Genomic DNA, 63,815 nt, shown 5'->3' on the forward strand with positions numbered 1-63,815 from the left:
CCACCTTCCAGCTTAGCTGAATCTGCAGCCCAGCATGACACACCAGGCTACAACAGCAGCAGCAACGTCTCGGGCTGTTGCATCACTTAGATCTGATTCTTTAATAGATGAAGAATTGAGGCTTTAATAAGAGATAAGGGAGCTTTGCCCTGCTGTGCTCAGACTAATCTTTTAATGGTTGAAAGAGATAGAAAGACTGCTCCAATTCCTTATCTAGCATTTTCCTTTGAATTATTAATAACCAATTTGTACTTAATTTACTTAGTTCAGAAAATTAACTACATGTTGCCAACATTTTTCATTTTTACTGCCTTCTGTGTTGACAAAGGGATAACGTCATATAAACCAATTAAAAAACAAAAACACACAACCCCAACCTCCCGCCCTGGTCTGCTCTCCCAGCTCTCGGGAGTATATCCAGAAATATCAGCTTCTAATATTTCTATGCTTCTTTGCTTCAGACTTCTGTAAACTACAACTTGGGTTAATGATTACAGGTGGTAAAGGGATGAAATTCTCCTAATATCTAAACCAGTCTTCCTAGACTCTTGGACAAGAAGAAACATTTCAGGGTGAAAGGGGCAGAATCTGCAGATTTGAATGCAGTTTTAAAGCCCAGTACTAGAATTAACTCACATTGTATCTAACTGCTACAAAAATGTAAACACAAAACGTGTTTAAACTTCCTCATCTCCTAGAAAATGGAACACTCATTTTATTACAAGCAATGATTTCTTTTGGGGGATTAAAAACATTTTTTCAAGGATAAACTAAGGAAACTGGAGGCTATAAATGGCCAGCCAGCCAGCAAGAAACAGGGAGAGATTTGCAGGCAGATGTTCTGAACTATGATAATTTAGTTTAATGAAGGGGAAATATAAACACAGAAAAAGGCTTTTATTGCCTTCTGACAGGTAGTAGTTTAATTGGCTTCTCCATCCTGCAGAGACAAGAGGAAGTCTGATGTAAAAAGAGCTGAACACCATGGTTAAAATTAGGCTTCAGCTAAATTTAAAAAAAAAAAAAAAAACATACACAGCCATAGGGTGAGTTCCTGAAACTTTCCCCAAATATGCAAAATGCTTAACTGGGAACAAAACCTCAGCCTTTCTTCAGCCTCATCTGAAGAGGGACACCAAATCAAAGGTGACAGACATACCACAGTGAGCAGTTAACAAACCATCCCAGGTACCAATGACACAGCAGCCCTCACCCAGCACAGAGCTCCCTCAAAGAGGCTGCTGAAGTACTTTTGGGGGGATCCTGGAAACCCTTCCAATGAAAATGGATTAAAAGAGTGCCACTGTCAATTCTGTGGCATTTATAAATGTTGTTTTCTTTGCGTAGATGCAAGCACTGGAGCCTGAACTCCTGAGCTAATGCAATAGTCAAGCCAGCAGTAGATCCAAAGCTCAGGAAATATCACTTGGCTTTCAGTATTTCCAAAGCAGTGCCAGAGTTAAACTGTAAACTGTTAACAGATTTCAAGGTTAATTTGTAATTTATTATTATTATCTGCCAGGAACACTCTGGAAGGTGAAAATGCCAGGGGCAGGATTCCTCACCCTTTTTCCAGTCACCAAAGATTTTACTATTGGCAGAGGTAGGAGACTTCTACACCTCTCTATGTAAAAAGGCTCACACAACACAGTAAGACAATGTGATTACTGATTTCTTCTCTAGTCCTTTCCTGCTCCCTGCTGGCACTCCATTTGTTTTTTGACCAGCAGGAACACTAAGAAAACATTTTTACAGAACAACTTTAATAAAACCCTCATACATTTTACTCCTCAACAAATACAGGGACAATAAGTATAATTCATACTACAGCTGCTCCTGATACCCAAAGAATTGCTGGTTTATTTCCTCTCCTGTGCCTGTACATCAGTTGGTCTTCTCCCAGATGTAATGCATCGGACTCCCCTGGCTGGAATGGCTTTCAGACCTTTCTGAAATGTATCATTACCCCTGGGATCATGATATCCTCCACTGGACTACCTGACTGTCCCAGATCTTGTTACCTTTGAGTGTAAAGAGCAAATTCTCTTCCATTCCCAAGGTCACTAATGAAGAAACTGAACAGACACTCACAACAGATCTAAAATCGTGTCCACTCCTAATAGTAAGCCTCCAAAATTCTTTCAATGTGGCTGTGACTTGTGTTTCAAGGAGAGGAAAAAATCCACTTCATACATTCATATTCACTGTACACATGCTCGTTCCTCAAATTACTTCCTTACGAAACCAGCACCAGAAGTGACGTGTCTAAGGCCACACATGGGTTCAGTGAATCTTTGAGTCTAATTTACATCATCTGATCTCCATATCTGGGTTTCCTCACTTGTCAGGGACTGTCACGCTGGAAAAAACATTTGAGACCAAGACATTGCAAACATTATCAGTTTAACAACCAACATTATTACTGTGCTGGAGAACAACCTTTTCATACAAATTACTCATATCAATTACACTATGTGTCTTCTACTGAAATTTTGCTCTTCATAACTATATGCACATAGATTTGTGTAATTAATAGCTACTTGGCAATTAATTAAATAGCTTTTGTTTCTCCAACTGCCAGTGCTTTATGACAGATGAAAGCTGAAAATCTTTTTGGGGTTTATGGTGTCTCAGGCCTGAACTCTGGCACAACACACAGTGATGAACACTTCCTACATGTTCCCTCAGAAAAGGCAGCAAGTCCCTTATTCTAAAGATAGCATCTATTATGATAATACCTTTTGGATAATTACATTAACAGGTTGGCCAACTTACAGGAGAATAAATTAGGGTAATAAATCTCACCCAGCACTGCAAAACACAAGGAACATCTATAAAGAAAGACTGGAAAGAAAATATTTCAAGCAGGAACTCAGATCAATGTGGATCTTACCTTGAAAACACAGGGCTACTAAAAACACGATGTACCATAAGAGAACAAAACAGAGAACTCAAATGATCCTTCTAAATAAGCCTGATAAGCTTTTATTATATAAAAACTGAATTAAGAAAAAACTAGAGATAAGTGTTTATCTGACATTTGGGATTTCAAAAGACTGAGAAATAGGAAGACACTCACAGAAGAAAACATATAAGGTCATCACCAACAAGAATTGGGTTTAATTCAAGCTACTGACAATAATTGAATTCTAAGTTTCCTGCTTCAGCCTAGAGTTGTCAATTAATTGAGCCTTGCTTGCATGTGAACATTGCTAGAGGCCTCTTACAGAGTCAGCTGACTTTAACTTTTTTTCCTTCTGAAGAGTGAAGCAGCAACCCTCCTTCTCAATTTAGGTAATGATCATCTATGCAGGTTTTATTATATTAAAGCCCCATTCCAATTAATTCGCATTTGCCAGATGCTGTCACAATTGCTGACAGGTGTTCATTACACTCCAGGTCAGCTTGAAAGCACCATAAGAAGGGAAGTCTGCAGCATCAGAGCCATCCCAGGCTCCTGAACGACACACAAATACCCCCATGAGGAGAGAGGAAGTGCAAGAGAACTCCATGTACAAGAATCTTGCGGGCGTGGGGGAACGGAGAGGCAAAATGGCACCTCCACTTTGCAAAAGAACAGTGGCTCAGGAGTTGGGATGTCACCTCAATCTGCTTTTTAAGTGTCTCTGTTCCAGCTCAAAACTGGTAGAGATACATCTGCAATGAGAGATTTTAATGGTTAATTCCAGTAACTACCTGCAGTGAGTGGCACAAAGTTATTGAATGAATTATCTCAGTGAGTTACTTAAAAAAACCCCCACAACAACAAAAAAATAAAAGAAGACTAGAAGAGCTTGTTAAATGTCATATTAGCAAAGAGTTTAATTTATTAAAACGACTCCAGTACACCTCTGCGCTTCTACAACAGACACACATTACACATAACAGGTAAAACACAGCAGCATCCTCCAGTCAGCAGTTCCCCAGAAACACAAAGCCACGGTATCTTACATCACCTCCCAGCTCACCCTTCCTCCACGAGGCTTGGGGCACCTCTCTGAGGAGCAGGCAGGCAGCTGAACGCAGGTGTGTGTCCGTGCTTCCTGGTGAGAGGGGGTGAGTGCAGAGGCTGCCGTGCCCAGAGCTGGCAGCGAGCACACGGCGCACCGCCGAGCGCAATCCCGCGCTGCCCCCGCACTACAAACCCCGCATCAGGATGCGCGTGGAGAGCTTAAGTTTCTCAGAGCGTGAAAGACACTGGCCCGAAAGGATTTGCACACCTGAGAATTAGCTCATAAGGATTACAAGACTCGTGGAAGTCTTTATAAAGTCTTAAAATACAGTTGTGGTAATTCAGGGCCAGTCCTTTCTCTTTTACCGGTTAACTTTACTGAAATCAACTCGACCTGGAATCCTAACAGCAAAGCAAACGTGAAAAGTTAATAAAATCAGAAGACACTGAAGGTGTAAATACAGTGCAAGTGTTGGTTTTAGTCTTTTTGACTGTTACAGCCTGATAATTTTACATTCTGTGCTTTAATTTCAGGGAAAAGCATAGATGTTGTATGTCAGAACATACACACTAGCATATATACAAGTACACATACACACTTGCTGCAGAATGCAAGGGCTTCCAGTGGCATATGATCCATAGTACCAATCTATCACATGCAGGTGTTTGGGGGTTTTTTCCATACAAAACCAAAAGTTTTAGAGGCGCCCCTCCCCCTGCAGACATAAGTAACCATTAATGTGTATTCACATGCATTATTACCCACTCATTGATTTATGTTAACCAGATTTATTTTTAATTTTTTTTTTTAATGTAAGCCATAAATTATTTTAGGTGCAACACCTAGCCAGAACACTCTGGTGACCACAGTACTCCTGGGTTTTATGGTAACTAATACCTCCGTTGGCAAAACATTCTTTAAAAAATTACTCAAGTTTTGTTTGCTTCATATTGCTTCATTTTAATTTTTTTTTTTTTCATGTACAATCTTTGCTGTTAGTACACTTCAGATTTGCTGAAGTGCAGTAAACTATGAGAGCTCGTTATTCAGAAGCACCTAGACTTTTTTTTGATATTAAATGGAAGCCATCAGCAACAAACATTGTATGGAGAATTCAACAGGTGAATGAACAGTGCACATCAGTCAGTATGAGATGAAACTGTTTTCCAAACAGCTGGTAGCCTTCACAAAACAAATTATGTGTGATGTAGTCAGTCCTGCTGAGACAGCAGAAGGACATAAGAACACAAGTGACTCAAGGGTCAGTGTTTATCCATATTAATGTAGCTTTGGTTCAGAACTTCCTTTAGTGTTGTAGAGCACCTGGTTTAGTGACAAAACACATGCATCTCACAGTGCTAACAGTGTAATGCTAATAAACTATAAACTGCAGCTTTCAAATATTAATAGCATTTAATAAAAAAGTTTACAGAAATATTCTTGTTGACAAATGTGCAGTACAAATGCAAGCTCCTTGGCCACAAACTCTAATTGTGTGCATCAGTTTTGTGCTGGCATAACAGTGCAAGTGCTGGGATTCAAGTATGCTTTTCCATGTTTGTGTTAAGCAACAGAGATTACATGATGACGTTTGGGGGATTTTCTGCTCACAAGGCCAGGATGTGAGAATCAAGCAAAGCAATGCAGCAAAGGAAATGTTTAATTTCCCTCATCTAGAAGGCATAAAGGAGGGAAAACACATTTCACAAGCAAACCAGCCTCACATACCACCAAGTTATTGCTTCAGCTGTATCAGCTGTGCTAAAATACAGGACTACAGGTTGCAATCTAATCTGCCCTCACATGAAGAGAAGATGAAATCTACAGTGCAAGTGCTCCATGAAAAAAGATCAGATTGCAACACCAGAGTCCCGTTTCACAGGACAGAATCTAGTCATCATTCAGTTTTGCCCATGAATTAATTGGTTTTGTAAGTCAATTAGATCACAGTCAAAAATACATTGTTTATACTTCTGTTTTTCCAGAAGTACTACTTCATGCCAATTTAGGTCTGCTCAACAACAAAATCTAATATGAACACTTATTTCCAAAGAACCAACAAAATTATTGCTGAAATTTTTAGGGCCAAAATTAAAACTTACTTCACCAAATCAAGTCTTTACTCCACTTAAAAAAAAAATCTGACATCCTATTAATTAAAAAAAAAAAAAAGAGCCATGAACTTGTCTTTTTTTTTTCTTTTTTTTCAATTAAATAATAATCTAAGATTTTACAATATAATCACATTCAGGCAACTGTCTCCTGACTCATCTGGCTGAATGACAGATGCCATAATAAAAACAAGACTACTACTCTCACATCTCACATTCTTCCTGACAGCAGTGATTAGTGCAATTTACCACTGCACTACAGTTTTAATAGTGCAAGGTGTGCCTGCTGACATTTCTCACAATCACCTGCTACATGATCGTTATTCTCAGATGTCTGTACCTGGAATTTTCATTAGAATTTTGGCATTTATGTTAATACTTATGAAAAACTATGGCTTTATCCATGAAGTATATAGCCTACCTAAGCAAAAATTTTAAACCATTTATTTAGAACAATAAAACTGAATTGGAATGAAAATTACTTGGTTAAGCCATAAGCTGTGTTGCCACTAAACTCAAGATCTCAGGGTTAGCTACGGAACACCAATATGTGTACTTGTGCATCTGTTACAGTCTTTAAAAGTTCATTTAAAATGTAACACTGATAAAACTTTTTTTTTTTTTTTAACCTCTAATTCTAATAATTTATCTTACTTTTTTTGCAACATGTTTAATTACTTGTATCGAAAGTGTCATCTGAGTATCGCTGTATTACAACAGGACTGGGACTGTAAGAAACCCATAAATGCACATGTAAGAAGGCACTTGTCTTCCAGTGGTTCAAGTCAGAGAAGGCCTTACCCAGACAGTGGCACCTTACACTTTGAAGCATAAGCAAATGTCCCCAGGCTTTGCCACAGTCTCAAAACCTGTCCTCGTGTCCCTGGACAAAGGTGCTGTGTGTGGTCTATAACACCATGAAGCTCATGACGAATTCCAGTAGCTTCTGCCTGTTGCTCTGAGGTAGGAACGTAGTACCAAGTTCCAAAATGATGTCTTTCCTTTGCTGAGTCTGCTTGAAAACCTGAAGCACAGCATGAACACATGTAAGCATCACCATGTTAAAGGAATCTCCTTTCTTCTGAGATTAAAATGTTATGGTCTATACTAAGTTATCCCTCGTTTACAAGACTTTTTTCTTTTTATTTCTTGAAGATTTAGATGGCAACGCCTTTAGGTGTTATTAGAATTCACACAATGTTGAAGACCTTCAGGGGTTATAGAAGAAAAGAAATGGAAAAGTAATTACAGTAAATGATAAACAGACAAATCTTAACAGTGAGGGACAAAACAGCCAATCAAAGGCATCCAATTAAAACTGTAAGCACTTTAAAAACAAGAATTCAGATGCTATGCTATAACAGATGCTCAGCAAACATTTCGTAGTTCCACTATTCATTCTAGTTTTTCCTGCTATTGGAAAATGATGGATTCAATATGTGCTTTCCTCACAGCTATTCAGAGTCCACAGGAAAATACCTTTACTAGGCCAACTATTGTTGGATTATTCAATATATCAGGATTTAAAGACTTCAAAACCCATACCCAGCAATGGTAGCAATTTTTGCCTAAATGTCAATGCTTTTAAAATTATAATGCTGTCTCTTATCTGGCATTCAGGAAACCACTCCATTCTGATGAAAGAAAAACACTTCACTTGCAAAATCTAGATGGAGATTTATAATTTAAATACTAGTGGTAAAGTACAAAATTGAATGTTTATCCTAGAGAACACCTGTATCCTCGTGGTGAACACTGAAGGTGGATAAGGATGGTTCTTCTGGAGCATCAATCACTGCTAAGCCAAAATTCAATAACCAATGCTTTTTTAGAGATTTAAGTAGACTTCAAAATTAAATTTAGCTGTTACTGAGCACAGAACATGCTCTCAGCCTTTCAATATTGTTCAACAGGGACACGGAGTAGAACAGAGGAACTTCATTTCCCGTGAATAAAAATGTCTAGTCACCCAGCCATCCAGACAGGCCTTCCCAGGGGCAAGAAGTGCCCTGCTCTGCAGCTTGTCCTCTCTGTTACAGCCCTCAGGAAACCAAAATGCTCTAAACCTACAATACATTTCCACAGAAGCATTCACTGATTTTGAACTGAGACTGAACAGATTCCTTGAAATGTCCAAAGTGTGCTCATTATTGACATGAAACTTGACAGTCACCAGCTCTGAGCTCCAACACTTACTCCAATTTCCTTGAAGACTTTCACTGCATTTTTCACGTGACTGTAGGTAGCACTCTCAGCTGCAAGAGAGAAAACCCAGAGATAAACAAACTGAAGTTCAATTTGGGCTACCCTGTGGTAGAAAGAACAGCATAAATCAGTTCCAAAACCAGTTTAACATACCATACACAGCAACATTCTTCTCTGTCCTGCTTATTAAGTGCCTGTGTAGCTTCTGAATATATTCAGACTCTAAAACAGGACCACTAAAATTGTGCACAAAGATGACAGCAGAGCTGTATGCCTCCAGTAAGGGTCCCAGTAACCTCTGCAGGAAAGTGATGTACTGCTGGTGCTCTTGAGACTGGCTCACCTAAGAAAAAGCAACAAAAGGTTCAGTGACAGAGACCAGTGGAAACCTGAAACGACCTACAAGGCATAACATGGCGAAACAGCAACCACAATAAAAACAAAAGCACAAAAACTTGTACAAAAACAAATGTGGGGGCACAGCACAATATGGGAGCATAACAAAAAAAAAAAAAAAAAAAAAAGAGGTTGACCATGAGGGACAAAACAGGCACTGAATAACGGACTAATGCTATTTTTTCCTCCTCCAGGGTATTACTATTTTCCCAAGATAAAATTAAAGACATCACACTGATCTGCAGCCGACAGAAGGGCTGCCCTACATTCAGAGATGGACAGAAGTTTTCAAGTGTTAACAAGATATCCTAAGGAGTGTTTGTGTCAGCTCTTAGAAAACTAGTAATGTATCTGAAATCAACAGAAGCAATCTATGAAGTGAAAGATAGGCTGAATATAAATACCAGCTGGATGTGTCCTTTTTAGACTGCATGTAAAGAATAAAACCAAGATACTTGAGTCTTTATCTGTTTTCAGGACTCTAACCATTGCTCTTCCACTTCCCTGTAAAGATTATGTTCCTTCAGCTGTTTTCCTCGTGGGAAGGAGACAAATGGACTGTACAAAAATACTAACACTGCAAACCACCAAACCACCCACCTCTGCCCAAAAAAATTATCAGTACCTGTCCTGAATAAGCAAAGTAATTTATATCTCTCACAAGAGGGCTCAGCATCAGTAGGCCAAGGAAAATATTACCTTCAGGTAGCAATCTCTCTGCTCCTCTCCAAAATCACTGTCTTCATCTTCCTCGTCACTTCTCCAAGATAATGGCTCAGGGAGTTTTTTATTCCACTGCTGTTCTGTAAGACTGGGGCTAACATCCTCCTGCTCATCCTGCTTGAATTTCAAAAACAAGGTGGTAAATAGGTAAAACTCCAAATCCAGGCAAGCAATGGGTTTAATTTATAATCTCATCTGACTTGTTTACTGTGCACAAAAAGAAGTTTATGAAGCAAAGATATGCTGCATCAGCTGCCTCTATTTCTAAGGCTTTCTTTGCACTGTGCACCTCTGGCAAACTGCACCACACAGTGACTCTCCTACAGCCCTGAAACTGCAAGCTGAGGAGTTTTACAGTAATTCTGAGATCAATGCAAAGGAATTAAAGAATGACAAAATGTCTAGACTCCTGACTCCTGTAGAGTAGAAAGTAAAAACCCATTCAGCTACGTGACACTTGAAAGAGCTCCAATAATAAAATAAATCCCAAGTTTTAAGACAGTACAAAATTAGGTGTCTTCCTTAGTAGCCTTACTGGTAAAATGAAATTACGCAGCCATGAAGCATCACAGGCTGACTGTACCCAAGTGTCTGACACTCATGGACAGAGGAATGAAGCAGCCTCAGTCCTGGGCACATTGTTACAAGCTTTCAGTAACATATACTTAGAACAAGTCTCACAGCTAAGGAGCATAAACCACCTACAGCACAGTACACACTCCCAGAGTATCTCTGCCACTTTACCTCAGCCACCAGGAGAATGCCATACTGGATCAGCCTTTCCACAGACTCATGGCAAACTTGATAGATCATCTGGCAAGGCTGCACAGCATAAAAGGAATGAAATGCAAAAGTCATATCCATTACACCCATTACAGCAACATCATTCCCTGTTCAGTATGAATGTTTTAGATATAGCAGTATTATTTCTTTTATGCAAGCTGTTAAACTTTTATCAGCATAATCCCAATGCACCGCTCTTGTGTTTATCCTGGCAGACATTTAAAAAAAAATAGTGAAACAGGATATTTAAAACATGTCCAAGATTTTTCTGAAATGCATTACCATTGGTAGAAAGCCACATTAAAGAGACTCCCTTTTTAATAGCCTCTAACCAAATTTTAATTTGTTAACAATTCTGGAAAAAAATCATCAAAAAATTATTGAAGCTCATAACAGTGATCTATTTGGCATTTAAAGGAAATTACAATTTCAAGAAAACCTTACGTGTTTTGAAACTGAATAGGAAAAATTCCAACCTCTTTTACATTATTCATAATCATTTAGGAAATATTTTCTTAGTTAAAAAATAATAATCAATTATTAACTCTGAAAGCAGAAGGACAATATTACTAAAGAACTCCAGTATATGAGCTAACATTACTACTCAGAAAAAAATACTGAATTTGACTTATGCTTCCATAAAAATGCACAAGTCAAATATGAGTACAATTATAAGAACTAACTCAAGAATCTCTAGAATTTAACTTCAACACATAAGAAAAAAGAACATCTAGCACTTAAAATTGAAAGCATGCAGTGTCTGAAAAGTGAGATAACATCAGCTCTTGTCAGTGTTTTGTAACAACAAAAACTGAAGTCAGGCCATGTTGAAAATTGCCACTAAGTACTAGGTGTGGCACAACATGAGTACTGCACTCCTATGCAAACAAGGGATATCTTTAGAATATGGAACCTTACTTCCCAACATAATTTCAATCACCTGTGCAAATTCATAGGAGCTGGGTACTCACAAAGACTTTTGTTTCTTTAGGTAAAAAAAAAAAATAGTTTGGGCAGAATGCAAATACAGCTGTGATGATCTAATGACAAGCATAACAAAATATGTTAGAGAAGCTGCTCTCTCAGCTTCCCACAACTCAAGGCGAGCTTCTTAATGCTGCCTTTCTCAGGAAAGGCCTGAAGCACAGCAGGAATGACCCAGGCCCATCCAAGCATCACCCCCTTCAGCACTTGCAGGAGCAGCAGGTGGCACTCAGTGTGTGACAGCCACCACCATCACTGACAGAGCCGTGACACGAGAAAGCATCCTGTCATTTGAAAGTAGCAAGCAGAACAAAAAGTGGACAATCAATGCAATTACTTACCAAAGACACAGTGAATTCATTAGAAAGCAAGTAGCACAAGCTGGCAGCTTTTCGGACCAGGTGCTCTTGACTGATTAAACTGGGAGAAGCACCGCCGGTACCATTTCTGTACCTCCGGCTCTGAATCGCGTGAAGACTGCAGGCTGGAGCAGAAACAAACACAGGAAAAGTTTAATTTTCCAAAGAGCTTTATGGCAAAGGAAACATCAAACTTCTTTTTCACCCACTTCAGCGGCCAAAAGCAGCCAAACATTACACATGCCATTCAAGAATAAAGAGAGACTCAACCACTATTTTGTGTCCAGTAATGTCAGATCGAAACAAAATCTCATTTGCTCACCAAAGCACAGGTATTGCCATGTTGGCTCAGAACTCTGACAGTGCCTTGCCTATGGCAGTGACCAATACAAACACTTCTAAGAAAGATAAAGGATGAGGGGAAAAAAGAACAGAAACGTTCTTCAAATAAAATACAAGTTTGCTTTAAAACTGTTTGTTAATGTAAACATGGGTGGGTTGAAACAGGAAGCAAAAAAATGTAATAAAGTAAATAACACAAGAAACTGATGGGGATTTTTGTGCAGATACTTGGGACTTCCAGAGTTACAAGAAAGTCTTTCCATGACAAAGCCCAAAACATACCAATAACAGCCTCTTTAATGAATACATGAAGTATTCCATTGCTGTAGAAGTTGAGTTCAAAGACAGCAGGTATTGTGATGCTGGGAGTGACGAAGAACTCATTGTTTCTGCTCGTGTTTGTGATATTTACACAGTTTCCCAACAAGTGGATGGCATGCATGACAACATCATCTGAGTTCCCTGAAAATCCCAAGTCAAAGTCACGGGCCAGAACCTCCTCCTTCATGGAGAAGAAATCTTCTACCAGTCTGGAAAGATCAGTTCCCTAGAAATAAACACAGAATCACACAGTTAAACAATTTTTCTGCACAGCAGTCTATCAGTAAACCACGTAATCAGGTAAATATCAAACACAATACACTGTCAATAATCCAAAGAACAACAGCCATTGTCAGAAACACTGATTTTCACTGAGGTTTTGATGAAGTAGTTCCACATGTTTTGAATTACATGCAATTATATTTTACAGCCATGGAACTATTTGGGAATGCAAGGTTTTTCTTTGCTTCTTGATTTATTTCAAAGCCTGCAGAGACCTGAATACCTTAGGATACCTCAAGACCATGTCAGAGGCATCATATTTCCACTACCTATGCTATAAAGTGAATGGGAATACTGCACTTGAACAATTGGCTTGGAACAGGAGGAAAAGCCTTTCCTCAGGCACCTCCTTTTCTTGTTCTCCATCAAGATGGATTACAATTACAATCAAATTACATTGTAAAATGCTTCTTTGATTCCACTATTTTAGGAAATTGAAAAGACTGGACTGATGAGAATTGTGACACTTCCTCTATGTGCAAGATTATACAACTGACAAATATTTTTCCGTTTTTTCTCAATTTACATGCAATAAAAGCTTCAGACTTGAAGAAATTTTAGAAAAAATGCAAAACAAACTTGTAGGAGAAAAAAAAATTCTTACAACACTCATGCACAAGACCTCAGGTAAACATTAGTATTATTCTGCCATTGTGATACAGTGTTTTACAACTGAGGAACAGTAAAATCAATCTGGAAATTTATGGAACAGTTTCTAGAATATTCAATAGTGAATGTGCTTTGAGATCTAAAAACAACTACAATAAATGAAACCCATGTAATCTTTAAAAAAAGCATAACATTTTGAATTACAAAGATCTATTTCCACATGAGCATTTATTATCACCCCATCAATAATGGCTTGTGTTCAAGCATCCACTGCTAACTAAAATATCAGCACTCAGGCTATCTGAAATCCACTTTAATTTAAATTCATCTTTCTTTTTTTTTTAGTCAGTATCATGCAATATTAAAATCCATACTTTTTTTTTTTTAATAAGTTAACAAGGCCAAAGCAATGTTTCCCTATTTAAACAGCACAGAAGCCTTACCTGCCTGTGTCTGTACAGCAACAAACAGGCAACAATGTGGGTAGACATCACAGCACAGGACTTGTCAGCAGCTAGAGGTGAACAAGATAAATTTGTTAAGCACCTGAGACATTCAGAACACCATTACAAATGGAAGAGTACCCACTATTAAAAAAATAAACACAGAACTGTACCCACTGAATGAAATACAAAGTATATTATGTCTGTCTAGAAACAATATTAAAGTAATCAAAGTAACTTGAACTAAGAAGGCCAAATAAAGCTTAAATATTTACTAAGGTTACTGTTTTCTGTGCATCTCTGGTACCACAAACCACAGATCTACTGACTGAAGCATATACCACATAACCTATAAAACCTGGCAACACTGATCCATGCAGCTAGAAGAGCTCATGTATGATCTTAAATAATTCCATTAAGACACTCCAATATCTCCTTACATGAAGAGACAAGCAGTGAGTGTATCAATATGACAATCAAGCACCTCAGAGTACAGAAGGTTTAGTGTACTAGTCCAACAAACAGAACAAAATTCTTCTACTTGGTCAGAAAAAGAGTTTATTAAACTTTGAGGAGGAAGGAGAGAGACAAAGGATTGAGAATTGTCAAGATTATGTAAGTCATGAAACGATCACCTGAATGGAGACAATTAGGAAGTGTGACGTTACCACACAGAAAATTCACGCTGTCAGCGAAACCAAAGAGGCAGCTGTCAGCAGCCTGCTCCAGTGGAAGGGGGGTTGAAATGAGATGATCTTTGGTCCCTTCCTATTCACACCGCTCTGTGATTCTGTGGGAGTGATACTCTCCAACACTTACTGAACAAGATGTGCTCAGCCAAGTTGGATATCAGCTCTCTTCTGAAGGGCTCACTGGTGATATCCCTGGAGTTGGGCAGTGAGGCCTCTGCACCTTCATCCACAGTATCATTAGGTCTGAATACAGAATAAAAATTAACATGATGACATTTTGATTCTGATCAAAATGTATAATAATAGAAACTGATTTTTTTCTTCTCTACACTAACTGAACCATAGCACAAAATGCCATTAGAGTCTGGTAAGGGCAGAAAATGTTATCAGCAAAAAGCTCTACCAACTTTTCCTGATTATTTCTTTGCACTGAAGAACAATCCATAGTAAGACTACAAAAAGCAAAATTGCAAACTTTTTCTATGGCTACTCAGTACTTTGCTGTAATACCAATTGTTCTTTATCCTTCAACAAATACGGACAACAGTAGAAAAAGAAAATTTGGCTAAAAGACAGAGCTCAGTCTCTCTACAAACTAGAAATGGTCTTTTGTATGGACTTACAACGTTCTAAAGAGACAGGACTGACTGTCCCCCTACCAGGACCACACAGGTTTGTAAAAGTTCTGAAAAAAAACAACTAAAATGTGTATCTTTGTAAGAAATGCAGAACTAACCCTTGAGCAGTTTAGCAGTTCTGACAGTGACCTCCTTGAAAACAAGGAGTACTCACTCACAGGTCCTATTTGCTTTGGAATTCTTCCAAAAACCTTGTGAAATGTTTGTGAAGTTTAAAACCAATTCCTTTACTTTTCACTAAGCATGGAATTTTCCCCAAATTATTTCATAAGGTTTATAAACAAACCAACAGTGATTACTAAAATAAAAGAAAAAGGAAAAAAGTCTACTTGAATTTATTTGAACAGAGCTCCTCAGGAAGAATGTAACGCTTAAAATAAATTGCACAGTTACAATTGCCTAAGTTTTGTACTTTTCTATAAGCAATTAGATTATCCATGGAGAGTTCAAGCACTGCTTGGACTGTAATGCAGAACACTAAAAAGATAAACAAACAAATCCCATTCTGTCCCCCCTTTCAACAACACACCCAAAAAATCTCTACCTTGATGGAAGTATAGCTGGTAACAAAGCTTGTTCCAAAGAAAGAGGAGCAGGCACAGGTTTTTGGCTTTGGCTGTTTACATATTCCTGTAAAAAAAAAGACTCATTATTTTTTGTACTTTTTCCACCTTAATCTTGCATTCAACTGATAATGGTGTTCCAGGAAAAGGGCAATTATTCAAAAATGCAACTGATTAAAAATAGCTCACACTAAAAAAGCAGTAATAAGGTCAGAGATATTAAAAGTTTTCAACAGCTTATTCACTTTTGACTTTATTTTATGCAAAAAGCAGACTTCCCACAGCAAGGAATCTGTACTTCATAAAAAAACTTGCAATGAAAACAACACATAACCTCTGTCAGCACCCTGCTGTGAACAAGTCCTTTGAGATGAGTTCCACGATTAAATTAATGAGAACTGCCTCATTAACATGAGTGAGAGCAAAGCCTAGCACCCATTCAGAACCAACATGGAGACTGTAATTATTGCTTACTCCTGCCTTACTCAAATGCCAGCATAGAGAACTTCTCTGAGGGAAAACATTAGTGTACAAAACACCAGTTGCAATACACAAACTAAAGCCCCCAGGAAGCAGGCAGGACACTGCATGCTTGGAATTCCTGAATTCCAAATCTCTCAAAAGCCCAGCTCCTCTCCTTATAGGCTAAAATTTACACTATTCTGTTTCCAGGACACTGTGTTCCCTCAGTTTCTGTAAAGAATGGGAAACTAAAGAGCCACTTAACCTGCTGGTCAGGAAAACAGTTCCCTCCCAGGAAAGCTGCTTAAAAGACTTCCACAGCTTCTCACATTCTCTTTTGCTTCCAAGCCTGTGCTCATAGAACTGCAGATGCCCAAAATTAACCCTCAAAGCTCATCTGCTTCACAAAAACCTGCAGTGACACAACTACAGTCACACTTGTGCAAATCTGAGCTAAGGCACACTTGAACGATTTATGTCATTTATCATCGTTCTAGAGCACACAAAGGAGCACAGGTACAAATGAGACCTGACAGAGGCTGCTGGGAAGGTACAGAGTGATTAACATTTCACTAGATTAAGAGGCCAGATAACCCTCTTTTCCTTACACCGATCCAAGAAGAGCTGTTAACTCCCTACCAAGAATAGCCGAAGCCTTCTCCTTTGGAAGTGAATCAGTATCTTTCCCTACTCCACTAATTATAATGCAGTGCAGCTGGTCACAGTAATTTCATGCTGTGGTAACTGAACCCTCCAAAGCTCTCCAACCCTACTGCTTTTTCTGAGAGAAGTAGGGCAGAAAGAAGAACACCTAATTAATTTGAATAATGTTCTAGTAAGTTGCTGCTACAATGCTTAATCTTATTAAAGTCACACTAAAAATAAGGTGTACTGTGGCAGAACACAGATTAATGAAATGTAGATTAGTACCAGCAGATTCTGCAAAGAGATCAGAGAAAATTTAGAATAAAGGCAGTTGCTGCCACACTACCCCATTCTCTGAGAAACTACATAACAATATATGGTGAAGTACTGCAGGTAACAGCTGTGAACTAATAATGAATGATGACTTTCAAAGAATATACAGATTTTTATGATATATTACCCATGACACTTTTATAGCTACTAATTTGGTTAGCAATTTTAAAAATCCAGCAAGATAAATGTCATTCCTCATTATAACATAATGACATTGCAGATGTCATTAAATTAAACTGGAAAAGTGTTCAGCTTCCTTCAACTCCAAATGTCTCTACAATGTAAAGAATTACGAGAGAGTATAAGGATCATTTTAAAGATTGTTAAACAAAGAGCACCACCAGTAGGAATACTTAGACTTTCAAAACTAATATATCAACTCTGAGACTATTACAGCTTAATACAAATGTGTCCAAAGACTCACACATTCATCAAATACAGGGATACTTTTGTCCTGCTAGAATGGACTGCAGCAGAAAATGCTAGTGATGATAACCCACAAAGAGAAAATCGAAATAAATGTGTCCCACTATTGAAACACCGAAAATGTCAAACCTTCAAAAAGACCTTCAAGACACCAAACTTACTTTTAAGGAAAATGGTTGTGCAAAATCTACTCTGACACACCCATAATTCTTCCGCAGCATTCTGAAGACTCCTCTAGCTATACTCCAAAGACTTTCATTCTTCTTAGGCTTGCCCTAGAAAACATACGTGGTTGTTTTGTTTTTCTTCCACTTTGCAATTAAAAGGTTATGCTTAAAATTAAAATGCACACAGTAGAAGACAAAGCAAGGCCAAAGCTTTTGACACACCTTGTAACTTCAAGTAAACCTAGAGAGTTATTTTTCTCTGTAGATATTCCCTTGAACATATTACTTGCCATGTCATGAATTTGCATTTAGAAGTGTGTCACCTGTACCTCAGCACTCCCCATCAGAGAGGTTTTGTGATTCATGGCTCAACATAAACCCTGTGTCCATGGAACAGGAGACTAGCAGAACCTTTAACTATGTAACACATTTTCCTGCACATAAGCAGAAAATCCCCTAGGCAAAACAAGTTGTTTGATTGCTCTTACCAGCTGCTCACTGTTATAGTGACCTTCAATTATGCGATCATAGGAGATTCCCACAGGTATAATTAGGACATCAGGAGTAGCATTTGAGAAGAGAGCATCCACCACCACAGACAGAAGACCTGCTCTAGCTCCAGATGTCTTTCCACTTCGAGACCGTGTGCCTTCCAGGAATATTTCTAGAAACTGCTGCTGTCTCAACAATTCTTCTATGTGCTGAATACAAAAAGGGTGGAAAAGAGATAAAATAAGTATCTAATTATATTGGCATACATTTGTATAATAACATACAACTATATTTCATATATATTGTCAGCAACCATTTCCTTTTAAAAGCATTGGAAGATCATGATTTGGCATGAGTACTTGTGGAAAAAAAAAGCTCAGTAATTAATCAATGCCTGACACAAGCACAGACCTACGTGGAACTGAATTTGCCTGAATATACAAGCAGTATAATGACATTTGTTCAAAAAGCATCTCTAGCAAAGGTTGATGCAGTTGATTCACATTCATCTTTCCTTCTGGTTCCCCGGTACATCCCATCTTCCAAGATGCATAAACAGCTACTACACTGAATGGCACAAAGGATTACATCAACCCATCATGAACAGACTTCCACTGTGTTAAGTGAATCAGTACAGAGATGCCTCACAACAAAAGACATCAGTGAAACAAGCATAAGTTAACTCAGAGAGCATTAATTCCACATTCTTTAATAAGGATTGCAAGGTGAATATCTGCTAATCCTCAAAGGGGCTGAGCATGCAATTTTCTTTATTCTATAAATTCAAACCTTCATAAAAAAATGAATCCCCTTTTTGCAGCATGAAACTTAAGACAAATTCAAAGCAATAAATACATCTCTAGAGTGATGGGACTCACTTTCCCACTTGCCACCCAAGTGAAATGCTACCTACAGAAAGAAAGACAAGAAATACACACCACATAGAGCAAAGCTCTGTAGAGGAAATCCTTACGGCCATCAGGGTTCTGATCCAACTTCCGACGAATGAAAAATCCTCCCAGCTTGCGGATCAATGTGCTGCACACCAAAGAAGGATTACACTCCTTGATTTCAGTTTGCAGGAATCAGGAGGTTTACACCTCCAACAAATAATTCCTTGCACACAACAGGGGTCCAAATAACTGAAATTCTTTAGGACTAAACTGTATTACACAACTTGCACATGATGGGACTACACAGCTATTTCTCTAACTTAACAGCAGGCTTCTTTACACCGTCTTGCTCCATTTCACTGCCTTCACAGGCCAATGACCAGGAGACTCTTGCACACTGAGATGCTGGTGACCCATGTAAGAGTTAACCTGAGCTGGCCCCAGTCTGTGCTGTGCTGCAGGCTGCATAGCCTGCATGGTCCCCTCAGCTGCAGAACCAGCTCAGCCAGCTGATTTTAACAGAGCAATCAGCAGGCAGCTCCCACTTGGCACCAGCAATTACACCACCTGCTTTTATCTCATAGTGTGGCAAGAAGTTCCCATGAGGACATCCCTTCTGCTTGACAGAAGCAATGTGTTTTCTTGCAAGAAAATCCTTTACTGGCTCAAAAGTCCAAACAGGAGTACCCCTTTCTGCAGACAGGGTGCTATGTGGGGGTCACGGGCCTATTGAATGCTAAAGAACTCAAGGTGCCCAATGCCTAAAGTAATTTTAGATCATCTATGCTAAACCCTCTTTATTCTGCTGGCCCTAAGAACCAGCATTTTAATTGATCATTTAAATGAATGTCTTTTCCACTGGGATTATTATAGATCAGCACCTACTGGTGTAAAACACCCTCAAAGTCAAGGTCTTCTTCCCTCTTCCCTTCTTCCCTCATCATTTCCTATATCTAGTGGTTTTTTCAGATATCAAATATGCCCAAATTCTGTCTCAATGGCAAAATATTACCTAAAATATCTCAGCCACCAGAAATATCATTTAAACACAGACTCAAGTGGAATACTTTTCCACAAAGTATTATTCACCCAGTGCTGTTGCTGCTCATTAGCCAGCTCACTAAACTGCATGAAGAGCTGTCCATTCACAACTCTTTCTCCCATATCATCTCTCCATAGTCACAACTTTGGGACTTCAAAAAAGGAATATCCTTTCTCCTCACCCTACTAAGGTTGTAATAGAGCCTCTCAGAAGGATGTTGTGATGCTCCCTCTCTGAACAAGTCATAGGAACCCAAGAAGTTCTCTGTGATGGCCCAATAACAGATAATTTCACACTTGGACATATTGTGCAATAGGTCAGATCCCACCACCTCAGTCATTTTTAAAATAAGCAGAGGTTATTACCTGAAGATGGGTATGTTGAGATTGTTCCCTGCAGCTATGTAGGGTGCTTTGATGTTATGGCAGAAAAGAATGAATGTAAGAAGCAGGTAGTCAATGTGGGATTTGTGAACAGGCAAAAAGATAAGAGGCAAATTCATCTATGGTGGGGGAAAAAAAGAAAAAAGAAACAAGTCAGTGAGCAGAAACATGGAATATTACTCCTTTTCTTAAATCCACTGTTGAGATTGCTAACATCCTCTTAGCTGAACTGATGGTATTTTCCAGTTACCATAATTGAGTTTGTTTACTCCTGGTTTTCCTTCAGCTGGGACAATGAGAACATTTCAGTCAGCTTGTCTGTAGTCTTAGTTTTCATGGACTGTAGTTTTCAGTTGTATCCATTACATTAACAATTATTAATATTCCCACCTTCTTCAGACTCACAGTGTTGAGACACTAATCAAACAATTAAAGGGATGTGGAAAAATCCTCACTGTCACCGAAGTACTGGTATTTCTATTAGATATTAGCAAGGATTTATGAATAGTTGGTTTCCCAAAAACAGTATTCAAAAAAACCCAGAAAAGAACAGGATTTTTTTTTTTTATTTGTTCCATTTATCTAATCAATATTTCTAAGGTAAATCCTGCAAGAAGAGTTAATTCAATTGAGTGTAAAGAAAATGATAGCATTTAGGATTTTGTTTGATCAATTTCAATAAATATTGAAAAAATGGGAACGGATTGCTAGTAAGAAATAGGAAAAGGGGTTTTTTCTTAAAAAGTGAAAAATCCTGACTAGTTCTAATAATTTATTGCTGGCTGCCTCAACTCAAAAAACCGGAAATTATGTTGGATGTCGGTTATCCGAGATAATCATTCAGCCTGATAGTTAAAATTTGATCCTGAATCAAACATAAACCCAGAGTTCACTCAGTATTTCAGGTTACACAACTCTAGGAGCATATATTTAATTAAGAGCACGATCTCATAGTGTTCTTTTTGTATTTCAGACACAAAACAGTTCTACCTACAATCGCATTTCATACAGACTTAGCAAAACTCTCACAAGAAGAGAAGTGCTGCAAACATCACTAGAAACTACTTCAGAAATTTAACTTACTGGATTTTCCCACTCTCCCTTACCTCTGTTGCTGCTTTGACCATTTCTATTTGACCTCTGTGGATCTGGATATTCCAGAAGAAGCTGTTAAACAACTTCAGTAACACCCAGCCAGTCAACCTAAGGAAAAACAAACACAACTCAAAAAGCTTCATTTATTTCTGCCTCTGCTTTATATTGCTTCTGTATGAGTAAAGGCAAAGCCAGTTCATCTGATAACTTATATTCAAACAAAATTACTATAAAATCCAGCTGCTAAACAAGGTTTTGCCTATGGTTAGTAGCCACATTTCAGCCTCCTGCAGTTACGACACAAATCTTGTATCAACCTCAGGGAAGGCAGTGAACTAGGAACGTGACAGAGACAAAATCATCCTTAGCAGTAAATGCAGACACCACAGCAGAAGATTTTATCTAAAATAAGACTCTCCCTGAGATATTTATATCTACAAATTATAATACTGAATAGGCTAATGGAAAAATTGTCTTTCAGTCTATGATGCTGCAGATAGCTGCTCTTGTCCATATGAGCCTGAAACAACAAATGATGCCAATACTGGTCTAAGCATTAGCACCAAAATTAGTTTTGGGAGAAAAGGAAGTTTGTATTTAATCTTATCATAAGACATATTCCTAGGAAAGGCAGAGGATTTCTGCTGCATCTGAAAATGAAGAAACACTACTATTTTATTAGCTAACATTAAAAAGGGGATTTTTATGAATAATGTATTTTTAGAATAATTATTATTTCTGCATCATGTGTTGCAAGCTCTGTTGGCAGAAAGAGCCTGTCCATCCTTCCACTCACTGACAATATCGATGAGACATTTTTCTTACCTGATTAAAGCAGGTGACACATTTGCTACCATTTCCTGGAGAATTTTCCTAGCTTTTTTCTTCACTTTGTTGATAGCTTTAGGATCCGTCTGAGCAAAGCTACCTGGAGTACTTGGTTCAGAAGCTTCATCTACAATGGCCTTCTGGACTCTACCAGTAAAAAGTAAAGTTTATGAGACAGCCCCACAACAGAAGAGTTCAAGACACAGAAACAGCTTGGAATGAGCTATGTATTACTACAGGAGTAACCTGCAAACATAAAAGGTGTCCTCACTGAACTATTGTGTACTCCAAATGCATTAAATTTAATTCAGTTTTATTAGCTCTAATTTAAGAGGCAGGTGGTGATTGAATGGGCTCAAAGGTGACTACATGAAACAGTATGTACACAGTTCACAGGTACTATTAAGTGACTGCCGATTTTCTTAAATGGCTAATAAAGTTGAAAATTCAGGGGGAACAGGTGCAAACTCATTTTTGTTAATGTTTTCTTTTTCCTGCCACAGCAATTTCACTTACCTCATTAAACAGATTTATGCAGTTGCTATTTTGAACTTCTAGATTATTGTTGCCCTTGAATTCTCAGTTTTACCAAGTCTAACAAAATACTGTAAGGGCTATTTTCCTCCTTTAAAACATACCCAGGAGACAGTAAATGGCTTTAACACACCATGACTGTAGCACAATGCAGTCTGCTTTACTTTTCAAAAGCAACACTATCATCTTCAGATGGGACTCAAGCTTTAAAAATTCAGGAGAATTAGGAATGTTAATGTAGGCAGTGTGTGCCCTCTGACAAAAGCAGCCTCAAGGAGCAAGCATGTGGTTGAATTTCTTTGTGTCCACAGAAAACTGATACGTGAACAGCTGCTCTCAAGGTGCCATTTAAAATGAGGCATATGAAACAGAAAACAAGCTCCACAAAGTTAAGGCTGGGTCCTCCATTCTACAGCCTTTTTCCATTTTTTGCTGCACTCTCCAGGTGTACACTTAGGGTACTCCAAAATGCTGCTTTCCTATTATTTCTGAAACACTGACAATTTCTAGTGACTGCAGTAGTAATGATTGACATTAATTAGATAAACAGAAGTTTGAAGAGCTCTCATGTAGCAATTTATTTTTCTGTGTACTGTCTGCTGTTCCTCCACTGCACACTATTCATTTAGAGACTTGTAACCCTTAAACTCCCCTTTTTTACTATTCCAACAGAAATTGCAATTACACTGTGCTATAGATACTTCATCTTCTAGTATTTTAAACAGTCTGATTTTCAAAACTTGCAGTTTCTAAATTAAGGCATATTTTAATGTACTAATAATTTAAAAAATAGTTAATTTTGTGTGACCTTACCTGCTGCTATTCAGCACATTTTCTGTCAGATTCTTGGCAAACATACCCTTATGAACATCCCTCTCTTGCACGAAAAGGACATAACAAAAGCGTCTCGCAAGCCACCCTCTGTACCTACAAAAACATGAAGGGTACTTCAGTGTGATCCTCAAAGTATTTTGCTGCCAAAAAAATAGCATTAAAAACAACTAAAAATGCAATTAGGAAGCAAAAGTGAAATTTCATAAATGGCTGTCTTAAAGCTTTTGTATCTTCTAGTAAATTGCCAATATCTTCATGTTATGGATGAAACAACTGATGCATAGCACAAAACTTCTGAGCCAACTGGGGTCTGCATCCCTTCAATTCAAGGTGACACTGGCCTTAAAACATCCACAGAATCACAGGAACGTAGCAAACAAACCCACATATACATTTTGTCTGTCCCCTGCAATGAACTCGCCAGCTCAGCGAGGCCAAAAGAAGTGATAACGTTGATTTCCAATTTGGTGCCCCTTTCCACCAAGGAAAGTAAATGCCCAGCTAAGAGGTTTTTCAACTTCAAGGAACACCAAGTCCTCTTGGGAAAGCTGCTCACGTAAGCGCAGGGTAAACTCTCACAAATGCTTTTGAAAATATGTTTGCATTAGCCATCAAAACTAAACCCACTTCTTTAGTTAGCTTTTCTTCCTTTACAGTGTTTTCAAACACCCAGTCCTATGTGTCTTCTCCATACCTTCTCCTAGCAAAGTTTTAGCAACTGTATAACCACAAAATAATCAGTAAATCTCACTACAAATTCAAGTGTTTAAGGTAACTTATAAAGACAGTCTCTTCTTTTTAAATTAACCCTGTCCTCTACTCTCTCAATTGTACAAGCAGAAATCACCTGAGAAAATGTTATTTGGAACATCACACACCAACAGAAGATGCACGTGACAAGGAATGGCTTTCACCCCATCCATCCCCCACAGTGGATATTCATCACTATTCATCTCCTCACCTCCCTCCTTTACCAGGCCAGCAGTGGACAAGCCTCCACTTACACAAACCAAACACTTGGGACCCCCAAACAGCAGAGCTGACGTGATGGGGCAGAATTAACACCTGCATGAAAAAGTAAATTCTGGCAATTCCTAGGCCCAGGGCAGTAAGTATTATGCAAAACCCCTGTCCTGAGATCTGCTGGTGCACTGCCTGGCTGCTGCTCCAGTGAGTGTCCCAAACTAAGCCGTGGGTGACAAAGGTCATGGTGGCTTCCATGCTGGAGCGCTGCCAACGTCTCACCCGCTGTCATCACTCGAGTTACTGATCCTGGCTGTTAAACCTCCCTACCACATTTCAGTACATTTATACATGTGTTAAAAACAGCGAGGAAAGATGAGACAGAACTTGCACACTACAAAAGGCCAAAGCCCTTGAGTGCACTGTAATTAAGATGGGTGCACATGCACAGGCCATGGGCACAGAGTGGTGTGGAATGATTACACAAATATTCAGACCAGCTATTTGTGCTGTCAGAGAAGAAGACTGGTGACTCTGTTTTAATTGCTTTTTTCCTTTATCTCTCTTCTCTTTGGAGTTTGAGAGCCTTACTCATTTTTCTAGAAAGCAAAGATGAGGATATGCTTCTTTGTGACAACAATATTTTTCGGTAATTATGAACATACCAGAACAGCACACAGCTATTTGCAGGGATCTGTCAAGGTATGAAGGCTTCTACATTCATTTTACAGCTTAGACATAATGTAGTTTAATTGGAAAAATCTGTTTTCTGATCATATAGCAATGAGAGAAAACAGAAAGGACACAGAATGGACCGGTCAAGAGGCATTTAAAACTGGCAGTGGTACCTCAGACAAAGGCTGTCAATACAGCTACAGCATGCTGGCAGTTACAGGAGAACCCTTCTTGCTTTCTAAGGCCAGGAAACTGTGACTATGTGGCCTCATGAGACCTCAGAACATCACTAAAATTGCCCATTTTCACACTATAATGACACTATGTTTCTCGCTATTCTGAACTAGATGCATTTATTTCAAAATAATACATTAACCCATATTTTTTTCTTCTTATATTTACAATTCAAGTAACTTTGACCATTCAAAACCATTCAAGTATTAGACTTTCAAAACTAATTTTAAAAAAGTTAAAACAGTATTTCTGTTATTTTTCTGTATTCCAAACTACAAGCTCAACTCTTGAAAAACCCATAATTAATTCGAATTTAATAAAGAACAGCCTCTAACATTAGCTTTCTCCCTCTCAAGCTCACATAATGCTGCCTTTCTTTCACTCAGACACTTTGGCTCATTTCTTTCAGGCTGCTGGCCTCTCTTTGTTTGCTCTGACTCTTCAATAAACACTGCAGGACATGCTTATGCTAATGATTACTGTAAAAAAAAAACTTAGCAAGCATTATTAACTTTCCAAAGAACAGAATATTTTTGTGCAATTCCAGTATCTTCATCCCAGAACTCAAGATATGATTCCAATAGTGCAAAGTCACATTTTCCTTTTTTAGTTTTTTTTTTTTTTTTTCATTTAAACTGCACTTTTCAGAAGCTGCACTCTACCACTGAGGCAGAGAAGAGACAGAATCATAAGACATATTCAGGCTTAATTGCCATAAGTGGCAATAGTCAACACCTAAACTGTGAGCCAGATCTACTCAGTAAATTGAAGTGCAGCCTGAAGTCATTCTGCAGGAGGGAATAAATGGGGTCCCCTCAATATTATGCTATAGATGCCATTTGCACAAATGGAGAAAGAAATTCCAGGTTTTTTGTGAAATAGGTTTGACCCCTACACTCCTTGTCTATAACCCCAAAGGACTTTGCCCAGTTCCCAAATACACACAACCAGATTTAACAAGCACGTTACTGAAGTCAGCACCAAATTTCTGCATTTTAGGACCACAATATATATCAACTCAATCCAGACCATAACAGAGATTTCTCTGTCATAAAATCAGAATTTTAAAAGCAAACTTGCTACATTACCTCGTATGTGTTTCATTGATGTATATGACATTACGTAGACCCAAAGAAGGAATACTAGAATTGAAGAAGTTATCCTGTAAAACCAAGAAAAAAAAAAAAGATTGATGGACTATTTAATTACATAAAAATAGCTTTGTTACATTCATCATAACATATACAACAAGACAATGTTTTTCATTTGTACTCCACGCAAAGTTGAAACCAGAGAGGTGTTGAACCTGCCTATACAGTACACAAACTTCCAAAATGAAAATGGAATTCAAATCACTATTCCCAAGTCCAATACTTTCAAAGCATTCTTTAGGCTCTACTGTGTGGTTGTACTGGTTATACTCTTCAAGCCATAACATTTCATCAGATTCTGATGTAATATAAACCAGGACTTGTCATGATAGAGAACTCATCCTTGAGACAGAACTTCATTAAGCCATGCTGGGCATTAGTGTAACCACGAGCGTTTGATGCTCAGTCTGCAGCATCCAGTTTGCCAGCAGATCAAGCATCGTGAAACAACAGCCCAAGGGTCAGGATATCCATCCATGGTTAGGTGGCAAATCTCCACATTCCTGCTCTGCCTGAACAACAAACTCAGTCCAGCCTTGTAGAGCCTTGTTACAGACTCCACATGCCAAGGTTTTAAGTGGGATGAATTTAGGAGCACTTCCACAACAAATACTCCTTAGCACGAAGACCTAAATTCTACTCTTCTACAGTCCAAGTGAATACCTTGACCAAGAGGCTGATTTCTTTACACCAAAATGATACAAAATTATAAAACTGGTACCTTGCCAGAAGGAAACTACAGCTAAAACTACTGGAACTGTACATGTCAAAGGAGACAAAAAAATAGGATAGCAAAGGAGAAAGATGGTCCAGCAACAGCAGAGCTGCCAAACAGCCTCACCACCAATTCTGCAATGGGAGTCAGGTAAGAGTCATTTGTTTGTATTTTGTTTAGGACATGCCATTTACCACAAAATTAAAATATATGACTGACCTATGTTACTTGCAAATCAGGTAGAAATTATGTGCTTCAGTGAGAGCAGAGAGTCCTCTGCTCCCTGCTAAAGCACAACTGTGCTCTACAATCAACCAATTGCTGCTCTAAGGTCTTAAGAGGAAACTTCAATGTTACACTAATTTCTTTGACTATACACTGGTGACTTTTGGTAGGTCTTATCAGCTGATGACATGTTCTGCGAAGAGAAGCAAAATGACTTGTTCCTAGTCTCCCAAACAATCAGCAACAAAGTCAAGTACCACTGAATGCGAGTCTATACCTGTCTATACCAGTGCTCTAAGTGTCAGGTTATACCTCACCACAAAACTCATCCTCCAGTGGTACTGTCATACCTCAGCTTTTCCTTATTTAACTCTTCTCCAATCCTGTGTCAGGCAGAGCATGTGGTTCTGTGAGACCAACTGAGCCTATAAAGGATCTCCCTGCTGGAACAAAGAAGAAGCCCAGCTCCCACCACCATATCCTGGCCTTTCCTGCTGATCTCTACACCTCACCTGTTAACTTACAGCACCTCCAGTATTCATTACCCCCTTTAATGTCCCAACTTCATGCAGACAAGACATAAAACTAAATGAATAAAGCAGGTAGTTTTCTGCTTGGTTAGTGAACTTGATCAGCCCTCAGGAGAACAGGAAGGAAAATGAGAGGGAGAAGCAAGACTTCCCACTCTCAGCATTGCCAAGTTGTTAGTTTGGTCAGAACACAGGAAATTTGCCTCATTCATTCCTTTTACTTAAGAAAAATAATGAAAAAGGCAGCTCCAAAAAAAAGTATTTGGAATCTGATGAGAGGATTATCTTTGTTACTGTCTGTGCAAGGATGGCATTTTTTTCCTTACAGAAGGCAACAAAGATCTTAATAGGTCATGCCCCTTTCCTAAGTGGGATCTCAGGATAGTTAATTAGTCTCTTATTAATTGGACAAAATACAGAACAAGATTTTTATTTTCAAAGCATAATTCCCAGTTTGAGAGGAACAGCCTAATTACTAACAGGCTAATTACTAAATGTACAAAGCCCTCAGCTGAGGATTCACACACACCTTTTCACAAGTCAAGACACCTGACTTTGTCTGTTTGAAACAGTCTCAGTTTATCTAATTGTTTGTCTTGTTGCCCATATCATACACAGCCTTCACAGTACATTTGGATTTCTATACCACATTTGTATGTCATTGTTGCAATCTTCTGTTCTGGCAGAGGAACAGAGTGAAATAACAACTTCTCTTTGGTCAAAGAGAGAAGCAGATTTTCCCTCTGGCCCAGCCAATGAAGGTGTAACTGAGTGCAATCTAAAGCCCAGGGGTGTACACATAGCCAAACTACATGATGACCTGGTTGCAAACTGTATTGTGCCATTTTGCATCTTGAGCTTACAGAAAGCCTGCCCCATGCAGTTCAATAAAGTTCACATTTTAAATCAGCTTGCACAACCTCTCTAGAGCCACCATCTTGACACTGTTCCCAGCAGACAAATATCCCCACTATCACAACTGGCAGTCCTTGTTTCCAGGCTGGGCAGAGATGCAAGGAATCAGCCAGATGTAGAAAATTAACTTGTTCTCCCAAGTACAGGACTGAGCAAGTTGGAAAGCAAGCACATTGCTTAGCTTCCAAACTATTTATCCTGTGGATAGAGAATTAAAGTGCCCTAAAAGCACACTTTCACACTTTGATATGCTCCAATTTCCCAAGATAAAACTAACACAGCAGATAATTTTGCTGTCTTATTTCCTAGTAATAATTCTGAGCAGCTAGAGAGTTTTGTGCAAGGAGTAAGCCCACACTGAGAGGTGGGAGACTATGCGCCAAAACAGATGTGTGCCATCATTTAATTCCACGACAAATTAAACATAACCACAAACAACAGTGAAAACCTACAGCACTTTATGATGTAAAAACAGTAGGACCTTGATCCTGAAAGTAAAGAAACTACTGCAACTTCATTACGCTGCAACTGTGCATTATTGTCAAACATAATCCATTCCATAATCTTCTTACCCGGCTCTGGGGAGTGCATACATAGCAGCATCGTCCCACAAACGGCCTTTTCCTGCTCAGCAGAGCCTCCTTCCATCTTAAAGTGGCAGATCGGAAGAGAGTGGGACGAGGGTTACACTCTCCCTGCAGAACAAAAGCCCACTGTATGAACATGCAGAAATATGTGTATGGGAAAGCTTTGAGGAAGAGGAGTTGCCAGACACACACACAAAAAAATTACCTTTCCAACGTTTTTCTAAAATTAAAAAAAAAAAAAAAAAAAATAGAAGCAAAATCTCAGTGTTGTACTTCTGTATCTAAGCACTGCTGCATGGGCTGACACACAAAATTTTAAAAGGAATGATAACTGTAAATAAGAAACATCAAAGAAACTGCCAGCTGAGAAAACTGAGGAAATTTAACAGTACACTACATTCGCAAGAATGTAAAGGTGCTCACAATATGAGCAATGTATTTAAAGGTTCAACTGAGTATCACCCTGTAAAACTGCAAGAAGATTCAATGTATCCAAAATATTAACTCCATGGACTCTGTAGGCACTTTCAGCAGTTTCATGCAGAGTGATATGAAAAAGGAATCCCTGTGCCTTCTCCAAAGTTACACTGTCTATCTAAAGATTACAGAACAAAAAAAATGCAGAGTGACTGCATTCACAGAACTCCTTCTTTATGTTAGGACATAATACAAAAGTTGTAGTTAAGTGTATTTTCAAATACCTTGATTGCTTCCATTAAAGTCTACTGAATTATTGCTTACCTGAGAAATGAGAACTGGGTTGCCAGTTCTCACTTTTAAACCACGTATTTTACTGAAAGTTACTTCCAGTATTAAAAGAGAAGTTACAGAAACAAACCAAACCTAAAATCTTGTTTAGAACAGAACTCTTAAGTGGCAGAGCAGCAGGGTAGAATCAAGATTGAAAGACACAAATACAGATCATCACATACTCAGCCCAGTGAGAAACTCCCAGAAAGTCAAAAGCAATGCTAAAGATGCTTTGAAACTAAATTGTGCATGGACCACATTTAGCAAGAAGCATGAACCAGTAAATATTCCAAGGCTAACTCTTCCATCTGAAATAAACAAGTATCAAGATGCTAAGCCTCCCATAACCCCTACTCTAGCATCTTCTTTAATGCTACCTCCAAAGCAAACCAACTTTGTAACAACGCCATCTTCCTTCTGCTTGCCTCCACCCCCTGATGTACCTCACCAGCATTTTCTTCCAAAAACTCCTTTCTATCTCTTCTGACTTGCCTGTCCTTATTCCACTTTCTCACAGACCTCTTGGTTACTGCAGCTTGCTGTTCCATGGAACTTTGATCTAGCTAGATAGAAATCCCAGCCGCCAAGACATCTGCCCTTTACCTCAACTCTGACCATGTTTCCAGTTCTTCTTCTGTATCAAGTTCAAACTCCTCCTCCCCAGATCCATGTCTAATTCCTCCTGACCTAGGCTGCTAAACTAGCTACCACCACTCCAGTCCCCATGTGGCTCTTTTGGCTCCACCCAGACCACTCTGCTCACTGCTTCCTTTGTCCCCTCCAAATCCCAAGACCCACTCAATGGAGGACACAGACTTTTAATAGGCTCCTTATTTATATCCACCAAATTTTTTCTGACTCCTGGACTGCATGGAAAGCTCCAGCTTCAATTCCTATAAGACTCTTCAATTCAGCATCACGCTCCTTTTCACCTGCACACTTTAAACTACATCACCCAGCAGAGGAACAAGATTCCTATCTGACTTTCTGTTTGGCTACTCCAAATGGGATTCTGTACTGTTACATAAAATGATTAGCAACATCACACCAGAAGACTGTAAGACTATCAAGAGAGTTTGACAGGATTTTCTTTTCTAGCAACATTATTCTTTGGCACAGAATTGAACGGTTGTTTCCTCCTTATATTTCTAGTTAAATTAAAACCAAACTGTTGTCATGCATGAGAGATATAATTCCTTATCTTCATTCTTCATAACAATAAAAAGTCCACCTTCAACTCGAAGAAATAATAAAACAAATACAACTAGTAATATTCCAAATTTTTACTTACCCACTCTTCACTGGAATGCTTACATCTACTGATGCTGCAATCTGCTGAGGTGGACAAATAGGAAACATCTATTGTTCCAAGGGACAAAGCAGTTTCATCCATGACACAGGAATTGAACTGAAGATCACAAACTGCAAAATAATAACATGTGCATATATATATTCCTTTTATCTGTATATTTATTATATATTTATATGCATGCAATATTTATATGCATGCACAGAAACACACACCTAATTTCAGTAAGGGACATCTAACAATAAATTTGCAAACTGGTGGTTTTTCACCCTTCAGTAAAAGTTCAGTTCCAAAGACACTTCCTTGCAACTAAAAATCAGCACAATTTTAATATGCTAAAAACCCCAGCACATCTGACTTCCATAAACACAGCACACCAATCAGCTTCCTGCATGCTCTTCTTGTAATAGGTCAACACAGTCCCTTTGTAATTTTCCACTGTTCTTTACTGCACAGTTTAAACTCTGCTGCTGTAAGGATTCACATGTCAGACACTTTCATAAGTTTACTATTCTCTTGCACTCTGTTACTTTGATCTTTCATAATTTGCTTCTCAAGGACACCTATGAGCTACAAAAACTGTCACAGATGTTCTCACCTAATCCTATCTCACAGTATATTTTATGTGTCTGGTCTAGCTGTAGTCAAACCAGTTTGCAAATTCCTTGGGAAGAAGGAGTGCTCTATTAAAAAAGCACACCTCTAAATGTGAACACACTGTTGACAAGTGACATTTCGGTCTTGTGGGATTAAAAAGCAGCAAGGAAATTGAATTATTACTTTGAAATGGAAGTTTTGTAGCTCATACAATGAGGACAGTAAATAATTCTCCCTTGGCCAAAGAAAAAAGGAAGGGCAAACATACTGAACTTAGTGTTGTACAGTGCATTCACAAAAGACTACAGATTAAACTGCTCTGTTATTGAGAGCCATTGAAACAGGAATCCCAGCATTTTCACCAAGAGAAGCTCTGAAGAGGCAATTCCTCATCTTCCATCTGTCACTGCAAGGAAACTTCTATCATGGCCAAGCTGTGGGCCATCAGCAATGAGACTGTTCCCACCCAGCATGTTAAGCTAATACCTGCAACATCAAGACCTAAAACTTTAGTCCAACGTTTTTGCCTTTCTTAGCGCCTGCCCCAAGTTGCCACAAACCCATCCCGCAACACCTGCAGAGAGCTCCCACTACAAACTGGAGCCTGAGCCAGTATAACCATGCAGACCACGCACATCCTTGCACAGCCTAAGTCATCCCTTTATCTGCTGGCTCCTACAGTCAATCCACCTTTTATTTAAATTGGTCCTCAGGCAAATTTACCATCTAACCCTCCCAATAAGTACCAAAAAAAAAGCCTGGAAACCTCAAACGCTGGAATCGAAATGCGACCCCTGGCGCTCAAGGTGACCTTGGCTGCACCGGAATAGACAAAAGATGAACTTTAAGAAATACGCAATTAAAATCCCGATCGAGCAGCAGCAGCAGCAGCCGTCGCACACCTACCTGTGAGCCAACCCGCCCCCGAGCGCCCGCTCCCCGCTGCGGCGCTGGCGCTGTTCACCTGCCGGCCACCGCCATCCCCGCGGGCTCCAGCAGCGCTCCGGGCTCACCAGGGCTCCCTCGGCAGCGCTCCGGGCTCCAGCCCCGCCGCTCACCAGACCTGCTATAAATAAAACCGCGGCGCTGAGCGCGGTGGGGGGGGTGCGCAGCGCCCCGGGTACCGCCGCTGCCAAGGGGCCGCCCCGCGCCTCCCCGGCCGCCGCGAGGGGCTGGCGCCGGCCGCGGGCAGGCACCGGCAGAGACCCCGGGAGCTCCGCGGGGCTCCCCTCGCCCACCTGGCCCCGCGCTGCCCCTCAGCCGGCCCAAGCTCCCCGCAGCGCTGCCGCCGCCGCTCCGCCGGCTGTCCGGGGCCGCACCGCCCCTCCCGCCACGCGGCAGCCGCTGCGCTGCCCCGCCCCGCCGCCGGGGGCAGCACCGCCCGCGCGGCCCGGCCGGCACCGCCCCCGGCTGCCGCCGGCCCCGTGCGCATCGCCCGCTCCGCGCCGCTCCGCTCCGCACCGCTCCGCCGGGCCCGGGCCCGGGCCCGCACTCACCGCGGGCTCCGCTGCTGCCCCAGCCCTCCTGCCGGGTCCGCGGCGGCGCCGCGCCTGACGCGACTTCCTGAGCGCCCGGCCCGCAGTGCGGCCCTGCCCGGCCCCGGGCCCCGCCGCTGCCTTCCCTCCCTTCCTCAGAGCCCCCGCACCGCCGCGGGGCCCGTGCCCAGCCCTGCCCGGAGCCCCCCGGCCGCCCCGGTCCTGGCGCGGCCGCCGCGTGGTTCAACGACCGCCCTCCCCAGCCCGGAGCGAGCAGAGACTCACGGCTGCTTGGCTCTCAAATTTGAGCTGCTGAACACGAGAACGCTGAAAAAGCGATGTGAAATTGTGTGTTAATGGGTTTGTAGCGACTCGGAGTTGCCGCTGAGAACAATTGCGGAAATTTCGGGACAGGTATCGATCTGCCCGCCCGGCCTTGCAGCGGTGCCAGTTTGCCTTTTACTGAGCGCAAAAGTAAATGTTGATTGAGATTGCTGCATGTAACCAAACAAGGGCGAGAGTATTTTTTGGCTTTGGCATTCTTGGGCTATTTAAAGACAGTTTCTCTGTGGCTTGAGTTACAGCCCAGCAGGAAGGCTCGTGCCTACATTTCTTCTTTGAATGTCCTGATCACAGCAGTTCAATACAGGAATAAAGGGACAAAATAAAAGATACCGTTTATACTAATGCGAATACTCTGCTTAGAGATTTAAGTGGCGCGAGGTGTTAGTTTTCCCCTTAAGGTCCTCGTTCTAGATGTTGTTTTGAAATTATTACAAATGAGAATTGTAAAGTAAGAATTACAACTGCCTTTCGCACATAAAAGAAAATACGTAAGATGTGACAGACAGAAACAACTGCTGCATGCACAGGGGAACTGCCCTAGTTCCCACAACTAAGTGCCTCCAGGGAATACCATTGGAGTATTAGAGCTGATAGTTTACGAAGAGCATTTTGCAGTGTGTGGGTCGGAAAGGACTTTGAGTCTGAATTTTCCTCCTTTAGCAAAGAAAAATATTTTGCTGCAACATGGATGTTGGAATAAAAGACACCTAATTTTCAAATGAAAAAATACAATAAGATATGAGCTAGTGAAATGTACAACTCATATGAAGTTTGTATTTTTGTGCAATAAGCAGTCCAGTATTTGTGTGTATCAGATAGTTTTCTAAAGCATCACCTTTTGTATAAAGAAAGGATAGTCTGTAATTGTATTTCTTAGACCACATTTCACATACCAAAGTTTTCATCCATTTTTTCATAAACCAGGTCGGGAATTTCAAATTTGTCAGTTCTGGTGAAGGAGAGCTGGTGAAGTAGTGCCAAACACCCACTTTCTAGTTTTGGGCTTGCAAAGGAGCATACCCAGAATGTCTGACCACTTCTAAAATACAAGCCCTTAGCTGTCCAGCTTTATAACAAAGCTTTTGACTTGACCTCAACTTTTTCTTGGAGTGATTTGTTGAAGGTCAGTTGGGAAAGGGAGCAGATTCTGCTTTCAGCTGCCTCTGCTGCAGCTAGGAGCAGATTTGCAGCTGCTTCGCTAATCAGTGCCGAGCCAGGAGTCCCTAAGTGTTTCAGGGACAGTCACAGTGCTGCTGTCACATCTGTCCTCTCTGTCACTACACCCTCACCTCGGTTTTGCTTGCTCTGTGAGCATCTCGTTGCCTTAGAGGAGACCAGAGAAGGAAACGCCTGTCTTTGATCTGGTAACCAGCAGCAGGGCCACATCCCACACTCAGGGTTGCGTGGTGTTTGACCCAGGGATGTTGGAAGTATCGAAAGAGGAAGCTCTGAACTCCACTCAGAAAAGTGAAATCCTGTGTTTTTGTAACTCTCTTTGTATAAGGGGTTGATCTCAGAAGCAAAGTCCCAATTAAATGCCGCAGCCCTTACCCTGATCGTTGCTTCCAGCATGAGTCTACGTGCAATGAGGGAAGTCAGAGCTTGAGTCATCTTAGAAATCACATTGGAGGAGATGATTCAAGAGCTGGATTACATGAAAACTGAATATAACAGAAATGGCAATGAACGCTTATATATCAAGTCTAAGAAAATGTAGGAAACATAAGGCTGTTAAAGTTCCTACTAATGTCAAATAATTTGTTTCACTGCATTTGAGTTGTTATTTGGGAACTTCTTAGGAGGTACTTTATAAAAGACCCTCAATACTGCTTACACACAACTTAACCTTCTCTAGGTGTGGAATCACATTGATTTTTTTTCCCCTTCCACTCATAAAAATACAGGATCAAAGAGGGCACTTGTTTTCAGTGTGCTATGGTGTAACTCAGAGCAAACTCTCAGCCCCTGACTGTAAAGCCAGCTTGTCTGCTTTGCTTCCCTCTATGAAAGATGAACTATAGTACACTTAAAACTTAACACGGAGCTTTGGGCATGTTTTTTCGTTGTACACTTTTACACTGGTATATTTTTTCTGGTTGCAAGAGAGTTATTTCTGTGATATAAGTAACACAAAAATCAGAAGAAAAGCCTCAATGGCTTTATCATAATTTTGTGCAGTCTCTAGAGTCTGATTTTAGTATCATTTATGAGAAAACTGCTCTGGCTATTGTTTAGACTGTTCTGAAAAGGATAGTAAATAGATACATTGTTTTACTTAAACATAGTGATAATGAAAGCATGTTTCTTCTATGATGGTAGAGCAGTTTTCCCATTTTTTTAACCTTAAAAAATTCTCGGCTCATTGTAAAATAAATCCAGAGGTAATTTCATCCCTCATTTGAAAAGGATCCTGAATTAGTCTAATGGGAATTGCAGCTTAGCAAGATCTTTTTACACTTGTATAAATCCTCAGGCTTAGTAGTAAAATCTCATTTCAGTATTGAAAGCTTGATGTTGATGTTGTGTTGCCATGGAATCAAGCAAATGGGAAAAATTTTGGAATGCCCTGAAGGAACAGACTTTCAGAGCTGCATGTGCTCCAAAAAGCCCAAATACTGCTAGGTTTTGCTTCCAGAAAAGAGAGATTCTATCCTGCTTCCATTGAAGCGAATGGGAGGCTTGCCACTGATCTCAGTAGGAGCGGGAGCATGCCTGAGTCTTGCAATCCATCTTTTTAAAGTCCTTAAACTGAAGTATTTGCCGTGCCAATGAGCCCAGGGAGGTGATTTGCATATGATGGCAAATGAGCAGAACCCTGGCTTTGTGTGAATAAGCTGCTGACCACATTTGTGCATAGCAGCCTGCAGAGGAGAAAGAGCTGGCAGGAGTCTTTTTTTTTCCTAAAATAATGATTAGTCCTTCCTATGTTTGAATTCCTCATGAAGCTTCCAGTGGAGTTCAACAAAGTACCTGTTTGCTGGACAATTCTGTGCAGAGGAGGAGGGAGCAGGGACAAGGGGACTTCTTTTTACATCGGCTCTGCCCTGGGTCTGTTCTCTGAGCTCATTCCCAGCGATTCCCATGATGTCACTTTTAGTAATGGAGACATGTTTACAAAAGAGTACACAGCATCCTCTTTAAAAAGAAACTTTCAACTTGGGGAGCGTTACAAAAGTTAGGAAACCAAAAACTGCGTGAGGAGGGAGTAAAGATCGAGACAAAGGTTCTTTGTATTCAGTGACCGAACTTGACCTCACATGACTATGAACAGTAATGAATATGCAGCTTGGCAGTGGCAGAACTCAGTGTCAGCAGTATTGCCTTTGGTGTACAATATATTAAGAGCATCTGAGAGTGGCAAGTGGCCACGAAATGGGCTGATAAGATTGTATGTAAAAATGGTTTGGGTACACTTTATATCTCCTTTCAAGACAAATGATTTTTTATTTTCTATTTCATTCCCCTTATCTTGAGAACAAATACAAAATTCATTAAGAGTAAAGTGACTCTCTCCTATGTAATATATTGTGTCTCTGTAATTTTTTAGAAGATAAGGGCATTTTAGCCCAAGCTGCTCCTAGCTTTCATCTTGAATTTGTTACTCACATTAGAACAAAAAAGGCTTTTGTTCTAACGGAAAGATCCAGTATAACAAACTGGGTTAAAACCAGTATAACTAACTTTTACACTTCCAAACTTGGCACTATTTTTCTACCAAGAAATTACACACATACTTGCATTTTGTACAAAACAGAAAGTCCTAGTTATCCAAAGGGATTTGCTAGCATTTTAAATTTAGCAATGTAGAATGGCAGAATTTGGGACAAGATTCTCCCACACTCATGCCTTGAGCAATTATCTGCTATAACAATGCAGGCTTCCCCCTGCCTGCTGTGAGCAAGGGGGATGTGTTATAAGGGTGGTTACACTTTTCCACTTTTGTTTCTTGAGGGTATTTGCAAAGCTGACATTCTATCCAAGACCTGATTTTATGTGAAAAACAACAGATGAAGCAACTGCATATAGGCCCTAAAAACTGTTGGATATTCCAAATTATTATCCATTTGTAAATCATTAAAAATTGGTATGTGTAGGGGACTCTGGTGTTTGAAGAATACATTGCATTTGCAGGTATTTCAAGTTTCACTAGTAACTTCATTGTCAAGCCAAATAAACTTGTACTTGTTGTCACTTTCTCTAAAAAAGCAAAGACTTTCTTCTCATCTAGTTTCCTCTCCAGGAATCCAGAACTGCTTTCTACCCTTCCAAAAAAGGGTAGAATATAATAGAGAGATCTAAGAACTAAGGGCATTATGGGCCATTTTGAAAAAAGAAAAAAGGCATCTCATAGAAAAATCACAAAATCGTGATCTTATCAAATTTGCTGTGACTCATCCTTGAGTCACAGAACTGTGAATTGTTCTAGAATAACACAACGCCTAATTATTATGAGGTTCTAGGCAAGTGTTCCACCAGTATCTCAAAAGGAGGCACTTTCCACTGCTCAGGTTCACTCTATTGTGCAGCTGTTGGCTTTAGAAGGACTTGTCACGTCTTGTAAAGGTCTGTAGATATGGGAAGTTGGGATCACAGACGGGTCTTTCAACAACAGTGCACAAGAGGCTTTGCAACAGGTTGTGTGACCCAGGTGTTGAATCACATGATTTCCCACCCCTCCCCTCATTTGCAGCTATTTGGGGCCATAATCAAGGCACTGCTGGGTGGCACACTGGAAGAGTCTTAATGTCTTTGCTGTGAAAGACATAAGACCTGATGGTTGGGAAAGCTTCACAGAATTTTGGAGACACCTTCTGAAACGACTTGGGAGAGTTATGAAAGTGCCCAGGCATCAGTTCTGCTCTGATGCAATGGTCCTGGAGCAGTCTTGCCATTTATTCCAATGAAGGCTTTACACTCCCAATATTTTTCAATCTCTTATGTGATTATCTCTTATATAGGTGAACAGAGAGATAGCTCCAAAGGGCAACACTCCCTGCTCCCCAATTTGTCCAAGCAAACAAAATGGATTTGCTAATTTTTGGCTTTGCAAAAAGCACAAAGGAACAAAAAAATCCCCATAGATGTCTAGATATATTTCCTATTTGTAAATCAGTCTCACTAAAAAGTAGAAGGTCTTCAGACTTTAGTTTATCATAGGTATATATAATTAATTTTACGTAACTAAAATTTTATCTATGAACACAATCAACAAAAAGTAAACTATAAATGTTGTCTCAGCACAACAAAATTTACTGAGAACCCTGACAAAAAGCATTTTTTTGCTTTTGGCCTTCTCCCTGCACGAATCTGGCTACACCAGTTGTTACATTCCAATTCTGACACTCAAATCATGTTGAGCAATTTTCCCACAGTGTGTTTCCCAAACAAAGGCATTTTTCCCACTCCCACTTATGTGTCTCTTGTATCTGGGAACTGCAGAAAAATGTCCTTAAGTCCTAAGATCCAGCCAGCCACTGAACTTGTATTGCAATTCTAGATTTCAAAAACTGTGGGTGATCATCTGACCAAAATGATACCAATTGACCCAGCAAAAGCATATTTTTCAGTTACTAAATTACAGATATTCAACTCATATCATGATAAAGTCTTACACAGAGGGGTTTTTTTTCACTGTTTGAAACATAACCTAATACTTTCTTAGGCACCTTATAGCTTAATGAGGACAGAAATCTTTTTCTTTGAATACCCTGAACTCTTAAATTGCCTAGTTATTGCAGGATATTCACCTGAAGTGGCAGAGGCCTTGAAAAGGGTATAATCTCTTTCTAGAAGATGATGTTTTTGCAGGTCCTGTCGTTCTCCTTTATAAAACAACTGAACATATTACTAACTTGGGATTTCACACATGACCAGCCATTGCTTTGGGAAAATTACATGGGTCACAGCATGACGGGCTGGAGGCATGAAACTGCTTGTGGGCTAAGTCACCCCACAGCTCTTTCAGATTTAGGATAAAGAAGAGTCATGCGTGCCTACTTTTTTCTTACTACACTTTCCCCTTTCATTATTTCCACAGGATGAATAAAGCAAGAGTGGTTTCTGGAGGGTTCTTGTTTATTTCACCTTTACCTCCAAAGAGAGATTAAATATTTCCTGAAGCAAAGTACCCCAGGCTGTAGGACAGGGATGTTTTGAGCCAGGTCTTTTGAGGGAGAGAAGTGACTGGTGCCTTTGTCATCAATTTAATGTCATCAGCTTAACCTGAGGTACAAGCAAAGATTATATCAGATTTTGACTTTAAAAGCCCTGTCTTTCAGAGGCACAAAGTTACAAAGAAAAAAACATTTCTTCCAGCATAAAAAAACTGAGCAAATTTGAGCACCTGTTTATCAGCATAAGTTACTGAAAGCCTCACAGTAGTTCAGATAAACTACAACTGCTGTTAACAGGCAACAGAACTCAGGTTGAAAGACAAGAAGAGGAGCCTCCTGAAGCCACAATGTCTTATTTCTTCTGAGGAAAAGTATTAGCAAACTGCAGATAACCACCTCTGCATTTTGTTACTGAACTTTTTAATTAGTGTTACGGACTGACTATACTGGTGTAATTTTATCATAAAATCTTAAGGATTAGGAAGGAACCTTAAAGGTTATCTAGTCACAAGCCCCCCTGCCATGGGCAGGGACACATCCCAATAGACCAAATTGCTCAAGGCCTTATCCAGCCTGGCCTTGAACACTTCCAGGATTGGGGCATCCACAACCTTCCTTACCATCCTGTTCCAGTATCTCACCATTCTCATGGTGAAGAACCTTTTCCTAATATCTAGCCAAAGTTTCTCCTCTTTCAGTTTGTAAATGTGATGATTATGATAATAATAATAAATGATAAATGTTATATTTATATTAAAAAATACAAAAAGTAATGAGCAGACCAGTGCACTTTGAATGTGCGTTCAGAAATCTGCCTTAGTGGTTAGAATATATTGGGCATGCATCTGCCTCTGCCTCTTCCTTGCAAAAGTTTTCTTCTCTTCCTGAGCCACTACAGTGTCTTTGAGATCAAACTGAGCTTTCTCAGTAATGTTTCTCCACCAGCTTTTTTCACAAAAGAACTTTCTGTGCACTTTTACCTGTGACATTTCTCACATACGTTTTTGTGGATAGTTAAGTGTTTAGTATCTCTTCTATGAGACGTTTAGAATGTGCTAATTAAGTTAATGAATACTTGGAAAGCGCTGGCCAGATTGGAAAAGGGAGAAGGCTCCTGTGCACTTCACAAGTAATTTCTGGAACAGTATTCCAAGAGAATTGTGTTGCAAATATCAGCCCCAAGTCCAACCTACATCATGCCATCATCTGACATTTTTGACCACTCCTCATTCAGTTTCAGCTCCTCTGGTAAATCTTTATGTATGGGCCAGGAGGTATAATCAGTAATCCTACCCAGTATGATGAAACATGGAGCAAAATTTCATAGATTGTTTACCCAAGCAATACCTGCAGCTAAAAATAACTTGGTTACTATATTTTAACTAATACTTCAAGGACTGGCATAGATACCTTATCTGCTTCTGATCAGCCCTCAAAATAGGAGCAAATATATTTTGAAATATTATTTATTTTGTAGTCTAGCTATTTTTGAATCTCATGAAAAGGCAGCTGTGGAGAAGAAGTCATCCATGTCTGTACTTAGAATATTTGGAAGCAGAACAATGCACCATTAAAGAGTCTGTGTGCCATTTTGCGACTTTGTGGTCAGTAGCAAGATCCACTCTGTCTTCACTTCTCTGCTCTTTCTGTTCCTCTGAGGACTCTATATAAGATGTTTCCTGACCATAGATATACATGATATCCCTGTGGCCAGTTAATATTCAGAATTTTAAGAGGCTCCATACAAAGTAAGGTGTGCATTTTCAGAGGACCACACTAGAAAATACATCCCGATGGAGCTCTCCAGTGAAGAAATGCCTTAAATGTAACTTGTGTTTGCTATGGAAATTCAAATAAATCATTTAGAAAGATGTTAAATTAAGGATAGAGAAGGAAAGGAGTTAATGTTGTAGGTAAAACATTTTAAATTACAACTGTGTCTACAATCCTTCTGATTTAGACTTAAACTTTCATTTTTGCTAAACTAAGATTCCTTTTTTCATCTCAATTCTATTCAGTTTCTTCCATTTTACGCTACATTCTGTATTTAGTGCAGTGTCCAAGATATCTTTAGTCTTTTTTTCCTCAGTACAGATCCTGACTTAGCTGAATTAAAATTAAATACAAGAAAGAGATCCTTGGGGTAAAATCATAGCATGGCAAAAGCCAATGGCAAATCTCCCCCTGACTAGGAAAGCTGCATCACAGTGGTGTGTGGTACAAATATCACAAAACTTATATACTCTATTACACGACAACCACAGGCACTTTCTGAGCCCTACTTGAGCTTATACTCCACACTTCTATATTAATCAAACACTTAACTTAGGCAGAGAGGACTTAATTAATGTGAAATTTATTTGGCCGAGAGTAACCTTTGAAACCACGCTCACACTATCAGTTGCGATTTGTGCAGAACACCTCATGGAGCTGCAATCTATGCATCCTTACGTAACAGGCATTAAGAAGCAGTTACACAACTTAATGCAAACACCACCGGCAGATGAAAATCCATGGCACAGACAGGATCTTGAGTAACCAACAAAGCAGTGCCAGAAAGCAAATTCTACCTGCAGAAAACTTTTTTTTGTGTGTGTGTGTTAAATCCATTTCCTGGGATGCTCTGCAGTTCTGTTGCTGGTAGTCTTAATAGTCTGCCACAAACTGGATTTTCATTGTGAAGTTTTTATCCTTCAAAACCTGTTAATATAAACTTTGACCAATGCTGCCAGAAAATGTGTGTGCAATTCAACTCATATCTTTACTGACTGCAATAATAAACTTTTGGTCTAAAGCAAACAGGTGATTAGCAAACAGATACTTTTGTGCACTGAGGTTACTTGGGCCTCTCTCCTCCTGTCATCCCACTTTTCACTCACTGTTCAGACACTTAGAATTTGATGTCTGAGTATGTCTCCATGATGCCAGAGCACTGCAACTTTCTCAAATTTAGTACAGGGGTAGAACACACGCCATTTTTTAGTGCACAAACTTTATTAGTGTCCTTTCATTAAAACTGTTAATTCAAACAATACTTTAATCTCAGAGGTTAACTTAGGTTACAGGGTATGCCTAAAGTCAGGCAGTTTTGGCTATCCACAAATCTATTCTAAACTAAGAAATGGTATCTGTTATCTTTGCACTACCTTCAGAATAGTTTCTAAAGTTGATTTTTTTAAAAATAGTTTCTAAACTTGATAAATATGTTTCATTTTTAATGAAAGGAGCATTCCAAGTCCCACTTTAGATACTTCTTAGTTCAGAATTTGAAGTGCTATACCAAGTATAATATAGGACTGACCCTCGTCCCTTTTACATCAATAGGGATTGGGATGGCTCCAGATTTCCACTTGTATAACAAAGTAGATTTTTTTTTTTTTTTTTCCTCATCCAAGAAGAACAGGGATGGCAAGACATAACTATGTGGTCAGAAATTCTATTTGAAAGATGAGTAGTTTATAACAGTTTAACTAGGTGATATCTTTAGAAAACACTCAAGTACTTAAAATATCATCAGGCCTCAGATAAGACACAGGTGGTGTTTTCTAGTCCATGGCACTGCTTGCTTCTTTGACTGATGTGTTCATAACGGACAAAGAGGGGATGGTTTTGAATCAAATCTATTTAAACAGCAATAAAATAATAATACTGGATAACTAAGACAGGCAGAATTGGGCTACATTAAGGGAGATAGGAATGCTGAAAGAAGTTTGGGGTTTACCTTTTTCACAGCCTGATAAAAATCCACCCATCCAACTTTCCCTCTAACCCATCAGTCTACTTGCCCTGTCGAGTATCCTGTTTTATTCTTCCATCTCTCCAAACACAATCACTTGGAAATGCTGAATTAAATACATTCAGTCCCTGAAAAGCTTACCCAACAAAGCCCAAAGACCAGGTTGAAGAGTCACCTGAAGACCTGAGCCTTCCTTTTTCACCTTTTCCACTTCATGCCCACCTCTCAACAGAAAAAAGCCACGCCATTCCTTTGGGATTTTTTAGTTAAAACATGCTAGTGGCAAAATATATCCCTCATCAGGGAGGTGTGCAGTGATCTAGAGAGGGGAAATGATCCACCTGAAAAAAAAGCCCTCATCGACCATCACACTGGTCCAACTGCAGCGGCAGTGGAAGGGCGTGAGGAACAACTGAGGGAGGGACAGGAGCTGTGCAGAGTAGCAGAGCCATTAGAAGAAATTTCTGCGGAGCTGTGCTCACACAGTCACATCCCACTGCTTGTGAGGAGTAGCATGGTTTCCTGTTATTGAAGGAGAGCATAAACATGGGAGAGGGAGAGCCCCAGAATGAAAACGGACTCCATGGAGAATGATGTCAAATTGAGACTTTAAAAAGTACATATTTTACATGATTATCGAGGTTAGGGCTTAATTTTGTTTTCTGAGAGTAAAAAGAGGAAAATAGCTTAAATACTGATAACATTCCGTTTTTCACATTTAAATTCCCAGTTTTTTAAAAAAAAAATTAAAACCAGTTTGTTTGCATGCCAACAACTCAATTTACCAGAATATATTTGTATTAATTCCCTAACTGAAACTACATTGCATTTGTTAGGGCCCTTTAGGCCACAGTAATGTCAATGGCATTAATCACCAAAGCATTCTTTTCTTGATCAAGGTGTTTTCCTGAAGTATTGCTACAAGGTACATCCAATTCAACCATGCTTGAGAACACTGTAATTGTGTTGGACAGGAACATCATTCTTTCCATAATGAAACAGGTTTCCAAAGTGGTTTCTACCACCTACAGTTTGGAAACCAGTGTGCTGCCATATAGGATGGCTTCTTTCCTTGCCTACTATTGGCAAATTGCCATCTTATCTCTATATGCTCAGTTAAACCTCTACTTACAAACTAAAGGATCTATAAGAACAGAAAAAATCTGGGAAATGTGACAAAGCATTTATACATCATCTTTTGACCTTCATATCTTAATTATTTTAAATGTTTCTTTGTACTGGTTATTCCAGAACTGTCTATCATCTACAACATCCTAATTGTATTGTTTTAACTAACACGTACATATAAACAGCATTCCACAGACTTAATCAGGGATTTCTCATGCTCAATTAAAAAATAGCAAAAAAGGAACACATAAATAGATAACTGTAAAACAAGCAGTGATTCTGAAAGAATTTAAGCTGCTCTGCTTCACATATTGCTCCATTCTAAGACACCTGAGAAACATTTATTTTCCAGCCTGCAAGTATCCTGAGCACGCTATGGACACCTCTAATTGTATTTTCTTTTATGCAAAACATATGGCAAAATAACCAGTGCATTACCATGGCCTGCCAATCTGCCACATATGTGGTGATGAGAAAGGACATAAAATCTGCCTGGGTAAGGAATGATTCATGCATTGAGAGGAGGTACCCAGGAGAGGTGCCAGGGGTGATCTCTGTCCCCTGCTATTTTATCTGTCTTGCTGAGGCATTTACAGCTCCCATTACTGTGACACCAGAATATATAAGGACATGCAGCTGTTCTTACAACATTCAAATGGGGTGGAAAGATTCCATGGGTTATCCTGGGTCAGAAGTTTGAAGAAGATCATTTGCACAAGCTTCACATGCTCTTGATGGGTAGAAGGTGTTTATTGACCATTCCTATATAAATCACCACCTAACCTCATTCCCAAAGCATCCGAGTGTTTCTAAAGCATTCATGCTAAAATAGTCAAGAAGTCCCATCTTGAAAGTGTTACTGGACATGAACCAATGGCTGAAATGACTTGTAGCAACTTCTTTCAGTGCACAACAACTGCTCTTCTGCTATGGTTGTCAAGATAATATATTCCATAACAAAGCTTCTAAATGTCCATTCAATCATTGTAATCACAGAGTGCTGAGTAAGACTGTATTTCCCCCATTGTCCACGTGGTCATAAAATTGTGTTAATTTCTGTTAGATTAAGACGTTAAGCTAGTCATGGCTCTAGGTTTTCACAGTTTGACTATCAGATCATGCTTGAAGGCAACATTATACCTGAAACTAATGTGGAAGCAAAACATCCCTGTTTACATGCATGAAGTCATCCCCAAACTATAAATATATGAATATGATCTTGTTAATTTACTGAAGCCAGCAGTGACATTTCTGCATGGGACACAGGCATGTTACCATCTACTCTGAGTGATGTAAGTTGAGTTTGATGACTGGATGTCACCTGGTAGCTTCTCCTGTAGAGGTACCCATTGCTGCTGGGCTGAGAAACACAGTAGTCTATAAGTTTTATACATGTGCTTTACCACAAGTGGAGAAATAATGTTCTTTATGCAATTGTTTATGATTCCCAGACAGAAACTTTTAGGTTTTTTTATAATTATCTTTACCTGTAAAATTGCAGAATATGTACCAGCCCGGTAGGATGTTGGGTAAGATAATTAACTGTTATTTGGAGATGCTCTTTGATGAATGTTAAGGCCTGCAAGAGAGAGAAATGTATGATCCACCGACACTTGATTAACACACACCTATGTCATCACCTCTGCAGACTTTACAGCAAGAGACAAGCAAGGCTGGATTGCTCAATTAATAATAGGTTTGGATAACACCTGTCAATGAAAAGTAATGTGTTCTGTATGTTGACATATTTTCCATTAAAATACTTCATTTTACAGTTTCATCTAAACATTTTTCATCCAGTACCATCTTTCTAATGGATTAGAATGGATTACTGTGTTGCCCATCTTTTGGAAACTGGACTAGCTGAAGGTCCCCCTTCCAACCCATACTACTCTCTGATTCAATGATTTTAGTGATGCCAATTCAAGTTCATGCTCAATAAGCTTAGGCAGCAGTAATTTGCTTCAGATTTCATAATAATGTTTTAAAAATAATTTCACTAGGACAACATATTTTTTATTTTTGATTCTAAAGCCACAAAGATATGTTGTAGCTACCTAGACAAAATCCTCATGACAGAAAACCTGCAACCAATAAAGGTACCAAGGAAAAAAACGTATAAAACCAAATGTCATGAAGTTCCAGAGCACCAAATGTGCCAAAGACACATTCTGCAGCAGCACCATTGCAACAATGTAGTGAAGGATGTTTTCAGCATGTATTTAATACATTTTAACTTCTACTTGTGACAATTCAAGGTTAATAACAATCAGAGGGGTCGGACTGGAACTGATTTCAACAATCCTAGAGAGTTTCACACAATGCACCCGGTTCAGGTGACTTGGGAAAGCTATAGGTTCCACCTTTCATATCTTCAGGCTGAAATATCTTGGCTATTTCAGCTGTAACCAATATGAGCTTTAAGACTAATTTAATGCATTAACCTTAACATGGTGCAGATGTAGGAGCCAACCAAATCAAAAGTGTTTTTAACAGGTTTTAGTAGCGTCTTGCAATAGAGCTGGTTGGATATTTCTGCATGAAAGAATGGATGGAATTATTACATGAAGTGAATCTTTATGGGGAATTTTTGTTGTTAATCATCTCTCATTTAATCTAAAAATAAGAGCAATTTTGTCCCAATCACTTGCTGAAAAATGAAGATGTCAGCTCATAAATACTTCAACACTTATGGAGAAAGAGGATGAGCTCATAGTTTAATAGTAATAGCTTAATATCAACAACATCATTGTGTTCCAGGAGAGATGCAGTGCAAAGGCAGCTTCCTGCCTTCATTCTCCTCTCCATGCCAGGATCCTTGTCAAAGTTTCATGTTCTGCAACACCTGCCTTGGTATAATGCACCTTGAGAGATTTTGTCTGAGACAGGAGTCCATGCACCTAAATGCATCTCCCCGGGTCTCTGCAGGGATATTTCTGAATAGGAAAGCTTTTCAGTTTTCTCTGTTTGAAATATGTGGATGAATCTGTGATCACAGACTAACTTTTCTCTATTCAGCATTGCACACACACAAGGCAATATTGCCCATAAGTTTGGACATGCAGGGCAGTTTGAGACAGAAAAGCACTGATAGATAATATTAATACAAATTAAAGTCCTGACTCTCAAACACTTGTTGAGCTGAATTATTCCCTTTCAGGAGAAGAATTTCAGTGATGCTGAAGAGGCCTGTGATATTATGTATTACTCGCAGGAGCCGTGGTGCAAGACTGGAAATCCATTTCCAGCTCATTATGCATGTGTGGTTTCAGCTCTCCTAATGGCAGGCTCACACAGATGCACACATTTTAGCTATAGAGCAGTGGGGGTAACAAAAACCTACAACCATTCAACACCAGTGTAACAGCAATGTACTGCAGCAGACACCTCTCCACAGCAAGTGGGATGAGCTGGTGCCTGCTGCTGTGCTATACTTCAAACCAGCACTTTCCACGGAGAGGAAACAGGGCAGAATGAAAGCTATGAGGAGTTCTCACATTTTAACACCAGCATGCCTAAGTGTTCATAAAAAGCCTCTGAAATTTCCATTTCAACCCCTCGATATTCATTTTGGAAAGAATAAGTTTGAAGATGCAATGGAAATAAAAGACTAGATAGAAGGATAGACATAGCTAGCTCACTCCAAATCAGAAGGTTCATTATTTAGTCTTTTTAAATATATTCCTATAAGAAATTAGATTATTATACACTATTACCTAGGAAAATCCAGTTGCTGATATATCTAGTAGATATGATATATCTACGAGATATTCAGATGTGTGAAAACAGGTGTGGTGCTAATCAGGTGGGAAAGTCTGAAACAGCAACACAGAAAACCATTGTGGGTGCTCAAGCTAGAGGAGGTAACCATCTGGGGAAATATTGCACACTTTGTGACCACAACTGTAGCCCCAGTTCTAGCCTGAGAGGAGCTGTGATTCTGCTTCCCTGAGCATCTCTGAGACCTACAAGGTCTGCAAAGTAGCAGGTGGTGCTCTAGTACAGTCAGAAGGAGTGATAATTTGGAGTTGGTTTTTTTTAAATCATTATTAGCACAAAACTGAGTGGACTTAGAGGTCTGAACAAGTTATATAAATGATTTGCCACACCTTGCTCTTCCATCTGCTTTGTCTGTGCTTCCTACAACCTATAAAAATTGTCCTAAGTCCTGCTGAGTCCTGCTAATACTGAGAGATTACTGAGAGGCTAAGGAAAAGATGAACTGGACTGAAGGACCAACACATTGGGTGAGCTTCACCCAGCCAAACCTAGATATTTATATCTGTCTCTCACACTAGGAAGAAACATTCATTTCTAGGGCACAGTCCTTCTGATCCCAGAGCAGATGCTTCAAGCATCCAGATGCATCACTCATGACAGGCTTTGAAGGACCCAGTTTCTCTGCACAGAATATAAAATTTAAGTTGACTATTCCAAATATAGACAAACCATTGACTTCTAGTCATGCCAAACCCCATCCCAGCTGACAATCTTGATGGTCTGGTATTAAAGCAAATCAATAAAGAGTTTATCTAGATGCACAGGACTGGTAGGACACCCTGAGATAATTGTAGTTACCCAGTGCTACAGCTCAAGGAAGTCAAAGCCTGGACTTTGAAATATAAACAACTTCAGACTGATCATCAAAGGCATTAACCAGCTCAAATCTCCTCCAGCAGAACTTTGCAGCTCCATCTTCCCTGCAGGGTTGCTTCTGTCCTTGGAGAGGACATTAATCCTCTCACTGAGGATCTCCAAGGAGCTCACTGTGATGGAGCTAATTATAGATAATCTGCTGATGTACAATTAAATATGCTCACCAGCACAATTTGTGGGGTCCATGGTATGCTTTGCTATGCCAAGCAAAAGGATCTGAGAGTAGATAGGAATAAATAGCAGCTTGGACTGCAGGAGATTACTGATCTGAAGGACCTGCTGTGTGACAGAGACATCCAAGCTTAGATGCCAGCTCAAACAAGTCCTTTAAACAAGGATGCTCTGTCATGTAGTGTTAGGAAATGCAATTATTCCTTAATCAAAATTAATTGAGGATTTGTTTTTTACTATAGACCAGAGGAGGAGTGAGCAGAACTGCTAATCCACCCAGTGTGCTACAAATATTGTAAGAAGAGACAATTCTCCGGGTAAGGAGACTGAAAGCTAAAAATATAAGGCAGAGGCTGAAGGGCAGCCAAAGCACAGACTGATATTCCATGTCTGTGATCACACAGCTGGCCTGTGCCCAAGGCCTGTTCTCTGTCCCCACAGCACTGCTTCAATACATCCCAGAGCGCGAGAGTACAAATGAAAAAAAGTCTCTAGAGGTTGTAGGGGGAAAAAAGGTTTGCATGGAATGATGTCTTTCAGTGTCCTAAGTTAGCATGAAGCCAAAGTTCACCATCAGTGCAAGGGCGCAGCTGGCAGAATCTGCTGCTAAATGACTGAACCCACCAGCACCGACTGAGGACTGATGGAACCAGTGGATTAGGAGCACTCTCCAATTAATCAGGAAGCTGTTTTACAGAAACCGTCACACAAATCAGGAGTGGGTCTCAGAAGAGGTCCAAGGAAAAGCACCAGTCCTTCCTGTACACACAGGTCTGGAAAGGGGCTTTGTACTGCCCCAAAGTTCCCCAAGTGCTTCCAGTCTGAACACAAGGAGATGTAAAAACCAGAAATATGTTTTACATAATGACTCAAAGTCTTTCTGTCTTCTACACCTAACAAAACTTAACCAACACAAATACAAGCAAACCTACCTTAGCTGAAGAACCTTGGTGGGAGAGTCAAGGGGAAATTACGTCCTTCCAAAAGTTTTTGCAACTGTCAAAGATACCCAGAGGTTGAAAGTGAGCACTGAATTTCAGAAAAAAGTCAAAAATATTTCATTCAAGTAATTTCTTCAATGTTAGGATCAAAAATGAAGCAGCCAAATGAAAAACAAACAAACAAACAAATCCCCCAAAATCAAAGTACTAGTAAGAGAATATGAAAAATCCAAGGCAACTGCACTATATATGTGATTCCTTGTGCCAAGGCTAGCACCTAGCATGTACGTACCTGAACGTAACAAGATTTATTCCTATCCATGGGCTACACAATGTATTTATGTTTGCAATTGATGTATTGCACAATGTAATGAATAGCAAAGTAATAATAGAGAATAAATTAGTTTCTTTGGAATCAGGTTCTGGATAGCACTAATCTGCAAATAGCACGTGACTCATTGGCAATTCCCTTTCACATGCCAGTTTAAGGGGAATGATACAGAAGTTCATCGCATTCCGCCCATACAGACATCTACATCCTGTTCTGATAACCAGTTTATATAGGTGTTGGCTGTGAGGTGTATTGTCTGCTAACCAGAGTCCTGAGCCAAAGATTATTAACCAAAAGCAGTTACCAGAGAGGGAAGAGCATGGCATAATTAAAACCATATCTTTAGGCCATTACATCTAAGAAAAACAGTCATCACATAAAAGCAGACTATATCCTTTAGGTGAATTAACAGATACCTGTTTACAGGTGGGAGAGAATTTTTTTTTTTCCAAAAAGAAGGTGGCAGGCAATTTGTTTTGGAAAGGCTGAATGGCCTCATTGTGAAGATCCTAAGACAATCTACCACCGTGGGTTGTTTCAAGAACAGCACAAGACATTCCAACACATCACAGGAGGATTCCTGGCCTAACATTCAATTGAGAAATGTCTCTGTTCTGAGCCTTGCTTTTCAGTACTCTTTGTAAGAGCAACACAGGGAGCAGAAATTTAGCACAGGGGAGGCAGGTGGTGGATGCAACACACTTCCAGACACTGCCTAGTTAATTACACCTGTGGAATCATGCTCAATTGCAGTGTGAGCCAAATAGATTCCAGGTTTTTTTTAATTACTTGTTGCTATATTAATGTTAGTTCTATATTAATTAGAAAAGCTGTGACTCAGAAAAGAGCCACCACAGGAATGACAAGTATTTCAAACGGGAAAGAAACGCATTGGTCGTTCCTGATGCAGATCCACCAAGTGGTAAGGTGGTGAAAATTAAAGGGAATCTTAGAGCAGATAAAAGAATAGTCTACTTCACTCATGCATGTTATTAAATACCTATTAAGACAGGAGTAGCAGAGAATCTTGGGGGGGAGCGTGGAAATTTGATGAAGTCACATCTGCCATGCAAGTGGTTCAGGAAGACCAGACCCTTCTTAGCTGAGGACTGGAGTGAGTAAATGCCCACTGTCTGTGCACGGTTGATTCCTGTATCCACAGGTGGGTGCTTAGCTCAGGGTGTATCACACCCACAGCTCAACACACACTCCAAGGCTGCACCTCTGGCTTGGCTCAGGATAACATGTCTGCACACACTGAAGAAGTGCCCGTATCCCCCTCCCTGATCTGCCCTGAGAGCTGATTCCCCCACTGCTTTGTGCTCCCTTGGCCTCCCATCTTCTTTCTTTTCTCTCATTCACTTATCTGATGGCATTTCTTTTGCCTTTCGATGTTTTCCAAACTCGAATGCTATGTGTCCATGCAATGTCTACCCAGCAAGGTCAGGAAGGTGGCAAAAGCTATCTGCCATACAAGGAGGAGGGACAAGAGCAAACAAGAGCAGTTATGTCAGACACTTTCAGAAGCATAGCTAAAGGCAGGGTCAGAGACCAGAACAGTTAAAATCACTCAAGTCCTATCCTGAACACTGCAGTAAGGCTCAGGAAATACTCATGTAAATAATTTCAAATCTCAGGAGACTAAAAATGCATTTAAATTTTCCTTTGCATTGTGTAAGAAAAGGATTTTCACCTGAGAAGCAGGTATTTCGATAGAAGATTTTTGACCACAAAGCACTCTCTGTATCTCCTAAAGGTATCTCTCATTTTAGGGCAGAAATAAAAGCAGGATGCAGAGGCTGAGTGTTCTTCCGATCCCTATCAGCTGCTCATTAGCTATTTAGACACTCATTAACTTCCAAAAGAGACCTTGGCCCTAATTAGTGCCTGGGCTGATCAGCCTGCCCCTTTCTCCTTTACCTCTGCCTCTCAGAGCCTTCTACAATGATTAAAGGAACCCACACTTCTTTTATATATTTTTAAAAATGGTAATTTTTTGAGCTATCAGGATCTGCACACAACCATTGAATTCAGTTCTGTCTTGGAGCTTACCAGGCCACTCCAGAATTCTCCAGTTTGCTTTGGCACCCTAGTTGTTCATGCATACATATATCACTCTTAAATCCTTCACTAAACCAGGCTCTGTAATTTCCTTTCCTTGGCCTTTCATGCCACAGAATCTGTTTTAACTGTGATTGAAGTGTCACCAAGGCCATTAAATCAACTGTAACGTGAGTGCTAATCCTGCAGTCCTTTTAATACTATCAATAAGAGGGAAATGAATAAAAAATGGACTAATTCCATCTTCGAAAATTATGATGTATTCTGCATGTAGATATGCACCCTCCATCACAGTGACAAAAAGAACTTCTTAATATAATAGAAAGACAAGAGGATGCCTCACTTTAATTTCTGTCTAAATTGATGCAGTTAACGCTCTCAAGTTCAATAAGTATGAGCACTAAAAGATATACTGCAAAAAAGCAAAATGAGAAAATTCACAATTTCAAAGCACAAGCAGTCTTACTTGGGGTCTTATGCAGTTTAATGTCTCTAGATATGCAAATTATTTTTTATTTCTTGAATTTCTTCCACTTTCTCAGAAATATATTTCATGTTCATCATGACTGCAGAAGAAAATAAAGCCTGCCATCCCCTGAAACTGGTAATTTTGGATGACTGGACATGGGATCCTCTGCTGCACAGCCACAGGTGCACTCACAGTCCTTTTCCCGGGTAACTGCGATAGTCCTTATTCACCAAAATTAGAGGAAGCAGTGTCCTTGCATGTGGACTATTAAAATAGTCAGTACAAGGGCAATAAAGTAGTAATACTACCCTAACAACTCTCTAATTAATATAATTAATGTAAATGCTACCTAAAGACTCTTATCTTATTGTAGCTATGCACACAGTGTTACAGGGAGGCAAACTGAAGCTATCGTAATTCATTATCATAATTATATATTAATGATAACCCTAGATTTCTTTTTCCAAAACAATGTTTGGAAAACACCATCACTACAGCAACAGAAATTCCAGCAATGGTGAGCATAGCAAGCTCCTGAAGGGTATCCTACTAGAAGCAATTAAATTATATTAAATTAAATTGCAATCAGAAGATTTCTCAGCCTGGCAAAAATAATAAAATATTTCAGCAGAACAGGATGCCATTCCACACAAGGAATTTCTTAATATTATATCTAAGAGAGTCATGGAGCCATAAATCCATTTAAAATAACAGTCAGTGACCTGTTAAAAATGTTCTTGCTCTGGCATCCTTACCTTGAGTAGTCACATATTTACCAAGCTTGAGCCAAAGGTATGGTCAAACTACTGATTAAATATTTCCTGAGTTCTACTGCTGTTTTCCTTAGGATTCCATATATTTGTGTACCCTGACCACATTTGCCTATTTTCTCCTTCTTTACATTCTCATACACAAATCTCCAGTGTTGTATTCACTTTGTATTAACCAGTCCTTTGTATTCAAACACCATTTTACACACATACTCAGGCATTTTCAATTTCTTTAAGAGCAGTCTTTAAAAAGAAACACACTAAATGAGTGTGTTTTTCCTAAGTAAAAAAATCAGTCTATATTACTCTTGGGAGAAAAGGCTTCTGCTTCCGAGAATTCTGTGACAACAGACCCTTTTTAGAGTGAACACTGCTTTTCCAAATGGCCCTCTCTGCCAATATCCTCAGGGCAATAACTCTAAGCTGCCTTCAGTGGTGCTGGAGGCTCCTGTACTTGCAGGATAAAGATCGATCCAAAGAATACATGGTGGGCTCAACAGCCTCGTTGTAAAGTAGTGTCACTGCAGACAAAGCAGCTTCGTTGGAAATGGTACTTGGTGAAAGACAGGAGTTAATTTTTAAAAGGCTTTTGTGAGTGAAACGCATTTGGCAAATACAGAGGAAGAAGCTTTTCCAGTGCTAATAATACCGGGGAAAAGTCCATCAGTTTTGTGATCCTGAAAATAGCTAGATTTAAATTACGAGTTAGGTATATAAATCCCTTAGATCAATTTTAAAAGGTATTTAGGTGCCAAGCCCCCTAGACTTAAGGTATTTGCACATAAAAAGGAAGTTTTGCAGTGAATACCACATAATTAAAAAAAAAAAAAAAAAAAAAAAAAAAAAAAATCAACCAACCAACAACAAAAAAACCCCCAACCAACCAAAATAAAACAAAACAAAACAAACCCAAACAAAACCAGCATACTGGCCAAGCAGAAAATTCACAATGGTCAAGCATTTAAATAAATCATCAGCATGATTGATCTCAGTGACCTTTAATCCCAATGGCTCTTTTCCCAAGCCATCCAGGACACTCTGTCCAGTATGTTGCATCTAAAAGATAATAGCCATTGTAGATAAGATGGCCTATATATACAGCATTTAGATCCAAATATCAGAGCTTGTCCCTGCACCTCAGCTACACTGCCCATTAGTCAGGATGCCCCCAACTTTGGCATGGACAGGCAAATAAGAGATAAGAGAATCAGAGGAACTTCCCTCCTGTGTGCAAAATGAGAGGCAAAGGCAGTCCACAGCTCAGAGAAGGCAGGGGCAGGTTCCCTTTGCACAGTGAGCTTCAGAAACCTCCCTGAGGAAGGCAGAGAAATGAAATGTCAAGGTCCCTCTTTGTGCTTTGAGCTCCTGGGGCCAGGCTGTACCTGGCCTCCTCACTTCACTTCAAAAGAGCACGGTTAGGCTGAGACTAAAGGGTCCAGGCTGGCTGTGACTGCACAGCAACTCTGGAAGCACGAGAGCCTTTATGTCCTTCTCTTTGGATAGTCTCGATTCAAACAGCTTTAAAAAGTGCAAATCCATGCATGTATAACCTGAGAGCACAGCAACAGCCTGCTACCAAGGAATCATGTTAGCTGACCACCACTGTGTGCCCAACACCAACTCCTGCCTGCAGAGCCACTTCTGGCTGATGTCATACTGCTGGTGAGAGGAGCAGAGGTGAGAAAAGCCAGCAGGAAACCACGTGGAAACCATGCACAAAGTGAAGAACTGTTGGAAGGAAAGATTTACAACTGAAATCTCACACACCAGCATATTTAAGTAGCATGGGCAAAGCCATGAAATGAAGTTTCTGTTTGCTGAGCTCAGTGGAAGGGGTAACTGCACAGAGAGGTGGTGGGGCAGGAAGCATGGAAGGAGGAGTGAAGGTGAGAATACCAGAAGGTGACATTACAAAGTGACACCTTCAGACATTGTGGGTTTAGTGGGACATTGGACAGACCATAAGGGTTGCAACTACATGAGGAAAATGAAGACTGGGAAGTGGAGAAATGAGCTGGTATAGGAATTCACAAAGCTGACTGAAAGGCTTGAGGTCACCCTGAGGCTCGGGATCTCAGCTGAGTTGGCTCCTGACAGGAGGTGCAGAAGGAAAGGAACATATGGTATTTGTTGTCCTAGAGAGGAAAAAAATTCCAAACTACTTGTTACTAGCCAAAAGATTAAGGCTTGGAAGAGAAGTAGAAAAGGTCTGGATGATTGAACTTATTTCACTCACATCTGCTATTCCTGAGTGATGTAGGCTTTGATCTGTTCTACTTTTATTTATCTGTTAATAAATTATCTACATTATTAGTTAATTAGTGTATTGACAAAGACACGAGAAAATTACGTTTGCCCTCGTGTCATTGCTTGCTTACCATAAAACATTAAATAATAATTATTATAGATAATGAAAATAATCAGGACAGGCCAAGGAAGGGTCCAAAAGATGGGGCAACATTCAGAGGAAGGTGAGATGTCTTCACCAGATTCCATGAGTCACTTTGCCTTTCTGTGCCACGTGTGTCTGTCTATAGTACACCACTGACACCATCTCCTGGCCAGTTGGTGTCTGGACTAAAATCTTTATAAAGGTCTCAGAGAGCCTGAAATGAATGGTATTGCAAACATAGAAAATATCATTGTTGCCATATCTTCTCGACATTCATATCTACTGATTTCACCTCTGCTAAAATAATACCATAGCCATCCCCAGAATCAGATGTAGAGTGTGACCAATCCAGCTACTTTTTTTTTTTTTTTTTTTCCCCAAAAGGGTTTTCAGGAAGATGTATCAGAATGCTCTCAAATCAGATTACATTTTCAGATTTGTTTTGGAGCCCACTGAGAAAAACCAAAGCTGATACTAAGAAAAAGCCTGTGAAAACAGTGTTTCATCTTGAGCACTTCAAGCCTTACACACTTTCTGAAACATCAATAATGTATCTTTCCAAGCTATTGCTGTAAAATACTAAAATATTCAGTATTCACTGTTCTTTTTTTAAAAAAAAATATTTATTTATTTTAACATTAAGACCATCCAGAGATGCAAAGAGTAGCTCCTCAACTTCATGTGCTTTTGTTATATCCAAGCAGTCAACAGATCAAGGTCTGTCTATTTACTGAATTTATCCAGCTGTTTTCTGGCATTTTAAAAAAAAGGATTTGACATCTTCCTGATCTCTCAGAATCTTACATATCTGTAGATGCCCAGTGTAGTGTGTAAAGTCATTACCTTGGAGATTGCTTGGGGTTTATTGCTCCTATATATCAGTTGGGCCAGACACCTTTCATTTCAAAATCACTTAAGAACTGACTCACAGCTCAAGAAGCTTTGGCTTTCAAGATCACATTTCCAGAAAAGAAATCACCAAAATCAGTAACTTGAATTTTTGCCTTTAAATTAATTCAGGAACATAAGGTCAACTTCTAATTTTAGCTAATCTCAGAATAAACAAACAACAGCAGAGCTTCCTGCGTCATTAACAGCATAATCAATCTGGAGTCTTGAGCACAATCTGTCCTGGAGGATTGAGTACTTGGAGCTGTAGTGGGTTACTGAGGAGAACTTCCTTGGAAGGTAATCAGATTATTGTATTCCTGAGAGATTTTCATAAAAAGGAACTACAGTGTCATACTTTCTGGAATAGCTTGTAGGAAATACGACATGAATGCCATTGGTATATCGTAATTGCAAATTTCAGATGGCCACAATGCTCTGTTCAGGCAGCTTAGATCAAAGTGATGGTTTGCTGCAGACAACATATTTCCTCCAGTTGCATTACTGTAAACTACATCAGAAGAAACTGTCATTTTAAAAGCTAGCAAATAGTACTTTTGCCCAGGATGGTTGAATTGATTTTGAGTGATCAATGCAACACCAGACACAGCTCAGCAGAAGAAAACACAAAGGTGCCAGTTTTCTCAAACCTGACTATCAGAGGGAGCCCATGAAAATCCCTGAAGAGCTGTACACGGGCAGTACCACAGCCACCTCTCGCATTTGGTGTTTAAGTGAATTCTACAAGAAATACTATCTCCAGCCAATTAAAAAAGTAAGATCTGGATTTTATTTGATGTTGTTGAGTCATAATGCCAGCAGGAAATGAGAACCCAACGGAGTGTCTGAAACCTTTAGATCGATTGCTCTGCTCCATTCCACTGCATGAGGCTGTTACATTTCTCTGCTACTATGAAATGTGGTGAATGGACAGAACCATCTCAGTGGATGTCATCAAGAGTGTGTTGGTGCAATTTGAAGAAAACAATGCCCTTTAATTGATCTGAAAATTGGTCTGTTATCTGTGGGAAGTCTCAGAAAGTGACCTTTCTGGAGGCTGAATGCTAAAGAATGTGTCTTGACAAAGTAAAAAGAGAACCTTTGTTTATGGCATCAGAAGAGGCAAATCCACTGAGACGCTCAACTGGTAATCAATTGTGAGTCAACAAATCATTGCCAAAAAGCCATAAAGGCCAGTGGGAATGGTAAACTGACAAGCAAGGGGGAGTTGCCACTACCTTAGGTGGCAATAGAGCCTCGGAGAGGCAAGTCCTCTGTTCCAGAAGACTTGGCCTGGCACTGCAAGCAATCATTCCACAGCTTCCCAGAAAGCTTTTCTCATTCACAGACAAACCCATCCAGAGTTTGCTTAGACACTACCAGCTCCAAGCTGCCTACTCTTTCGGTGGAAAAGGAGCTGTAAGAGCAGGATGGACAGCTCAAGAGCCCTACACTGGGCTTTGCCATTCTGTGGCTCAGTTCCACTATCTACAAAACAGAGATAATGGTACTAAGATTGTGATAAGCATTATTATGATCAGTTTACAAGCACAGCACCAGCTAATTAATGCAGCTAAGTCTGATACATGTAGCTCTCAGAGCCACATAACACTCTACAACAAACAGATCCCTTTCACAGCAAGAGAGACTGTCTCCAAGGATGATGCTATCAGACTGCCAAAAAAATCACAAACTTTCAAAAATGAGGACAACACTGGTATAATGGATACAGTGTGCTAAGTAGGTTTAAGAATGAACTAGCAGGATTATGTAGCTTGGGAAACCAAAACTGTGATTTTAATCAGCACTGCCACTGATAAAAATGCAAATGTTCATGTTTGATTTGAGACTGCAGCATTACAGATACTTATTTCATAAGGAAAACAAATGGATCTTAACTCTTCAAAGAGTAGGAATTATGGTGAGCATTTCAAGAACATGATTTTTACCAGTCCTTCATGTGTGCATTCCTATCTGCATCCCACAAAGCAGGTCTATAATTCAGCTGGATCAGACCATGGAGAAATAAGGAAGCTGGAGAGGAGCTCTGTAGCTCAGCTAAGGGTAGAGGTGTTAAAGAGGAAGCAGGGGCAGTCCAGGCTCCCAGGGCAATACAAATTACAAGTCTGAGGAAAGGTTTCTGGGCTTTGGAATATGAGGCACTTCCAGGCTACATGGCAATCAAGTCCTTTACTGTAATTCAGCATTCTTCCTGCTTCTGAAATTTCTTTATCAATTTGCCCTTTCATTTGTCTTTGCTTTTTTTCCTTCCTAAACCATGTTTTTAAAATGAGCAGCATACATTTAGGATCAGTTCCTCAGCAGTCAATGGAATAGCCATTGAGGGACCCCGGAGGATAAATTTGCCTTTAGTACATTTTTCATGTTTTACTGCACTGTAGTGCTGTTTTTGTCAGGTTTTCGGTAGCAAAGCATGCAGGCTGGGTGAGCAGCATTATTTATGGCCAACACACATGGCCAGGAACCAGGCAGAAGATCAGACATCTGCTGCACACTCTTTTAAAGTTGTGGTGACATACCCCAACCCGAACTGAGAAACATCATATTTCAGCAACCTTCCCAGCACCAGTGGGATAATGCCCAGAAAAGAGCATTACTGGAGCAAGAAGAGAATGGTCACTGTGTCAGAGACAGCTGCCAAACTGAGAAGATTAAACTAATGAATGACACAAAGAGTCCATTCTTCCTTTTTTCTCACCTTCCTCTTAAAATCCTCCCTGACAACGAGGTGAGATCCTCATCCACACTGCCAAGAGATCAAGACCTGTTGTTGAGATAACAAGAACTAAAAGGTTTACAAGGTGTTATACAGGACTGCATGACTGAGATCCAAAAAAGCACTTATGTACCTCAGAAGCCATTTAGGCCACATTCAGGTGATTACAGAATGCTATTCCACAGCAATAACTGGGCAATACAAAATACCTAATCCCTGTGTTCTCAACAGAAAATCGCTGCAGTTCTGCTCTGACACATACCAGATGGGACAGCAGCTCTGGACACAGTGGAGCCCAGCAGCCACACCCTCTTCAAAGAACAGCTGGAGCAGACTGGTGGTCAGAGCCCTCACCCAGGATTACAGGAGACCCAGATGCAACTCTTCCTTGTTGAGATCAAAGCTATCTTTCCCCAGAAGTGCTCCAGCTTCTGCCTGGGAGCTGTCCTTGGGTACTCAGTGAGTAATTGGAGGGTGCTGGAGCAGGCTCAGGCATGTATGCTGCTGAGTGTGCAGGGCTGCTCAGGCTCCCAAGGCATGCAAAAATGAATGTCAAGCCAACCAGAGCAGCGTGTCTGGCTGGTCTCCACTCAGATGCCCACACACAGAATCCAGCGTCATTTAAGATGTCCTTGGCTATCCTGCCTGGCTTCTAGTTCCCACTCCAAAAGTGCCCAAGTGTCCTAGAGGTCCTGTGTCACAGGATATCTTGGGCACCTTGCAGATGTCTGTGCAGGTATCTTGGCCACCTTACAGCACCTGTTAATGCAATGCGTGCCTCGTTCAGACAAATTAATTAAGTACATGGCAAGTTTAGGCATCTCCAACTAGAGGCAGCCCAAGAACGAGTGAGGTCTCACATGACCAGTGTAAGTCATCAGTTCTGGTCTCGCATGACCTGTTTTGCATGTCTCATACATTCATTAAACCAAGCACCATGTCTTTATTAAATCAAGCTCCAAATCCTTATCCTTCATAACTAGCTAGCTCCAAGACATCCCCTAAAAATTTACACCAAAAAAAGTACTTACCCACACAAAGCCTTTGAGGAAACTCAGCTGGAAAATGGTGTTCTGTTCCAGCAGCAGCAAACTGCAAAACAGGCAGGACTTTGCTGGAGAAGCATCCAAAGAACATTAAATACGCTGGCAAAGCTAGACAGCAGTAGGATCAGGCATTCAAATGAGCATGAAATATAATTATTTACTTCAGCCACAATTTTGTGTTCAGCAAGATTTCCTGTCTTGAGCAGCAGAATTGTCAAGGGAATGCTTCTTCAGCTGAGAGACTGTCCTCTTTCGCACCCCAGGAGTGCATGTATCAGCAGCAGCACTGTCTCACCAAGCCCATGGCTGCAGGTGATTGCTGAAAAATTATGATTCACTGTGGCGTAGTTACACAGACAGAGAGCTAATGCACAAGGAACTCAAGAGCTGAAGACTGTCTCTTCCTGTGGCCTGAACATCTCTGATTTTTATGTGACTCTTCCACAATGACAATTTCCTCTGATTTCCCCTTCTTCTGATAGGCCTTGTGCAGTTACTGAAGAATATTATCCACTTGGGGACTTGGGGTGCAGGAGATCTGCGGGTCCCAGGCTCTCTGTACATATATGCATTGTTCTATAATCTGCTCACAAGGCTAAAGCATTCACAGAACAGAACCATAGAATCATTTAGGTTGCAAAAACCTTTAAGATCTTCAAGTCCAACTGTCCTAACTGCCAAGTCCACCACTAAGCATGTCCTTTAGTGCCACATCTGCAAATACCTCCAGGGACGGTGACTCAGTCATGTGCTGAAGTGAGTGACCAACCACGTGCCATGAGTAATAAACTACTGGAAAGGCATTTACACTGTAAATGGCAAAACAATCCTAAATCCGTAAGGTATTTATGGCTTGAGGGAATAAGTCTGCACAGCATAGCTCAATCAGGCTTCAGGAAAATTTGATTGTACCAACACAGTGCTGCACTTCCAAGAGGATCCACTCACTTGGATCAGGCCAAATATAAATACACTTGCTATGCTTCCAGACCCAGCATGGATGTCTCTCTGCCTGTAGGACAAATACATCCCTTATCTCAGACAAAACTGAGTATGCCAGGTTTTGGTGTGTGGAAACACCATCATTTATACATTGCAGCCTCTAGATGAGTGTCAGCTGATCTGCCTTCCCCTGGAATCAGCTGCCTGTCTCCAGTGATCCTCATTATCCCATAAATCCTTCCATATAGCTTAGGAACCTTTCAGATCTATTGTTTTGTCCAAACCTAATGAAAATTGGATGTTGCAATATCCCTTGCAGGTTCAAACAGCAGAACCTCATTTGCTTCAGGTAAGAGCCAGACAGTCGATACTCACACAGCTTTCCATCTCAATGCGAGGAACAAGGCTGGAGACACAAGCTGCCCTTGTAGGTGAAGTCCACAATAAGGCCTTCATTTGCTCTCAGATGAAATCTTTACAAATACTTAGGTTGCTGAGATTAATTCAACGGGCTTGGAAAGACTCAGGGAACTACAACAATCCTCAATGGTCTGCTTTGCAAGTTTAATGGCTTCCCTTTTTCCGTGTGTGCACTTACTGAGAGAAACCTAACCCTTCACCTTTGATCAGTGCAGGTATCAAATGCTGGTTGGCTTAGGTACATTTTGTGCTTGTTTCTAATGCAAATGCAAACTACTATACACCAGCTGGCACCACTGCCAAATTTGTTTCACGGTTTTCATTCTGTTTTCTACCTTTTGCCTGAAAGGAGTATTATGTACGTGAAGATTAGTTCCCTGCGAGAAGAGAGTGAGAAATTTATTTTCTTTTACAAATTATTGTATTAGATCCATTTTGGAGTAATTCCACTGAAACCTGTTGTATTATACAGATGATAATTTGAGTATTTGCTAAAAATCATCAGTAAGAAGTTAATCTGTGTTTCAAGAGCTTTGTTATTGTTATGGTGACGTGGACCACTTACATAAATTTTAGCAAGGCGTTTACACTGTGCCTGATCAACGTTAGCCAAATATCTTGTGTTCCAAATCAGCTCTGTGTGGGCAGACCTGATAGGCCAAGTCCAACCCCAGGACTGAATCTGATCCTTGGAGTTTGAAGAATTATCTTGTACACAGCCATGTGTCCCTTCTCCTGCTTTCACAAGTCACAAGTTTTCTCCTGCAAGCCACCCCTTGTTTCTGGCTATATATTCTTGTCAACAGGGTTGATCACAAAGTCTCATCAGAAACCCTGGTTTCTTCCTCCAGAACAAATACACACTCATGCACAGAAAGACAAAAAATGAGTGCCTGTTGATACAGCATATATTTAGACTTAGCCTTAGGAGATTAGGCCAGAATCCCTGCAGGATTTGGGCTGAGGCTATAACAGCCACATGGAGTTAAATATTCCTTGTTTTAG

At 40.0% G+C, this 63,815-nt stretch overlaps 1 protein-coding gene across 3 annotated transcripts; it reads right to left on the reverse strand.

The window, feature by feature from the left end:
- Positions 1–3,794: 3,794 nt before the first annotated feature.
- GPAM (glycerol-3-phosphate acyltransferase, mitochondrial) lies at positions 3,795–34,133 on the reverse strand. Of its 3 annotated transcripts, none has more exons than XM_040071068.2 (22): positions 33,950–34,133; positions 33,096–33,252; positions 31,575–31,705; positions 29,519–29,641; positions 26,499–26,572; positions 23,518–23,631; positions 22,168–22,317; positions 21,354–21,450; positions 20,230–20,366; positions 18,868–18,967; positions 17,926–18,138; positions 17,432–17,545; positions 15,386–15,471; positions 14,331–14,446; positions 13,512–13,582; positions 12,139–12,403; positions 11,497–11,639; positions 10,133–10,210; positions 9,365–9,505; positions 8,423–8,612; positions 8,261–8,319; positions 3,795–7,088 (listed from the first exon to the last, which is right to left on the reverse strand). In XM_040071068.2, the coding sequence occupies exons 3-22, from the start codon at positions 31,674–31,676 to the stop codon at positions 6,972–6,974; spliced, it is 2,490 nt and encodes an 829-aa protein (XP_039927002.1). In that variant the 5' UTR covers positions 31,677–31,705; positions 33,096–33,252; positions 33,950–34,133; the 3' UTR covers positions 3,795–6,971. The 3 variants fall into 3 exon arrangements, with proteins under 3 accessions (XP_039927002.1, XP_039927001.1, XP_039927003.1); XM_040071067.2 differs by having other exon boundaries at positions 33,096–33,255; XM_040071069.2 differs by having other exon boundaries at positions 9,365–9,502; positions 33,096–33,255; positions 33,950–34,131.
- Between the last annotated feature and the right edge of the window lie 29,682 nt (positions 34,134–63,815).

This window comes from Hirundo rustica, chromosome 8 (assembly GCF_015227805.2).
Source record: "Hirundo rustica isolate bHirRus1 chromosome 8, bHirRus1.pri.v3, whole genome shotgun sequence".
NCBI lineage: Eukaryota > Metazoa > Chordata > Aves > Passeriformes > Hirundinidae > Hirundo > Hirundo rustica.

Coding starts and splice junctions, on each gene's coding strand:
- GPAM (XM_040071068.2), bottom strand. CDS start 31,676: ATGGATGAAACTGCTTTGTCCCTTGGAACAATAGATGTTTCCTATTTG. Junction 12,404..13,511: donor TGCTGTACAGACACAGGCAG/GTAAGGCTTCTG, acceptor GTTTATTTCTAG/GGAACTGATCTTTCCAGACT. Junction 8,613..9,364: donor AGAGAGATTGCTACCTGAAG/GTAATATTTTCC, acceptor GCTTTTTCTTAG/GTGAGCCAGTCTCAAGAGCA.